We start from the raw sequence: 72,089 nt of genomic DNA, 5'->3' as shown, positions 1-72,089 counted from the left end.
AAGGGACTTGTATCCAGAATCTATAAATAACTCTTACAACCCAATAATCAAAAAACAAATAAAGTCAGTTAAAAAGCGGGCATAGTCAAGTCTACTAATTCAGAATGTTTATGGAGTGATGGACATCATATCAGGTACTGGGCAAGAAGTAGTGAATAAGATATGGCCCTGCTCTCAACAGCCTTACACTCTAGGGGTGACTGGATGGAAGTGTCATTCACCAACACAGACAATCCTAGAGCAGGATGAGAGGGGAAGGCATGTGTTTGATTTTAAATATATGAAGTGTGAGGTGCTTGTGGGATACTGAGATACAAACACAAGGTTGCCCAAAACATCAGGTCGTGATGAAGCAACCCGGGCATTCTCGGTGTATGACAGGTCTTTGAGGCTGTGACAGTAGATTGTATCAATGCAGTGAATATGTGGATGACACAAAGAAAGTCCAACTGAATATCAATAGAAGGGTGCTCCCCAAGCACTCCAAGGCATTCTACTGACAGAGAAGCAGCCTTTGAGAAGAATCCAAGGAAAGCAAGATGTAAAGTATGCAGTTTGGGGGTTTAATAGGCAGCCCTGGAGAAACAAAATTAGCTGACGACATCTTCTCTCAGCTCGCCAACATATTCTCTGCTGTAGCCGAAGTCAATTATTCCTATCCCTCCCTGCCCATCTGCCTCTCCCCAACTGTCACTTCTCCTTGAGGACAATTTCTCCTATTCTGCCTCCTTTTCTAAAGTCACTGTTTCTTTTCCCTTCCTCTGACTCCCAAATATTGACTCTGCCATAATTTTCATATGCCCATTTATCCCTATGACATTTGAAGTACACCCTGTGACCTGAGTTTTATATCTCCACTAAGAAGTAATAAAGATTGAATTAAACAGGCAGTACAGACCAAACAGGCAGTACAGACCAACGCTGTGAGCTATGACAGAGAAAACAGCTCCCCTTATTTCTAAAAGTAAGACTCCCTGGAGTCACAATCACCATGCAGGCATTTTCTTCTTCGTTCTTTATCACCAGGATGCACCAGACTGTGAACTTCTAGCATAACCCTGCTTGCCCTTCAACACACCATCCCAGTGCCACTTCCCCCATGAAATCTTCTTGGATCTTACCAGTTCAAAGTAATTATATGCCTCATTTTTCTATATTTATAAACCTTAGTGTGTGCCCCTCACATGTTGTATGCAGAGCCTTGATCTACTGTGGAAGATAATCATGAGTGTTCCAGGTATATGTTGCTGTGTAGTGATTAGGCAATAAGTTAGTGGCATAAAACAATAGTTGGTGCTCATAGATTTTGTGTTTCAAGAATTTACTTAAGGCACAGTAGGACAGTTTTTTTTTTCTGTTCCATGCCATTCAGTGCTTCGACCGGAAGCCTCAAAGACTGAGAGTGGTTCAAAGCTGGGGATTTGAATAAACTGAGTGCTTATTCATTCATGTCTGGCAGGGTTGCTGGTCTGTCAGCTGGAAAATTAGTTGTGGCTTTCTGTTGGAATACCTATCTATGGTCTCTCCATGTAGCCTGTTTCCTCAGAATAAGGTGACTGTGCTCTAAGAGTTATCTTCCTGAAACAAAAAGCAGCAGAAACTACTGCCTTTACTAACTTGGGCTCAGAAATTTTAGAACATCACTTCAGATGCATTATAGCAAAGGAGGAAATCGCAGGAGTTTCCGGGTTCAAGGGGAGAGAAAATGATCCCCACCTTTTTTTTTTTTTTTTTTTTTTGTGGTACACGGGCCTCTCACTGTTGTGGCCTCTCCCGTTGCGGAGCACAGGCTCCGGATGTGCAGGCTCAGTGGCCATGGCTCACGGGCCCAGCCACTCAGCAGCATGTGGGATCTTCCCGGCCCGGGGCACGAACCCGTGTCCCCTGCATCGGCAGGCGGACTCTAAATCACTGCGCTTTTTTTAGAACCAAAAAATTGTTGCTATTTTTGGAAAATACAATGTGCCACAATGTGTGAAATGAAATTCTCAATGGGGTGGAGACTGAGGTCAGTGTAGGTGCTTCCACCTTGGAAATTACAGAAGTCTGAGGTAGAAGCAAAGAATTCTGGACTCATTCCAAACTTGATTTTAGACTCTGTTTTTGAAACAACTTATATAATAATTATTGCTTAATTAATGTAGCCCACTTATAGAAAATTCATTGAACTTCCCTGAGGATCAAAATACCTGAAATAGCTATGGGAGGGTGAAAGGAGCCTTCTAACTGGCCACAAAGCCCTGGAATTAAGCACTCAGGCATGCTTCATCCATGCTGGGCACTTCATTCCATGTTACAAACTATAGGTACAACAGAAATGGTATGATCTAAATGGATAAACAAGGTACACACACACATACACGCATGTGCATATACTTCAGGATATAAAAATGCTACAATCCAATGTAAGAAATATTAAGTTGCATGGTACAAAATATAAGCAAAAAGCCACTAGAATAGAGAGAAGTCAATGTGGCAGCAATTATTGGAGGAAGATGTACCTAAGCTTCAAAGCACCCAAGTCAACTTGGGAGCCAAGTGTTGTGTTTCTTTTGCTTTTTTCTGCTTATAATGATGAGTAAAAGTATTTGGGCTTTTGTGAACCTATAAAACTTAAGCATAAATGTATAAGTGGGCATGAAATGTGTGGGTAATGAGGGAGAGAAAAGGTTTGCATGTGGGGTCAGGTCGTTCAGAGAGGCAGGAGTCTGATTGGAGTAGAAGAACTCAACTGAAAGTGTGTTTGTATACATAATTCCAGCCTAAAATGCAGTATGAGAGATGGACAACCCAAGGAATTTATGTTATGTGCACCTCCAGCTATTTTAATCCAACCATATTCTCTGAATCAGTGGTCATTGTAATCACTGGTATTACCTAGAAGTGGACCAGTTCTACAGTGTTCCACATCCCATTCCTCCAGCAGTGAGTTTACCCATGCTGTCAGACTCCCACCTGAACTGATTGTGGGGGTATAATTGATTATTTAGTAATCAGTCTACTCGTAGTTAATCGAATTGATTTCATTGGCCTAGCCTTAGTCACCAACTGCTAAAAATTTATAATTATCAACTCTTCAAATCATTTATCAAAATACCAGGGAGGTAGCAAAGATAATGATGCTGAACTTTCTGGGGTTGATTTGATTTTGGCCTACAACTACAGAGAAGAGAAAAATAATTATTCTCTGCAATGTTCACATGGTGACCAGGTCTAAAGAGGCACTGTACAGGGGGCTCTGATGTACTTTTAAAGAAGTTACCTTTGAATATATGGCAAAACAACATTTTCTTGATTCTTGGCTGATAAGATCTTGTCATTATAACCTTAAATCTATGAACCAAAAATTTATTTATTAAATATTTAGACTACCTTCTAGAAGTCAAGCATTGCAAGAGTCAGTAAAGATAGAGTTAAATAAGCATTATTCTTCTCCAAATCTATCTTTAAAGTTGTCTTTTTAAAAAATTACTAATTAATATGTCTACATAACCTCCTGCTGTAAACTTTGCTCTTCCTTGTTTCCTTCAGCTCCTCAGGATGTTATCTCAGTCTTTCACATTGTGTTATATATTTGCATCTCTAACTTCTCTTCCTCTCATGCCCACTGTTGCCCAAATTTAATGCTCTGAGCCGTGGGTTCTTACTTACCCTGATATGTGTAAGCATTCTGTAGATGAATAGAAATGTCTGTTAGTGTACCTAGACCCCAAAGTTAAAATCAGGGGCTTTGAAGTCACCCAGACTTGGAATCATGCTTCGCTTAAGATTGGGAAGCATGTTGACACATTCTTGAGAAAGAAGAATAAAGCTGGAGACATCACACAGACTAATTTCAAAATATATTACAAATCTACAGTAATTAAAGCAGTATGGCACTGGCACAAAGACAGACATATAGACTAATTCAACAGAATAGAGACCCCAGAAATAAATTCATCCATATACAATCAACTGATCTTCAACAAGGTTGCCAGGAATATGCAATAGGGAAAGAATAGTCTCTAACAAATGGAGTTGGGAAAACTGGATAACCACATGCAAAAGAATCAAGTTGGACCCCTATGTTACACCATACACAAAATCAGCACAAAATAATTATGACTTTAGCATAAGACCTGAAACTGGAAAAAAAATATACGGTAAAACCTTCATGACATTGGTCTTGCCAATGATCTTATGGATATGACACCAAAAGCACAGGCAACAAAAGCAGAAACAGGCATGTGGGATTATGTCAAAGTGAAAGATTTCTGCACGGCAAGGGAAAAAATCAACAGAGTGAAAAGGTAACCTATGGACTAGGAAAAATATTTGCAAACTGTATATCTGATAAGGGGTTAATTTCCAAAATATATAAGAAAGTCCTATATCTCAATACCAAAACAAAACAAACAAAAGAATTTAGTAACCTGAATAAAAAATAAACTGCAGACTCAAATAGGCATTTTTCCAAAGAAGATATACAAATGACCAATAGTTATATGAAAAGATGTTCAATGTCACTAATCATCAGGAAAATGCAAATCAGAACCACAATGACACCTCATACCTGTTAGGATGACTATTATTTTTTTTTAAAGAAGTAAAAAAGAGAGTTGTCAAGGATGTAGATAAATTGAAACCCTCGTATACTCTTGGCAGGAATGCAAAATAGTGCAGCCACTATGGAAAACAATATGACAGTTACTCAAAAAATTAAAAATAAAACTACCATATGATCCAGAAATCCCATATATACATAATGTAGCCATATACAGATAATGCAATATTATTTGATCTTAAAAAAGAAGAAAATCCTGTAATACATGACAAGGATTAGTCTTGAGGACACTGTGCTAAGTGAAATTAGTCAGTTATTGAAGGACAAATACTGCATGATTTTACTTATATGAGGTATATAAATAACCAAACTCATAGAAGAAGAGAGTAGGATAGTAGTTGCCAGAGGTTGGGGGAGGGAGGAAATATGAGCATAAAGATTCAGTTATGTAAGATGAATAAATTCTAGAGATATGCTATAAAACACTCTGCCTATAGTCAGCCATGATCTAGTGTACACTTAGCAACCAATCTGTTAAGAGGGTAGATCTCATGTTAAATGTTCTTACCACAATTTTTTTAAAAAATTGGGAAGAAGGCAAGAATGTTCTTTCTCATTGTTTCTATTCATCGTCATACTGGAAGTTCTATTCCATGGAAAAAGACCAAAAAAATGGAGATATACCGACCAGAATGCAAAAAGAAAAATTATCTTTATTCACAGATTATATACAATTGTCTATGGACAAAACAAAAAAATCTGCAAAAAGAATCATGGATTTTAAAAAGCAAATATAGCAAGATTTCATATGCAAAAGAAAATTGCTTTCCTAATACCAGCTATGAACAATTGGAATTTGAAATTAAGGAGATAATACTGTTTATGATAGCACCAAAAAATGAATATCTGGGCTTCCCTGGTGGCACAGTGGTTGGGAGTCTGCCTGCCAATGCAGGGGACACGGGTTCGTGCCCCGGTCCGGGAAGATCCCACATGCCGTGGAGCGGCTGGACCTGTGAGCCATGGCCGCTGAGCCTGTGTGTCCGGAGCCTGTGCTCTGCAATGGGAGAGGCCACAGCAGTGAGAGGCCTGTGTACCGCAAAAAAAAAAAAAAAGAAAAAAAGAAAAGCTTAGGTATAAATATAACAAAATGTGTACAAGATGTATATACAGAAAACTACAAAACACTGATGAAAGAAATCAAATAAGATCAAAAATATTGTTAGAATGTCAATTATTCCCACCTGGATTTATAAATCCAACACAATTCCAATAAAATTCCAGAAAAATATTTTATATATAGAAAGAGAAATAGATTTCAAAATGTATATGGAAAAGCAAGAGATCTATTATAGCCAATAAATTATTGGAAAAGAATGAACTTCAAAGACTTACTAGCTTATTTCAAGCTTTTTACTATAAAGCTCGAATAAGCAAGACTGTGTTATTATTGAAAGAAGAAATACATGTATTAATAGAATAGGATAGAGGACCCAGAAGTCCTTCAAAAATATAGTCAAATGATTACTGATGATGGGACAAAATCAGTTAGGCAGAAAAAGGATAGTCTTTCAACAAATGGTGATGGAACAACTGGACATCCATATTTAAAAAAAAAATACACCTAGAAATAGACCTTACATTTTACATAAAAATTAACTCAAAATGTATCATAGATCTAAATATAAAATACAAAATTTAAAACATTTTAGAAGAAAGCATAGGAGAAAATCTAGATTACCTTGGGTTTAATGATTCATTTTCAAATACATCATCTAAGAATTTTAAAAATTGATAAGCTAGACTAATTAAAGTTAATTTTTTCTGCTTTAAGAAAGACATTGTCAAGAAAATGAAAGGACAAGTCAAAGCCTTGGAAAAAAGTTTGCAAAACATATATATACCTGATAAAGGACTTATAACCAAAATATTTTTTTAAATCTTAAAACCATACAATAAGAAAAACAATCCAATTAAAATACTACAACAGATATGAAAAGATATGTCACCAAAAATGATATAGACATGGCAAATAATTATTTGAAAAGATGTTCAATATCATTTGTCAAGATTATACTACTACTCACCTATTAGAATGGCTAAAATCTAAAAAAAACCCTGACAATACAAATTGCTGGTGAGGAGGCAAAGCAATAGGAACTCTCCCTCATTGCTGGTGGGAATGTAAAAGTGTACAGCCATTTTAGAAGACAGGTTGACAATTTCTTACACTGCTAAAAGTCTTACCATATTATCCAACAATTGCCCTTCTGTTTATGCACACATCTGATTTGAAAACTTATGTTCCTACAAAAATCTTGCATGCAAATATTTATAGCAGTTTTATTATTTCTAAAAACTCAAAGCAACCAAGGTGTCCTTCAATAGGTAAATTGATAGGCAAAGTGGTCCATCTATACAATGGAATACTATTCAGTAATAAAAAGGAATAAGCTATCAAATCATGCAAAGACATGGATGAATCTTAAATGTATATTTCTAAGTGAAAGAAGTTACTCTGAGAAGGCTACATGATCCAATTATATCACATTCTGGAAAACACAAACTATGCAGACAGTAAACAGATCAGTGGTTGCTAGAGGTTCTTGGGGGGGGTGAGGGATGAATATGTAAAACACAGGGGAATTTTTAGGGTAGCGGAAGTATTCTTACAATAGTGTAATGGAAAGCATTCTGTATGACATTGTAATGGTGACAGAATACAAAGTATTCTGTATGATTGCATTTATCAAAATTCATATAAGTTTAAAGAACAGAGAATGAATCAAATGAATGCAAATTTTTTAAAAAACACATTTTGGAAGTCTAAGGATCCTAGGATGAAATGCAAACTCTAACAAAGGAATATAACTTGGGATCTCAGGATGAAATGCAGACTGTAACAAAAGAATCTAACTTTATTACATATATTTGAATCAAACTCACTCTGGGGGTTGGGATAAAATGCTGACCCAAGTGACTTCGGAAATGAATAGAATCTGTAAGACTAAAGACAAAGGAACTGAACACAGCACTATAGTCTAGTTTGTAAAGTTGCTTCTAATAAGGTCCCACATTCTGAAAGTGCTATACAAGTAAAGTTAAACTGAACAATTAAGTAAATAAACGGCTAATAGTGGGAGGCAGATTTCTCACTTTTGGAGTGGGAGGTTATAGATGTGCAAGACAGTATAGAATAATTCATGAGGTACTAGATTAGAGATGGAGACATTGGTAAAAACTCACGTTTAGCTTAGTACAGACACAGATAAATACATTTAGAAATATTTAAAGATATGTGTATATACACAGGTTAGTAGTGTATACATACATATTTCTTTGTTTTGTCAAGTGAGAGAGCCTAGAAAGAATGACATATCTAACAATATGAACAAATACACCAGGCATCCCAATCTTGGTTTCTACAATCATTCTCCAATAAAAGAAACCAAGGCTCCTTGTAGAAATGGTTGATCCTAGAACTGGGGCAGGAATATACAAGATGAGCCTGGAGAATCCTGTAGTGTCAAAAGATAAGATAGGATGTGTGTGCCTGCACACACAATGATGGAGTTATGTCAAAGGGATAAAAGGTGTCCAATGGCTAAAGCTAGAAAAATTTGAAGAATAAAATAAATTTAATAGTACAGGATTATAATCAAAAGTATAAAATATATATCCATGAACTCCTGCTTACATAAAGGTCTTAGTTAGCTCTGGCTTCCATAACAAGATAACATAGACTGGGTGGCTTAAACCACAGAAACATATTTCTTACAGCTTTGGTGCTGGAAAGTCAAAGATGAATGTGCCACATAATCAGATTTGGGTGAGAGCTCTCTTCTTGGTTTGTAGATGGTTACCTTCTTGCTGTGTCCTCATATGGCAGAGAGACAGAGCAAGCTCTCAGAGTGTCTCTTATTATAAGGGCACTAATCCCATCATGAGGGCTTCACCTTCATTACTTCATCTAAACCTAATTACTTCCCAAAGGCCTCATCTCCAAACACCATCTCATTAGAGGTTAAGCCTTCATCAGATGGATTTGCAAGTATCACAGTTCAGTCTATAGCAATAATAAAAAGTATGAGAGACAATAAATAGATGAGAGACATTTTTTTAAAATTTCCCATGCAGCAAAATTCCAAATAATTCATGTTGAAACTCTGTCCTCTAGGATGTCAGGAATAACTCCCCACTCTTTGAGTGTAGGCTTCACATAGTAACTTTCTTCCAAAAGGTATAGATAGCATGAAAAGGGGAGACATTTGTGGTGAAACTTAGTAAACACTACCTTGGTATAAAGTGATCAAGGTTAACACCAATAGTGATAAGTCACATTGATAACATGTACCCTTGATATTAAGGGATGAAATTGGCACTTTCTTCTGTGATTTTTTCCCCCAAACTTCTAACCCCAGTCTTACCACACACCCCCACACAAGGACACAGAAATCAGACAAATCCCAGTTGAGGGACATTATATAAAATACCTTCCTAATATTTCTTAAAACAATCAAGGTCATCAAAAGCAAGGAGTCTGAGAACTTTTCACAGCCATGAAGAGCTTAAGCAGACATGATAACTAAATATAATCTGGTATCCTAAAAAGGAATTTGAAATTCAAAAAAAATGACATCTGATAAAAACTAAGATCTTAATAAAGTATGAATATTAGTTAATAATTATATATTGATATTGGTTCATTAATATGACAAATGTACCACACTATAAATACAAGGTGATAATAGGAGAAATTGTATATGGCATATATGGAATCACTCTGTAATATCTTCTCAAATTTTCTATGAAATGAAATATATTCTAAAATTTTTTAAATATTTAAAATAAAAATATAATCTAGATCTGAAGTTAAGCAAAAAGACAACTAATTTTTTTTAAAAAAATGTGTATGATCACCTAATCTTCTTGTGTATGACTATCTAATAATTCTCTACTACAATTTTACTAAAGCCATCAATATTTTTGAGTGTTTAATTAGGCATCAGATATGAAAATGGAAGTTATAGTAGCAAAGGGAACCACCACTGTTCAGCATAGCATGTCACAGTTACTCTACATAGTAAACTAGTATGAGATCAATGGAAGAAATCACTGAAGAAGAAATAGGAGAAATAAATTGAAATAAGGGAGGTAAGTTTAAAGGGCTAAATGTGGTCATGTCATGAATGGCTAAGAATGATACATTGAGTGTTTGAACTTTAACTTGTAAGATATGGGGCATTGCTACGGAATATTTGCAGGGGACATTGTGTGTGAACCCTCCAAACCTATTTCACCATCTCCCATTATATAACAATAACTAAGTTTGGGAAGGCATGAGGCCAAGATGGCAGAATATGGAGACCCTGAACTTACCTCCTCCCATGGGCATACCAAAATTACAAGTACTTATGACAATACCTGAAGACTAGCAGAAAATATTGTCTGCAACTAATAATATAGAAAAGGAGTCACAATGTGATGAGTAGGAGGGGTGGAGACATGTATAGTCAGGACCCACATGCCCAGGTAGGTGACCCACAAATAGGAGGATAATGACAATTGCACATGTTCTCCCCAAGGGATCAAGCCCCATGTCAGACTCTCCAACCTGGGGATCCTGCAGCAGGCAGATGAGCACTCAGAATGTCTGACTTTCAAAGCCAGCGGGGTACATGTACAGGTAAGCCAGAAGGCTGTAGGAAACAGAGACTCCACTCTTACAGGTCACACACAAAATCAAACATACTTCATGTCCCAGTGCAGAGGCAGTAGATTGAAAGGTCCACTAGTTGACCTTGGAGTGTTTCACAGATAGACAGGAGACAACTAGACCTCCTCCTGGGAACATAGATGTGGGTAGTAACCATTTTTGGAAACTCATTCTACCTTGAGGACATTGATACTAGCAAGTGCCATTTTGGACCCTTTCCTCTAGCCTATTAGTGCTGGGGGTTTACCTGCCACCAGAAGGTCAGCACCAATCCCAGGATTCCCCAGGCAGTGCAGCCAGGATCTGGCCCCACCCAGGTGGGCTGGCAGGCACAGAATAATGCATGACCTGGCTGACAACCACCTACCAGGACCCCCATATTAGTCAAACCCGTCATAACAGAAGGGCACACTCAACATACAACCCATAGGGGGCAACCCTAGAGCATATAACTCTTGGTGGCCAGTAGAAAGTGTGTTGCTGGGATGCACAGGACATCTCCCACATAAGACCACTTCTCCAGGACTAGAAAATGTAACTGATATACCTAATATATAGAAATAAAAACAGAGAATTAGGTAAAATGAGGAGACAGAGAAATATGTTCAAAACAAAGAAATAAGACAAAAACCCAGAAGAGGAACTAAGCAAAGTGGAGCTAAATGATCTACCCAATAAAGTGTTCAAGATAATGATCATAAAGATGCTCAATGAACTCAGAAGAATAAACACAGTGAGAAGTTTAACAAAGTGTTAGAAAATAAAAAGAAAAACTAAATAGAGCTGAGGATTGCAATAACCAAAATAAAATATATATGAGAAGGAATCAAGAGTAGATTAGATGTCACAGAGGAAAAGATCAGAAGACTGGAAGACAAAGTAGTGGAAATCACCCAAGCTGAACAGAAAAAAAAATTTTTTTATGAAAAGGAGGATAATTTAAGAGAACTCTGAGAGAATATCAAGCATATTACCATTTGTATTAAGGGGTCCAAGAAGAAGAGAGAGAGAGAAATGGGCAAAAAAACGTATTTGAAGAAATAATAGCTGAAAAATTCCCTAACATGAGAAAGGAAACAGACACCCATGTCCAGGAAGCACAGAGAGTCTCAAACAACATGAACCCAAAGAGATATTCACCAAGACACATTGTAATTAAAATGGCAAAAATTAAAGATGAAGAGAGAGTATTAAAAGCAGAAAGGAAAAAACAACTAGTTACATACAAGAGAACTCACATATGACCATCAGCCAACTTTTCAGCAGAAATTTTTCAGGTCAGAAGGGAGTGGCACAATATATTCAAAGTGATGAAAGAAAAAATCTACAACCAAGAATAACCTATCCATCAAGGCTATCATTCAGATTTGAAGGAAACATAAAGAGTTTTAAAGATAAGTAAAAGCTAAAAGAGGTCAGCCCCACTAGACTGACTTTACAAGAAATATTAAAGAAATTTCTCTAACCCAAAAAGAAAAGACCACAGGTAAAAATATGAAAATTACAAAAGGACAAATCTCACTGTTAAAGGCAAATATATAGTAAAGGTAGTAGCACAACCACTTACAAAGCTACTTGGAAGTTTAAAAGACAAAAGTAGTAAAATCAATTATAACCACAATCAGTAATGAAGAGATACACAAAACAAAAAGATATCAAATATGATGTCAAAAAGAGTAAATGTGAGGAGGGGGTAAAAATGCAGGGTTGTTAAATGTGTTCAAAATTAAGAGATTAGCAACTTAAAACACTCATTTTATATATATATATATATATATATATATATATATATATATATATATATATATATATACCTCATGGTAACCACAAGCCAAAAATGTATAATAGATACAAAGACACAAACAGAGAAAGGAATCCAAACATTACACTAAAGATAGTCATCATCAATTCACAAGGGAAGAGAACAAAATAAGAAAGAATCAATAAAGAACTGCAAAAACAAAAAAGGAGAAAAATTAACAAAATGGCAATAAGTGTATATATTTCATTAATTAATTTAAATTTAAATGGACCAAATGCACCACTTGAATGATGTACAGTGATTGAATTGATATTTATAAAACAAGGTATATAAACAAGATATATGTATATATGCTGCCTAGAAAAGACTCACTTCAGATCTAAAGACACACAGAAATTGAAAGTGAGGAGATGGAAAAACGTATTCCATTCAAATGGAAGTGAAAAGAAACCTGGGTAGCAATACTTATATCACACAAAATAGACTTTAAAACTAAGACTATAACAAGAGACAAAGAAGGACATTACATAATGATAAAGAAATCAGTCCTAGAAAAAGAAAAAGATATGATTGCAAATATACATGCACCCAACATAGGAGCATCTAAATACATGAAACAAAGAGTAACAGACATAAACAGAGAAATTGACAGTTACAAGGTAATACTAGGGAATTTAATAACCCACTTACATCTATGGCAGACAGAACATCAATAAGGAAACACTGGTCTTAAATGACATATTAGACAAATGGGCTTATTAAATGTATATGCAACATGTCATCCAAAAGCAGCAAAATACACACTCTTTTCAATTGCTCATGGAGCATTGTCCAGGGTAGATCACACGCTAGGGCACAAAACAAGTCTCAATAAATTTAAGAAGATTCAAATTATATCAAGTATCTTTTTTGATGATAGCAGTACGGGACTGGAAATCACTATAAAAAACAAAAAAAACCTGCAGAAAAGCCCCAGCATGTGGAAGCTAAACAATATGCTACTAAAGAACCAATGGGTTACTGCAAAAATCAAACAGGAAATAAAAAATTACCTGGGGACAAATAAAAATAAAAACACAGTGATCCAAAATCTATGGAATATATTTTCTTTTTTATTCTTTTTTTTAACATCTTTATTGGAGTATAATTGCTTTACAATGTTGTGTTAGTTTCTGCTGTATAACAAAGTGAATCAGCTATATGTATACATATATCCCCATATCCCTTCCCTCTTGCATCTCCCTCCCAGGGAATATATTTTCTATGCATTATGCTATGTAAAAGCAGTTCTAATAGGGAATTTTATAGGTACAAGCTACCTCAGGAAGCAAGAAAATCTCAGATAAACAACCTAACCTTATACCTAAAGAAACTGGGAAAAGAAAAACAGATATAACCCAAAGTTACTAGAAGGAAAAAAATCATAACAATCAGAGCAGAAATAAATGAAATAGAGACTTTAAAAAAGTTAGAAAATGTCAATGAAACTAAGAGTTGGTTCTTTGAAAAGATAAACAAAACTGATAAACCTTTAGCCAGACTCATCAAGAACAAAACAGAGAGATCCCAAATCAAAAATTATGAGAAATAAAAAAGAAGTTACAGAGCTTAATGGTCAAGATGGCAGAGGAGTAGGAGGATGTGGAGTTCATATCTTCCCACAAATACATCAAGAATACAACTACAAATGGAGCAATTCTCACAGAGCACTTGCTGGACACTAGCAGAGGACCTCAGACACCTAAAAAGACAAGAATTTTCCCACATAACTGGGTAGGATGAAAGAAAGAAGGGAAAAGGAAAAGGAGAGGAAGTGAGAGAGCATCTGCACCCCTAATGGGGGAGCTGAAAGTGAGGAGATATTCCCACATCTGCAGAAGCACCCTCACATGTGGGGAGATCAGCTGGGACAGAAGGGGAGTTTTGGGGTCTCAGAGAAGAATGCAGCAATTGGTCTGTGGCAGGCAGAACAGAGTAAGACCTACACAGATGGTCCATGCCACAGCCCTGTGCACCACAGTCTCAGATGCACACAGGGGCTGGGTGCTGGAACATGGGGTGTGAAGAGCAGACCCAAGGAGGGGACTGCTATTGGCTGTGAGGAGACAGCCTGAAGGGATGGGAATCAGGAGTTCTAAAACCAGGATTGCTCATAGAGGAAGCCCAGACCACCATGGAAGAAAAGTGCTACTGTTGAGTGATGTGAAAAAAGGGCAGGACCACCACTGCAACCTCTATCCTCACACACCAGCCCCTGCCTCCTTGGGCACCAGGGAGGGCTCCCAATGGAGTGGCTCCAGCACCCTCAGCCATTTCCTCCTCCACCCCCTCATTGCCTGGGTGGCCAGCTTGCCCCAATCACTGCCTCAGCTTCCTCCTGCCTGACAGGCTCACATGTCCAGATAGCTACCCTGGCACCCTCCTGAATGGGCAGTCCATGTGCCCTGATCACCACCTCTGCTTCCTCCCACCTGATGGGCTCATCTGCTCTAGAAGCCTTGGCAGAAGACACCAGTGGGTGACCCACACACAGAGGTGGGGCTAAAACCACAGCTGAGCCCCAGGGGCCCTATGACTAAGGAAGAAGAGCTGAAATCTCTCCTCACAGCTGCACAAATGGCAGAGTTACACCTCCGCTGATGGCCTCCTAAATTCAGCACCTGTGAAACATCTGAACAGACAACAAGTGCTCCTGCAGCTGAGAGGGATCTGGCTTTAGCAGCTGTGGGCTTTGTGGGCATGTACATGCAGGGGCTGGGCCAGGTCAGAGTCTGAGCTGCCTCCACAGCTCCCATAATGGGTGCAGGTACATGATTACTACAGTCTTTGGACCTGATCTCAGTGGATCTGAGCTGGTGGCATTGAAAACAATGCCTGAGAGTCACCAGGGCCAATTGCTCACATACCCATGGTTAAGGTGGGACCAAGAGCAATACCAACAGCAGTGAACTTTGTGAACTCGCACAATGAGCAAAAGGGGACACAACAGAACACCCTCACAGGTAAAAGTCTCCAGAGGAGGAAAACTCAGTGTCTTCTCTCCCAGAGGGAGTGCTCCAATCCTGCCTACCTCGTACCACAGATCAGAAACACAGCTGAGAAACAGATCTGGGGGTCCCTACTCCAACAACTAGGCAGCAGACCCCAACCCCAACAGGGCAGTGACATCACAGAGCAAAGAGGAGGCCCTGCTCAATATTCAGGGCAGCCTCTGGTCACCACAACACCAGCCAAACCCCATATCAATGGGATAATGGCCAGCATATACTGAGGAAAGAGGTGGTGGTCATCCATACTAAAAAGAGCCCTTGCACCACACACACACACACACACACACACACACACACACAAATACAAGAAAAGAAAAAGAAAATTAAACCCATGCAAGCTACACAGGAATGTTCCCAGATAAAAATAGTCTTCCAAGACAGTCTGAAGGTCTGGCATCGAAAGGAAGAACCCCCAGAGCATTTAGCCTTGAAGGCCAGCAGGGCTTGAATGCAGGAGCTCCACAGGGCTGAGGGAAACAGAGTCTCCACTCGTAGAGGATGCACACAAGTTCTCACATGCACTTGGAACCAACACAAAGCAGTACTTCCATAGGAACATGGGCTAGACTGACCTAGGGGTCTTGGAGGGTCTCCTGGAAGGGGGGTTGGTTGTAGCACACAGTGTGGGTAAAGGGACTGATAGCAGAAGCCCCAGGGAATATTAATCAGCATGAGCTCTCCCAGAGGTCCCCATTTTGGCACCAAGACCGACCCCACTCAACAACCTGCAACCTTCAGTGTTGGAACACCTCAGGCCAAACAACCAGCAAGACAGGAACACAATACCACCAATCAGAAGACAGGCTGCCTAAAGTCATACTAAGCTCACAGAAATGCCAAAATACACCCCTTAACGTAGCCCTGCCCCCCAGAGGTACAAAACTCAGGTCAACCCACCAGAGAGCAGGCACCACTCCTTCCCACCATGAAGCCTGCACAAGCCCCTGGACCAACCTCACCCACCAGGGGTCAGACACCAGAAGCAAGAGGAACTATGATCCTGCACTCTGCAGAAAAGAGACCACAATACAGTAAGTTAGACAAAATGAGAGAACATAGAAATATATTGCAGAAGAAGGAGCAAGATAAAAAACTACAGGAACAAGTAAATGAAGAAGAGATAGGCAATGTGCCTGAAAAAGAATTCAGAGTAATGATAATAAAGATGATTCAAAATCTCAGAAAAAGAATGGAGGTGACATTCGAGAAAATACAATAAATGTTTAACTAATACCTAGAAGAACTAAAGAACGAACAGAGTTGAACAATACAATAACTGAAATGAAAAATACACTAGAAGGAATCAGTAGCAGAATAAGTGAGGCAGAAGAACGAATAAGTGAGCTGGAAGATAGAATGGTGGAAATCACTGCCACAGAACAGAATAAAGGAAAAAGAATGAAAAAAAATGAGGATAGTCTCAGAGACCTGTGGGAAAATATTAAACACATCAACATTAGCATTATAGGAGTCCCAGAAGAAGAGAAAGAGAAAGGACCTGAGAAAATATTTGAAGTTGAAGAGATTATAGTTGAAAACTTCCTTAACATGGGAAAGGAAATAGTCACCCAAATCCAGGAAGCACCCAAATCCAGAGTCACATACAGGATAAACCCAAGGAGGAACACACCTAGACATATATTAATAAAACTAATGAAAATTAAAGACAAAGAAAAATATTAAAAGCAACAAATAATATACAGGGGAATCCCCATAAGGTTATCAGCTGATTTTCCAGCAGAAACTCTGCAGACCAGAGGGAGTGGCATGGTATATTTAAAATGATGAAAAGGGAAAACCTACAACCAAGAATGCTTATCCAGCAAGGTTCTCATTCAGATTCGATGGAGAAGTCAAAAACTTTACTAACAAGGAAAAGCTGAGAGAATTCAGCACCAACAAACACAATTTAAAACAAATGCTAAAGGAAATTCTCTAAGCGGGGGGGGAAAAAGAGAAACAAGAAAATCACAAATGGGAAATCTCACCAGTAAAGGCAAATATACAGTAAAAGTGGGAAATTATCCATATGCAAATATGATATCAAAACCAGCAACCATGAGAAGAGAAGAGTACAAATGCTGGAAATGGGAATTGCATTTGAAATTGAGAGACCAGAAACTGAAGACAACATTGTATAAATATAGACTCTTATATCAAAACCTCATGGAAAATGCAAACCAAAATCTACAACAGATACACACACAAAAAAGCAAAAGCAACTAAAAGACAACACTAAAAATGGTGATCAAACCACAAGAGAAGATAACAAAAGAGGAAGGGAAGAAAAAACTCCTACAAAAATAAACCCAAAACAATGAAGAAAATGGCAATGGGAACATACATATTGATAATTACCTTAAATGTAAAAGGATTAAATGATCCAACCAAAAGACACAGACAGGTTGAATGGATACAGAAATGAGATCCATATATATGCTGTCTACAAGAGACCCACTTCAGATCTAGGGACACATACAAACTGAAAGTGAGGGGATGGTAAAGATATTCCATGCAAATGGAAATCAAAAGAAAGCTGGAGTAGCAATACACCTATCAGACAAAATAGACTTTAAAATAAAGACTATTGCAGGAGACAAGGAATGACACTACATAATGATCAAGGGATCAATCTAAGAAGAAGGCATAACAATTGTAAATATGCATCCAAAATAGGAGCACCTCAATATATAAAACAAATGCTAACAGCCATAAAAGGGGAAATCAACAGTAACACAATAATAGCGGGGGACTTAAACACCCCACTTACACCAATGGACAGATCATCCAGACAGAAAATTAATAAGGAAACACAAAACTTAAATGACACATTAGAACAGACCTAATTGTTATTTATAAGACATTCCATCAAAAAGCAGCAAAATACATGTTCTTCTCAAGTGCACATGGAACATTCTCCAGGATAGATCACATCTTGGGTCACAAATCAAGTCTCACTAAATTTAAGAAAACTGAAATCATATCAACCATATTTTCTGACCACAATGCTCTGTGATTAGAAATCAATTAGAGGTAAAAAACTGTAAAAAAAAACCCCACAACTATATGGATCCTAAACAATACGTTACTATACAACCAATGGATGACTAAAATAAATCAAAGGGGAAATAAAAAAAAATACCTAGAGACAAATGACAAGGAAAACGTGACAATCCAAAATTTACAGGGCACAGCAAAAGTAGTTCTAGGAGGGAAGTTTATAGCAATACAATCTTACCTCAGGAAATAAGAAAAATCTCAAACAACCTAATCTTGCAGCTAAAGCAACCAGAGAAAGAAGAACAAACAAAACCTAAAGTTAGTAGAAGGAAATAAATCATAAAGGTCAGAGCAGAAATAAATGAAATAGAGATGATGAAAACAATAGCAAAGATCAATGAAACTAAATGCTAGTTTTGTGAGAATATTAAAAAAAATTGAAAATCCTTTAGGTAGATTCATCAAGAAAAAAAGGGAGAGGACTCAAATCAATGAAATTAAAAATGAAAAAGGAGAAGTTAAAACAGACATCACAGAAATAAAAAAGATCATAAGAAACTACTACAAGCAATTATATGCCAATAAAATGGGCAACTTGGAAGAAATGGACAAATTCTTAGAATGGTACAATCTCCCAGACTGAACCAAGAAGAAATAGAAAATATGAACATACCAATCACAAGTACTGAAAATGAACTGTGAGTAAAAACCTCCCCCCCAAAAATTTCATGACCAGATGGCTTCACAGGTGAATTCTATCAAACATTTAGAAAAGAGTTAATAAATATCCTTCTGAAATTATTCCAAAAAATTGTAGAGGAAGGAATACACCCAAACTCATTCTATGAGGCCAACAGTACCCTAATACAAAAATCAGACAAAGATATCACAAAAAAAGTAAATCACAGGCCAATATTACTGATGAACATAGACACAAAAATCCTCAACAAAAAGTAGCAAGCCTAATTCAACAATATATTAAAAGGATCATATACCATGATCAAGTGGGATTTATCCCAGGGATGCAAGGATTTTTCAATATCTGGAAATAAATCTGTGTGATATACCACATTAACAAATTAAAGAATAAAAAGCATATGATCATCTCAATAGATGCAGATAAAGCTTTTGACAAAATTCAACACCCATTTATGATAAAAACTCTCTCGAAAGTTGCCATAGAGGGAACATACCTCAACTTAACATATATAGAGAACAAACCCACAGCAAAGATCGTTCTCAATGGTGAAAAACTGAAAGTATTTCTTCTAAGATCAGGAAAAAGACAAGGATGTCCATTCTTGCCACTGTTATTCAACATAGTTTTGGAAATCCTAGCCATAGCAATCAGAGATGAAAAAGAAATAAAAGGAATCCAAATTGGAAAAGAAAAAGTAAATCTGTCACTTGCTTTTTTGCTGGATATTTGCCAATGTTCACTCTCGGCTACTAGAGTTCCCTGTCATATGGCCTATCAGAAGCCCTCCCACCACATGGCAAATTACCTCTCCAAAGCCAGCAAGACTGAATGTCTAGCTCCAGTCTGCTAAGATGGGGTCTTATACAACATGACATACTCAAGGGAGGATGATCCCATCATCTTTGCCATATTCTCTTGGTTAGAAGCAAGTCACAAGTTACACCTACCATCAAAGGGAAGAGGTAACACAAGGATGTGGACACAAGTAAGGGGAAATTATTTGGGATCACCCAAGGGTCTGTCCGTAGTGTTGAAAACAAAACTCAACTGAGTAAATTTGAAAATCTAATTGGCTTTTTCAGTGATTCATGAATTGGTCAGCATCTCATCTAGTAAATAGAAAGGTGATCTGAGGAGCTGTACAAAACGGAAGGCTTTTGTAGAAATGAGGGCAGAACAAGAAGATTATTAGCAAAAGAAAATAAAGGATTATTTTCAGGCAAAGTTATCTCACTAGTACTGACCAGGAAATCCAGAAATTCCACACCTGGAAAAGGTTGAAAATCTTGGTTTTCTGTCCTGGGGACAAGTGGCTCCACCTTGAGCCTGTTTGGGCCTGTTTGTTTTTTCTCCTTTTTTTTTTTTTTAACAATAGAAAGGGTGGGTAATGAATCCTGAGCGACCAACAATGTCCAGAACCCTGGCTCTACCTTAGTCCTCACCTGACTCTTCCAAACATGGGGTCCTAGACATAGATGAGATTAATTCCATGAAACCCTGCTGCTCATTTGGTCTCAACCCCTCACTTTGTAAGCAGCTCGTTTGCCCCTTTTCTGTTTGTTCATCTCTGTTTTCCTCAGACCTTAATCATAAAAAGGAGATCACTAGGTAACATTATCCTAACTCCTGACTTCTGCTCTACTGAATGTATACAATGCCTTGCCTAACCTGTTGATTTCTTTCCTGGATTAGAAGGAATAAGAATGAAGAATTAGGGCTTCCCTGGTGGCACAGTGGTTGAGAGTCTGCCTGCCAATGCAGGGGACGCAGGTTCGTGCCCCAGTCCTGGAGGATCCCGCATGCCGTGGAGTGGCTGGGCCCGTGAGCCATGGCCACTGAGCCTGCATGTCCAGAGCCTGTGCTCTGTGACGGGAGAGGTCATGGCAGTGAGAGGCCTGTGTACTGCAAAAAAAAAAAAAAAAAGAATGAAGAATGAAGTAGTTAAAGAATGACTGACTCTCTACTCCTAGCTACCCCTTAGTAAATTTATAGGCAGATCCCATGGGCACAGGCAGACCATGCAGGCAAGAGAGCATCCAATTGCAAGAGGACCACATGAGCAAAGGTGGTCATGGTCATTGTCAGCATCCAAAGATAACTCAGAAGTCAGCAGCCTGCACAAAATGGAAAAATGATGAAGTATCTCACCTCCCACTAAGAATGTTTCCGCTTTCCCCTCTAAAAATTGTCATGGCTGAGCAGAATCTTGGGAGTTGGTCTCCGGACACAAGTCTACCTTCTCCCAAGATTGCCAGCTTTTCTGAATAAAGCGTCTTTCCTTTCTACCAACACGTGCCCCACAATTATTGGCTTTTGAGCAGGGAGTAGCTGAAACTGAGTTTGGTAACAACTTTGGAACTGAAGAAATTGAGGAATAGAGGGTCTCTAGTTTACCCAGTATCAAGGAAATCCAGAAACTCTTTCCCCTTGTTCTCATCTTGCCAATTTTCACAGTGATTTCTTATTAGAACTGAATTAGAATTTGGGGACATGGATGTTCAGCTCATTGATGTTTCCTATCGTCCACCTCATGATTAAAAAGTTAGATGGGAGGGTGACTCCTGGTTCAAAATTAGGTGTCATTTCTGATTGGAAAACTTGATTCTAGAAGGTGGAACTTCTACATCATGTCCTCTTTCTCTTCTTTCTAATGAGCTTTCTTCTTCTTCTTCTTCTTCTTTTTTTTTTGGAGTATAGTTGATTTACAATGTTATATTAATTTCTGCTGTACAGCAAAGCAAATAAGTTATACAGATACATATATCCACTCTTTTTTAGATTATTTTCCCAAACAGGTCATTACAGAGTATTGATTAGAGTTCCCTGTGTTATACAATAGGTCCTTATTAGTTATCTATTTTTTTAATAGCTCTTTATTGGAGTATAATTGCCTCACAATACTGTGTTAGTTTCTGTTGTACAACAAAGCAAATCAGCCATATGCATACACGTGTCCCCATATGCTCTCCCTCCTGAGCCTCCCTCCCATCCTCTCTATCCCACCCCTCTAGGTCATCACACAGCACTGAGCTGATCTCCCTGTGCTATGCTTCTTCTTCCCAACAGCCAACTATTTTACATTCAGCAGTGTGTATATGTCAATGCTACTCTCACTTTGCCCCAGCTTCTCCCTCCCACCCCATGTCATCAAGTCCATTCTCTATGTCTACCTCTTTATTCCTGCCCTACAACCAGGTTCATCAGTAACATTTTTTTTAAGATTCCATATATATGTGTTAGCATACAGTATTTTCTCTTTCTGACTTACTTCACTCTGTATGACAGACTCTAGGCCCATCCACCTCACTACAAATAACTCAATTTCATTTCTTTTTATGGCTGAGTAATATTACATTGTATACATGTGCCACATCTTCTTTATCCATTCATCTGTTGATGGACATTTAGGTTGCTTCCATGTCCTGGCTATTGTAAATAGTGCTGCAGTGAACATTGTGGTGCATGTCTCTTTTTGAATTATGGCTTTCGCAAGGTATATGCCCAGTAGTGGGATTGCTGGGTCATTGCTGGTAGTTTAGTTTTTTGAGAAGCCTCCATAGTCTTTTCCACCCTAGCTGCACCAATTTATACTCCCACCAACAGTGTATGAGGACTCCCTTTTCTCCATATCCTTGCCAACATTTGTTATTTTTGTTCTCTTTGATGATAGCCATTTTGACAGGTGTGAGGTGACATCTCATTGTGGCTTTGATTTGCATTTCCCTGATGCTTAGTGCTGTTGAGAATCTTTTACTCCTATATAACACTCCTATAACAGCATACAGATCAATAAATAGTACATTCTGGCACTCCAGAAGCCCTCCATGCCCCCTTCCAGACACTACCTGCCTGCAAAGCCCACCACTCTTTTGCTCCCAACGCCACATATTAGTTTTGCCTGGTTTTAAATTTTATAGAAATGAAATAATTCAATACTGGGTCTTTTGTGCTTCTTTCACTGTGTCTGACTTCTTTCACTCGATATATGTATGTGAAATTCATTCACGTTATTGCATATAAAAGTAATTTGTAGGGCTTCCCTCGTAGCACAGTGGTTGAGAGTCTGCCTGCCGATGCAGGGCACCCGGGTTCGTGCCCAGGTCCGGGAAGATCCCACATGCCGCGGAGCGGCTGGGCCCGTGAGCCATGGCTGCTGAGCCTGCACATCTGGAGCCTGTGCTCCGCAACGGGAGAGGCCACAATAGTGAGAGGCCCGTGTACCGCAAAAAAATAAATAAATAAAAGTAGTTTGTTTTTTTTCTTTCTGATAGTACTGTGTTGCGTAGCTATACAGCAATTTGGTTATTCACTGCTATGGTCTGAATGTTTGTGTTCCCCTCCAAATAAATACGTTGAAAACCTAACACCCAAGGTGATGGTATTAGGAGGTGGGGTATCTGAGAGGTGATTAGGTCATGAGGGCAGAGCCCTCATGAATGGGATTAGTGTCCTTAGAAAAGAGGTTCCAGAGAGTTTGTTAGTCTCTTCCACCATGTGTGGATACAGCAAGAAACCAGCAGGCTGCAGTGCAAATAGAGCGTTCACCAGAACCTGGCCATTCTGGCACCCTGATCTTGGACTTCCAGCCCCCAGAACAGTGAGGAATAAATTTCTGTTGTTTATAAGCCACCCATTCTGTGGTATTTTGTTACATCAGCCTGAGCTGAAGAGTAAGAAGTCCATTTTTCCTTTTCTTTTTTTTTTTTTGCTGTACACGGGCCTCTCACTATTGTGGCCTCTCCCGTTGTGGAGCACAGACTCCGGATGCACAGGCTCAGCAGCCATGGCTCACGGGCCCAGCCGCTCCATGACATGTGGGATCTTCCCAGACCGGGGCACGAACCCCGGTCCCCTGCATCAGCAGGCAGACTCTCAACCACTGTGCCACGAGGGAAGCCCCTAGAAGTCCATTTTTCTATCGAACATTTTTATGTTTCCAATTTGGGTCTTTATAAATAGTGTTACTATTAATATTTTCTACATTTTTATAAACACATATCTTTTCCACGTATACCTAGGAATACAATTGCTGGGTCTTATGTCTCTATTCATCTTTAGTAGACAGTACCAAACAGTTATCCAAAGTGACTGTGTCAATTGCTAATCCCTCTAGCAGTGTAAGAAAGTTCTCACATTTTCACATCTCTGCCAACATGTTATTGTCTGTCTTCTTCACCGTATTCAATACAATGGTGCCCATGGATCTAATTTTCTCTAAACTAACGACTGATGAAGTGATGCACCTCACTTATGTTTCTTTATTATTTAGATATGCTATGTTAGGTAGTGCCTATTTGAGTACTTTTTCTCATTTTTCAGTTAGGGTGTCTTCTTTTTCTAAATGGCTTGTAAGAACTATTTTTTGTATCCTACATATGAATCCTTTGTCAGATATTTATTTATGGTGGATGTCTTCTCCATTGTGTGGTTGCCTTTTTCCACTCAATGATAACTTTTGATGAACAGACTATTTTTAATGATAGCGCATTACAACCTGTTGGGTTGTTTCCATTATAGTTAGTGGTTTTTGTGCTTGTTGAAGAAATATTTGCTTACCCCAAGATAATGAAGTTATTCTCATATATTTTCCTTTGAAGGCTTATTTATTTTTTATATATTTGTTTATGTTACCTTGTATATTCAGACTACAATTAATCTGAAATCATCTTTGAATATAGTATAATTGTCAATATTCATCTCTTTTCCATATGTAAATTCATTTTAAGCAATAGCACTTTGAAAATTTATCCTTCCTTGATGCACTGCATTGCCACATTTTTATAAATTTACAGTTTACATGTGTGGAAATCTTTGAGTTTTAATAGGGTTAATTTAATTGGATTATTGATAAATATAAAATTTATATTTTATATGTTAAATATATATTTGCACTTAAATTTAATCTCTTTCTATTTTCTATTTTCTCATTTGTTCTTTTAATTTTGTCTAGTTTTTTGCCTATTTTGGTATTGATAAAGTATTGTATATTATCCCATTTCTCCCCTTTATTAAAAGCTTTTTAAAGCATTTTCCAAATATTTGTTGATATTTACTCTTTGACACAACCATATACATCGTTGATTCATTATAATCTGCCTTAAATTATTGCCTTGATACATCCTAAACAGTGAAAGAATCTGTAAATGATTTAACATTACTTACCTACCCCACAACTTTTCTGCTAATATTGTCATGTATTTCTACCTATTCTTTGACCCTCTAAGACATTTGAATCATTGTTTCAAACCATCAATATCCATTTGGATTTATCCACATAATTGTCTTTTCATGTTCTTTTCACTCCTCTCCCCCTTAACAGGCTTCTAGCAGGAAATATTTCTCTTCTTTGTTAAGAACTCTTTTAAAAGAAATGTTAATTTCTTTACTGAAAGTCAAAAAATTCTTTCAGTTCGTGTGAAAATATCTTTATTTTGGCTTCATTTTTTGAAGAATGGCACCAATAACATATATTTCAGATGTTTTCACCATAGTCAATATATCTCTTAAGCTCTTACTTTTTAAAAATTACAAAATCTCTCAGTGATACAATTTGGCTAATATTCCAGTTCTTTTTCCTCTATTTTCCTGTGTCTAACTTGCTAATAAAACCGTGTACGTTTCAACAGCTCCTGAGACTTATTATTGTCGGTTTTAAGAATTTTCCAGGGATTCCAAGAATCTCTTGGAGCATGTCAGAATTAACTAATGTAGACATCCTATCAGCTATAAGCAGAATTTCTGGGTAAAATATAAATTAAAAATAGTTAGTAGGTATTAAAAGAAAAAATCCTCAGGTAGTAGAACTGAATGCGGACTGCACAGCCCATATCATACACAGATGAGCTAATGCCTCTGAGGTCAAGAGGGAGATGAGAAGTGAGTATAGGGACTAAAGGTTAGGGTCAGGGTTTGACAAAACAAGTGAGAAGAGGCAGCTTTGGCACAGTGATAGGCAATGAGCTAACACTAAGAACTCTGCATAAATTTGGTAGTGATACATTACCCATAATGATTATTGATCTTTACTATGTCCCAGACATTGTCCCAGGTATTTCAAATGTATTAACTCATTTGACTCTCTTAACAGCTATGCATGTATTAGGTAGGTTGGCTCTATTTCAAAGACATCAAGACATGTATAATGGTTCTAACATAATAGGAGTTTATTTCTGTCTCCTATAACAGAACTGGATTGGACTGGACAGGTATAGAGGTCAACAAGACAGTCCTTCACCTTACAGTCACTCAAGGACTCAAGCTGATGGAAGCTCTTCTATCTTCAAACTTGTTTTCCAGGATTACTTTGAAATTAATCTCTATTCCAATCAGCAGAATGGAGAAAGGAGATGGAAAATACCCATAGAAGGCTTGTGTGGGCTAGGCTGGAAGTGGTTCACATTATGTATAGTCTACAGTTAACACCAGAGGAGACTGAGATGTGTTCTAGTTTTGTACCCTGGAAGAAGAAGAAATAAGTTTGGTGAGCAGGCAGCATTTTCTGCTATAAACCTATGAGATGGGTCATATTATCATCATTGTTTCACATAGTAGGAACCTGAGTACAGAGCAATTAGCTCACTGAGGTTACAGAGCAGTTGGGATTAAAACCTGAACAGCCTAGCTCCCAACCCTCCATTGATCTTGTCTATCTGGGGCACACCGTTATACTATATGACCTTTATTAGTGAAAGAGGAAATTAGAAACTACAACTCCAAGACCAGGAGAGTGAGAAGAAAACATATAACTGCTCTGGTAGAAAAGGCAGACTATCATGGAAAAAAAATAGACCTCCTGACTGTGCCATGTGCTTATGCTAATTTTAAATTTACACTAGTACCTGGTATAAGATTTGAAACAAAGAAATTAATGAGTAAACTTGTTCTTGACTTAAAAAGACCTTGCGATACTCAGCAGAGGCAAGAGTAAAATGACTTCAAATGTTCACTCCTACAACATAGGGCTTATGTGAATAACAAAGGGGGAAAAACACTGAGAATGTGTTCATTTGAAACTATTCAAGGAAACTGACTCCCGGTAAAGATCGGATCAAAAGTACAACTGTTAAGACTCTTTGTTAATTCTTTTCAGCTGGACCAAAGTCCAGCTTCTCAGAGTCTAAAGGGCACAGTCCAACATCAAGTTCACACATAGCCTGTCTCAAGAAGAAACAGAAAATAATTTTAATTTGTTACATAATGAATGTATTTATTGTTAAAGAAATTGTACCAACTTGGCCTGATAAGAGCTGATACAGTTCATAATGAAAAACATTCTCTGAGCCCTCAGCCATCTATTGGAAGAAAGCAGTCTAAGAATGATACTCAGCCACACACAGGAGCATTTCTTATGGAAGAGTAAGAGGAGGCAGAGCCAAGAGCCATGGAGAACCATTCCCAGGGAACAGGACTAAAGAGATGTGTACTTAATGAATTCCAGGATTGTGATTAACTGATCTCTGTCTCAGGTGATGAGAGATAGAAATGTTGTGTCTTTATTTCACATGTCTTCTATTCAGGGGGGACAATACATGAGGCGTACCTGAGGGACTGCCTCCAAAAAGCCTTGTTCACATCTGGACCTCATTTGGGTGATGAGATCCTGCTTCATGCCTGAACCTGATGTAATATTGGAACAAGACTGAGAATTTTGTAGGAGGCATGTTTTGTATGTGGGAGAAATATGAATCAGTGAATGCCAAAGAGAGAACCATGAAAACTAGTTGGCAAACATGCTCCACAATGACACTTGCCCATCCCTCACTGAGTCTCTGATGGGCTGTGACTCTGTGAGCTGCATTGACCAATAGAATGTGACAGAAATGAAGCTGTGACAATTTGGGGCCTTGGCCTTCAAAAGGGTTGGTGGTTTCTACTTTGCATTTTTGGGAGCCCTAAGCTGTCATGTAAAATGTCTGGCTATCTTCTGTGAGAGACGATATAGAGATCAAATAGAGAAGCCCTAAAACCACATGGCAGAAGAGAGAATGGCCCAGACACTGCAAGCATCCCATCTGAGCCTAAACTTCCAGCCATCTCCACTAAAGTGCCAGATGTGGGATAAATCATCTTACACATTTTGGTCCAGTGACCACCCAGCTAGTTACATCCCCAGTCAATCTCACATGGAGTGGAAAAATAACCCAGTTGACCCCCAAATAAAATGATTGTTGTTTTAAGCCATTACTTTTAGGAGTGTATTTTTATGCAGCAATAGAAATCCAAACTAGTTGCTCGTTTAATACATTCTGTACCAGAAGTTCCCAGGCTCATTGTGTACATTACCAACCCGCTAGTTGTCCAACCCATTCTCCCTCTTTTCTCCAAGTTTGCTGCATGGCAATGAGCACTACTACCTATGTGTCTTGATTGATATATCACTTCTTCCCCCAAAGAAGCAAAAACTCCAAGAAAGGAACAATAATAGCACAGAATAAAATAAGGTACTCCAATGATTAAGCAAAAGAGGCAGATTAAAGGAGAGAAGGAAGGATGGGGGGACATGTGCTCTATGAATGTTAAGCAGTGAACAAACATATGGCACCTATTAAAACTATATTTATGGATATGAATTTATGGTAAATATTATAGTCCGTATGGAGAAAGCTGTCCACCTGCCAATAGGTGTACTTATCTGGAATGGCCAGATGTCTCTACCCAAACCCAGAGAGCAATTTTGGAGCCATGAAAACCAATTGACATAGAGTGCACTTGCAAAGAAAGCTATTGCATATAGAGATTTCAAATTCCTTCTGGCTTTAACTGCCTGAGGAATACAAAATAATGAGATGACTGGGTGTCTCAGAAAACACTAAGTTACTTTGAAAGCCAGATGCCTATAAGGGCATGAGTGAACACCTTATAAAATATTTTTTTCTATATTTTTATTTTTGAAAATTTCAAAAATATACAAATGCAAAAGAATATTATAATGAACCTCTTCTTTCTAAAAAACATTTTATTTATTTATTTATTTATTTTATTTTGGCTGCATTGGGTCTTTATTGCTGCATGTGGGCTTTCTCTAGTTTCAGGGAGTGGGGGCTACTCTTCGTTGCAGTGCATGGGCTTCTCATCTGTGGTCCCTTCTCTTGTTGCAGAATGCAAGCTCTAGGGCATATGGGCTTCATTAGTTGTAGCAAGCAGGCTCAGTAGTTGTGGCTCATGGGCTCTGGAGTACAGGCTCAGTAGTTATGGCACACGGGCTTTGTTTCTCCATGGCAAGTGGGATCTTCCAGGACCAGGGATCAAACCTGTGCCTTCTGCATGGACAGGTGGATTCTTAACCACTGCGCCACCAGGAAAGTCCCATGAACCTCTTCTTACCCATCTCCTTGATTCAAAAATTACTGACTCTTGGTCAACCTTGCTTTCTTTTTTTCCACCCACTTCCTCATTTTTTGAACTTTCCAAAATAGTGGAATAGGAGTATTCTACTGTCTTCAGCCCAAAGAACACCAGTTTTGACAATTTTTAGATGAAGGTACATTTGAAGTCCAGCAGAGAAGTTACAGCACATAGTTGGAGCAAAAAATTCCAAGATTGGATGCTCTGATGAGGGTAAGAGGAATATTTTCACTTTACCTGTGTCATCCCTTACCCAAGGCAGCACAGCTCAGTGCCAAGACCTTCTCAACCTTTAATTTCTCTAATGGGAGAAAACTGAGAGCATGTGAGTGAGTGCCCAATTTCCCTAGCTATGTGGGAGGCTGCCAAAGATGCACCCACTTGTTTCTCACTCCACTCAGAATACAAAGATATACTGCATGACTGAAGAGAAGGGAGGCGCAAGATATCAGGAGCCAGGGTTCTCAGAAGAGATCAAAGAGAAATGGATCCTACTGAATGCTTTGCAGACTGCATCAGGAGGCCTGCCCATGAGCTTCTGAGGACACCTCACCTGCAGATCTCCCAACTGGCTTATGAGCAATTCCAATACACCATGTGCCATGCATGTGCATGCACACACACAACATGCCCTGCTCCCAGTGTAAGTTCCCAAGGGTGGCAAGTATGACACTTTGCAGATGGCTAGTCAGCACGTGCAGAAAGCCTGCCCAACTCTGCAGGATTGGGAGAAAGCACACAAATTTGAGAATTCAGCACCATCCTAAGGCAAAACAAACAAAAATCTGTCAGCACCCAGGCTGGCTTTGCAGGATTGAGAGAATGCATACAATACTATGAATTCCCCCCTCAAGAGGGAACAAGAATTGTGGATCAGGAATTGGAATCAACTCTGAGAAAAGGTCTGAGAAAGCCTCAGAATTCCTAGAAGGGCTGATAATAGGTATGTCTCCCTTGAAGACTGTCAGTAAAGACTGGAAGAAGTGATGGCTTCTTCAAATGTGAACACAGCAATGCAAGACTTCAAACAACATGAAAAATCAAGGAGACCTGCCATCACAATAATTTTCTCTAACTGATCCCCAAAAATAAAGACCTGAAATTTGCCTGATAAAGAATTCAAAATAGTTGTTTTAAAGAAGCTCAGTGAGCTACAAGAAAACATAGGAATACAATTAAATGAAATTAGGAAAACAATACATGAAACAAATGAGTTTAACAGATATATAGAAGTCATTAAAAAATAGAATTTCTGGAGCTGAAGAATATAATGAATTAAATGAAAATGCAATATAGAGCATTAACAGACTAGATCAACCAGAAGAAAGAATCTGTGAAGTCGAAGACAGGTCATTTGAAATTATCCAGTCAGAGGAGAAGAAAGAAAAAAGAATAAAAATTAGTGAAGAAAGCCTATATGAGTCATGGGATATCATCAAGTGAAACAATCTGGGCATTCCTGGAGTCCCTCAAGGAAAGGGGAGTGGGAAAGGAGAAGAAAGCTTATTTAAAGGAATAATAGCTGAGAACATCTCAAATATGGGGAAAGAATTGGATATCCAAATTCATGAAGCTAATAGAGATGCAGAAAGATTCAAACAAAAAGATCTCCAAAACACACTTAATAAAACTGTAAAACCAAAAACAAAGAAAAAAGTTTAAGAGAAAAAAACTTCTCACATAAAAGAGAATCCCCAAAAAATATATCAGTTGATTTCTCAAGCAAAAACTTTGAAGGTCAGGAAAGAGTGGAATGATATATTCAAAGTGCTGAAAGAAAAAATAAAAAACTGACAACCAAAAATACTTTACCCAGCAAAGCTATCAATGAAAGAAACAAATGAACAAATTAATAATGAATAAGGAGATTGAACCAGTAATCAAAAACCTCCAAGAAGGAAAGTCCAGGACTGGTGCCTTTAATGGTGAATTCTATCAAACATTTAAAGAATCAATGTTCTCTAAGTCTGTGAGCCTGTTTCTGTTTTGTAAATAAGTTCATTTGTATCATGTGTTTTAGATTCTGCATGTAAGCAATATCATATGATATTTCTCTTTCTCTGTAGATACATGTATATGTAGAACTGAATCACTTTGCTGTACACATGAAACTTAACACAACCTTGTTAACCAACTATACTCCAACCTAAAAATAAAGGTTTATGGACTTCCCTGGTGGTCCAGTGGTTAAGACTTTACCTTCCAATGCAGGGGGTGTGGGTTCAATCCCTGGGGAGCTAAGATCCCACATGCCTCGCAGCCAAAAAAACAAAACATAAACAATATTGTAACAACTTCAATAAAGACTTTAAAAATAGTCCACATCAAAAAAATCTTTAAAAAATTAAATTAAATTAAAAGTTAAATAAAATAAAATAAAATATGGGAAAAAAAGAATTAATGTCAATCCTTCTCAAGTTCTTCCAAAAGATTGAAGAAGAGGGAACACTTTCAAATGCATTTCATGAGGCCATCATTACCCTGATACCAAAGCCAGATAAGGGCACTACAAGAAAATAAAATTACAGACCAATATTATTAATGAATTGTTTTTAAAGTGTCACTACGAATGAATGGATTTTATTGCATTTGTGTTTCAATCTCATCTTTGGTTAGTGAGACCCTATTCAAGTTGGCTCCCAAGTTCTTTTATATGACCTGAGTAGTACTTGATAGCTAGCTTCTGTGCTATCTGCTATGACAAGACATTCTATGCCTATGAATATATATATATTTTGCCCCACACCTCGAATCAGTCATTTCTCTCAGGGTTTCTTGTTTCTTTTAGTGTGATATAATATTGCAGGACCACAATCTGAGCTCTAAGATTCCCCCTTACTTCTGGTTTATCATTATTTTTCTGGGACATTTTGGTTTGAAAAACTAGGAAATATGGGTGTTACTAAACTTATACTGATATTTCTAAATCAAATCCACGATTACAAGATTTTTACTTAACCCATTTGATCGTGCATCTGTGTCTTTTATTTCTCATGCAGTGAATTCCTGTTCTTAATGATACTGAAAGTGGTAGAATTAGAGGATCACATAATTAGTGTCAGACTTTGTTTTTATAGCCACAACATACCCACAACAATCTAGAACATTACTTCAACTACACAATTACTGAAAATAATTTACATTTTTCTTTTTGTTTTGCAAATAGACTTTATCCAAGGATATAAATCATAGAGATGAACAAACTACTGTGCTTTCAAGTGACTCAGAATATCTATGTGGTTATGCAACCAACTAGATACACATTTAAATGTTCATTTAGATTATATTTGAGTTTTAAGGATAATTTTAATTTAAATTTACTTTATAATTATGTAAAATATTTCATGGTGTTAAGATAAAATCTATAAAACAAGGTCCCTTTAAAGTCTACCCTCTATTCCTGTCCTCTTCACTTTATCCCTTCTGTAGGGAAGCATTTCAAAAAATCATGGTTTATCCTTCCATTGTTTGTTATTTGTAAAATATAGTTTGATACATATATGGAATCATATGTCCCCTTCTTATATAAATGGCAGCATACTATACCCACTTTTCTCTACCTTGCTTTACTCTTATATGATACATACTGGATATACTGTGTAGAGATCAGCAGAGATATACTTCATTGCTGTCATGGTACTCCATTGTGTAGACAGACCATAGTAAAATCAACCTTATTCATACATATTTGGGTAATTTCTAGTCTTTTACTATTGTGGAGCACAGCGGTGAATAGTCTTTTGTATATGTATTTTAGAAATTTTCCCAGTGTATCTGTGGGATGGATTCTCACAGACTGCTGGGTCAAAAGATAAAGAAATGTGCAATTTTTTTTTATATGTTGCCAAATTCCACTCCTGACATGTAGTCTGAGAAATGGATCAAATTTTATCACTTCCCCACTGATTTGAGTGCAACCTCGATTACACACCAAACTGTTGCTGCTAACAATATAGAGAAGCACCTGTCTCCCCACAGCCTGGCCAACAGAGTGTCTTGTCAAAATTAGGATTTTTTCAACATGGTAAATTAAAAATGGAATCTTAATGTAGTTCTAGTTTGGATTTATTTTATTATAAGCAAATTTGTGCATCTATGAAAAGAACAATTTGCATTTATTTTTCTGTGACTGACATATTATTCCATTTTTCTTAGGAATTCTTCATGATTTTCCTCTAGTTTTAGGAGTTTTTGATATTAATAATATAAACACTTTTCTGTAATATAAGTTGCAAATATTTTTTCTAGTTTATTATTTGTCATTACTTTGCTTATATAAAGTTTTTTTTTAATTTTTATTAGTCAAACTTATCAATCTTTGTCCATAGTTTTTTTCAGATGTTGAGTCAATACTACATTATATAGGCATTTCATCCATATTTTCTTCTAATATTTGTATGACTCCATTTCTTATACTGAAATACTGGATCCTTTTGGAATTGACCCATCTGTATTGTGTGAAAATCCAACCCAATTTCATCTTTTTCCATACAACTATCCAGTTATCCCAATGCCACTTTCTTAAAAGTTTCTCTTTCCTCCATTGACTTGAAACCCCACCTCTATGTTACACTAAATATTTGTATGTAAATTAATCTTTTTATGGATTTTCTGCTCTAATGTTATGTCTGCTATTGCATCAATATCCCACTGCTTTACTTATGGTCTTTATTGCATGTTTGAATGTCTGGTAGAACTAACTCTACACTTCCTGCTCTTCCAAATAATCTATATAGTCAAATTGTCTTGATTCAAAAAAAAACTTGGTGGCTTTGGTTTCTTTAGGAATGTTTATAGTTTTCTTCGTATGAATTCTGTCCATTTTCTTCATATGAGTTCTGTCCATTTCTTGCTAACTTTACACCTTTGTGACTTTATTATGTCTATTTTTACAAATGGGCCCTTCTCTTCCATTATATCTTCACATGCACGTATTAGAATATACAGAGTATATCAATATATACGAAGAAAATATACATTGGAATATATATTTTATGAATAAATATGACTAAAGAAATATTCATATACAAACTATGTATAAATATAAAATTATGTATGTATTTATGTCTGTGTGTATATGCTAATTTTATAATCTGACACTTTACTACGTTTTCATGTTATTTGCAGTTTTTCATGGTATCTTGTGGTTTTCAGATATGATCATGTTACTTTCAAAGAGAAACCATGTTACTTCTTCATTTTCCATTATTGTGCCTCTAATTGTCTTCTCCTATATTCTTGCTTTAATTAATATCTATAAACACAGCGTTCAATAGTAGTGGATATAGTGAGCATGCCAGGTTATTAAGAATGCCTTTAACCTTCCTCATTAAGTGAAATTCAACTTATGGGCTGCTGCAAGTGCATATGTTTATGTGTCATTGTTAAGGAAATATTTATACTTTATTGAGTTTTTTAAAGAATTTTTCCAAATATTTTTTGGTATCTAAGGAAATGAACATATGTTTTAACTTCTTAGCCTTATAAATAAGAGGGATTATATTAATCGATTACCTAATGTTGAAATACTCTTACATTACTGAAAAAATTGTAATTGATAATGATGTATTAATTTTTAATGTGCTGTTAAATTGTGTTTGCTAGTATCTGCTTTAATAATTTTGAAATAATACTCATAGACAGTGATATTATATACCTATTTTCTTATAATTATTTGTCAGGCTTTAGTTTCAATGTAATACTTGCTTCATAAAGCTAATTTGGAAGATTTCTGCTTTTGAATGCTCTGAAATTATACAAGTAGGATTGGATTTATCTGATTGGTAGAATTCCCCTGTCAATCCATGTGAGTTTGATGCCTTTATTGTGAGGGAACTCTTCAACTTTTTTCTCTATTTCTTCTAGTTGATCTGTTAGGTTTTGACAATAATAACTTTTGGTAAATGGTACTTTTCTTAAAATTTTACTATTTGAGCTAGGATTTATGTGCATCTGCATTAGAGATGACCTCATTTGACATTTTTCCACCTTTTTTTTTTTTTATTGAACTATAGTTGACATACAAAATGTTGTATCACTTAATATGCTTTGCCTATTTTGCCCAGGTCCTCATTTCCTTCCTTCTGGTGACCACCAGTTTGTTCTCTGACTCTAGTACTCCATTTAGGTTTTATTTTGTTTGTTCATTTCTTTCTTTTTTTTTTTTTAGATACTACAGATAAGTGAAATCATATGGTATTTTCCTTCCCTTATTTTACTTAGTATAATACATCCTAGGACTATCCATATTGTTGCAAAGGAAGGATTTTGTTCTTTTTTATGGTCGAGTAGTACCCCACTGTGTGTGTGTGTGTGTGTGTATATCATGACTTTCTTTATCCATTCATCTGTCTATGGACATGTAGGTTGCTTCTGTATATTGGCGATTGTAAATACTGCTGCTCCGAACATTGGGGTACAAGTATCTTATTGAATTACTGTTTTTGTGGGGTTTTTTTTTCTTATTTTCAGTTATATACCCAGGAGTGGAATTGCTGGGTCATACGGTAATTCTATTTTTAGTGTTTTGAGAAACCTCCATACTGTTTTCCATACTGGCTACACCAATTTATGTTCCCACCAACAGTGTATGAAACTTCCCTTTCCTCCACATCCTCAGCAACATTTTGTTATTTGTGTTCTTGTTTATGATGGCTATTCTGATGGGTGTGAGATGCTACCTCATTGTAGCTTTAATTTGCATTTCTCTGATGATTAATGAAGTTGAGCATCTTTTCATGTGACTGTTGGTCATCTATATGTCTTCTTTGGAAATATATCTATTCGGTTACTCTGCCTATTTTTTAATTGGGTTGTTTAGTTTTGTTTGTTTGTTTTTTGATGTTGAGTTGTATGACTTTGTATATTTTGGATAATAACCCCGTATCAGATACATTATTTGCAAATATCTTCTCCCACTTTTTAGGCTACCTTTTGTTTTTTTGATAGTTTCCTTCGCTGTGAAAAATATTTTTAGTTAGATATACTCCTATTTGTTTATTTCTGCCTTCTTTCTCTTGCCTGAAGAGACATAGCCAAAAAATAAAATTGCTAATACTAATATCAAAGATTATACTGCTTATGTTTTCTTCTAGAAGTTTTATGATTTCAGGTCTTACATTAAAGTATTTAATCTGTCTTTAGTTTATATTTGTATATGGTGTGAAAATGTTTGATTCTTTTGCATGTAGCTGTACAGTTTTTCCAATGCCAATTATTGAAGAGGCTGTTTTTTCCCCATTGTACAGTCTTCCACCTTTGTCATAGATTAATTGACCATATAAACATAGTTTTATTACTCTTCTCTCTATTCTGCTTCATTGATTTATGTGGGTTTTTGGGGTTTTTTTTGCTCCCAGTACCATACTGCTTTAATTACTGTAGCTTTGTAGTGTAGTTTGAAATCAGGGAGCATGAAAGCTCCAGCTTTGTTCTTCTTTCTCAAGATTGTTTTGGCTAACTGGGGCCTTTTGTGTTTCCATTTAAATTTTCAAGTTATTTGTTCTAGTCCTGAGAAAAATGCCATTGCCATTTTGATAGGGATTCACTGAATCTGTAGATTTCCTTCAGTAGTATGGTCATTTAAAAATATTTGTTGAACTCCATGAGCATGGTATATCTTTTCATTTGTTTGTGTCATTTTTCAATTTCTTTCATCAATGCATTATAGCTTTCCAAGTACAGGTTCTTTACCTTCTTGGTTAGATTTATCCCTAAGTATTTTATTCTTTGTTACAGACATATGTAATATTTTTAAAGTATTTCTCTTTGTGATAGTTTGTTATTAGTCTATAGAAATGCAACAGATTTCTGTATATTAATGTTGTATCCTGCAACTTTACTTAATTCAGTTATTAGTTCTAATAGTTTTTTGATGGCATTTTTATGGTTTTCTATATAGTGTCATGTCATCTGCAAACAGTGACAATCTTACTTCTTCATTTCCAGTTGGATTCCTTTTATTTCTTTTTCTTGTCTGATTGTCGTGGCTAGTATATCAATACCATATTGAAGAGAAAGTACAAGAGTGAGCATCTATGTCTTGTTTCTGATCTTAGAGAAAACTCTTTCAGCTTTTCACCACTGAGTATGAACTTGGCTGTGGATTTGTCATATATGGCCTTTATTATGTTTAACTATGTTTCCTTTATACTCACTTTGTTGAGTTTTTTTTCATAAACAGATATAGAATTTTGTCAAATGCTTTATTTGTATCTATTGAGATGATGATATAATTTTTGTTCTTCAATTTGTTAATGTGGTTTATCTCATCGATTTGTTTGCAGATATTGAATTATCCTTGCATTCTTGAGATAAATCCCACTTAATGATGCATATGATGCTTTTAATGTATTGTTGAAATCATTTTGCTAATATTTGTTGAGAATGTTTGCATCTAAGTTCATCAGTGATATTGACCTGTAATTACCTTTTTTGTGGTGTTTTTGTCTGGCTTTGGTATAAGGGTAATGCTGGCCTTGTAGAATGAACTTGGAAGAGCTCCTTTCTCTTCAATTTATTGAAATTGTTTGAGAAGTATAGGTATTAACTCTTCTTCACATGTTGGTTAGAATTCTCCTCTCAAAAGTCCTGGACTTTTGTTTGTTGAGAGTTTTTTTTTTATTACTGATTTAGTTTCATTATTACTGATTGGTTTGTACAAATTTTCTATTTTGTCCTGATTCAGTCTTGGAAGATTTTATATTTCTAGGAATTTATCCATTTCTTCTAAATTGTTCCATTGGTTGGTATATAATTGTTTGTAGTAGTCTCTAATGATCCTTTGTATTTTGTGATGTTAGTTGTAAGTTTTCCTCTTTCGTTTCTGATATATATATACATATATATGTATGTGTGTGTATATATATATATATATATATATATATATATATATATTCAGATTATTTTCCATTATAGGTTTTTATAAGACATTGAATATAGTTCCCTGTGTTATACAGTAAATACTTGTTGCTTATCTATTTTATGTATATAGTTTGTTTCTGTTAATCTCATACTTCTAATTTATCCCATGCCTCCTTCCCTTTCCTCTTTGGTAACCATAAGTTTATTTTCTATGTCTTTTAATTTGCTTTGTATATAGATTCACTCATATTATTTTTTAGATTCCATGTATAAGTGAAATTGTGTAGTATTTGTCTTTCTCTGTGTGACTTATTTCACTTAGTATGATATTCTCTAGGTCTATCCACTGTTGCCAGAAATGGCAATATTTCATTATTTCTTATGGCTGAGTAATAGTCCATTGTGTGTGTGTGTGTGTGTGTGTGTGTGTGTGTGTGTGTGTGTGTATATATATATATATATATATACACATACCACATCTTTTTAAGTCAATCATCTTTTGATTGGCACTTGGGCTGTTTCCATGTCTTTGCTATTCCATGTTCATAGTGCTATGAACATTGGTGTGCATGTATCATTTTGAATTAGAGTTTTCATTTTTTCCAAATATATATCCAGGAGTGGAATTGCTGGGTCATATAATATTTCTATTTTTAGTGTTTTTAGGGAAACTTCATACTGTTTTCCATAGTGGCTGCACCAGTTTACATTCCCATCATTAGTGTACAAGGGTTCCTTTTTCTCTAAATCCTCTCCAGCATTTATTATTTGTCAACTTTTTGATGAAAGCCATTGTGGCTGGTGTGAGGTGATACGTCATTGTGGTTTTGATTTGCATTTCTCTAATAATTAGTGATGTTGAATATCTTTTTCATGTGTCTGTTGACCATGTATGTGTCTTCTTTAGAGAAGTGTCTATTTAGGTCTTCTGCTCATTTTTTTTATTGGTTTTTTTTGGGTTTCTTTATGTTGCGCTATATGAGCTGTTTGTATATTTTGGGTATTAGCACCTTGCCCGTTGCATCATTTGCAAATATTCTCAGCCATTCTGTAGGTGGTCTTTTCATTTTGTTGATGGTTTTCTTTGTTGTTCAAAAGCTTTTAAGTTTGGTTATGTCCCATTTGTTTACTTTTGCTCTTATTTCTTCTGCCTTGGGAGGTCAATCTAAGAAAATATTGCTATGATTTATTTCCAAGAATGTTTTGCTATTTTCTCTTCTAGGAGTTTTATGGTGTCATGTCTTACATTTAGGTCTTCAAACCATTTTGAGTTCATTTTTGTACAGGTTGTGTGGGAATGTTCTAAATTCATGGAGAGAGAGAAAAGGGACAGAAAACCTATATGAAGAAATGGTGGCTGAAATTTCACTAACCTGGTGAAGCAACCAGATATTCAATTCCAGGAAGCACACAGAGTGCCAAACAAGATGAAACAAGGAGAACCACACCAAGACACTAATAAATAAAATGTCAAAAGTTTAAGAGAGAATCTTAAAAGCAGAAAAAGAAAAACAACTAGTTATGTACAAGAGAACTCCCATGAGACTGTCAGCTGATTTTTCAGGAGAAACTTTACAGGTCAGAAGGAATTGGCACAATACATTCAAAGTGCTGAAAGAAAATAACTTACAACCAAGAATACGCTACCAGGCAAAGTCATCAGAACTGAAGGAGAGGTAAAACAAGCAAACAAAGCTAAAAGAGTTCATGACCACTAAAATGGTCTTATGAGAAATGTTAAAGGAACTTCTACAAATATTAGAGAGAAAAAGCCATAACTAAAAAAAAAAAAAATTATCTCACAAGTAAAGGGAAACATATATTAAAAGTACTGGATGAACCATATATAAATAAAAACATGTAAAATGAGACATCGGAAACATAAAACATGGGGTAGGGCCATAATGTAGTGTTTTTAGAATGTACTCAAAATTAGTTAACTTCATCAGCTTGAAGTTGGATCTATCCCTTTATTATTATGTAATGCCCTCTTTGTCTTTTATTACCGTGTATGTTTTAAAGTCTGTTTTGTCTAAGTAGTGATACCACAGCTTTCTTTTCATTTCCACTTGCATGGAATATCTTTTTCCATCTCCTCACTTTCTGCCTGTGTGTCTTTAGATCTGAAGTAAGTGTCTTCAGCATTTATGTGGGTTTCTTTTTTTATTATTCTTTAGCCACCCTATGTATTTTACATGAAGCATTTAGTTCAGTTACATTTAAACAAATTATTGTTAGTTATGTAATTAATGCCATTTTGTTCATTGTTTTCTGATTGTTTTTGTAGTGTTCCATGTTCCTTTCTTCTTCTCTTGTTTTTCTCTTGTGATTTGATGACTTTCCTTAGTGTTATGTTTGAATTCCTTACTTTCAGTGTTTTGTATATTTGTTATAGGTTTTTTGTATGGGGTTACCATGAAGTTTATATATAACAAGGTCCGTATATAACAGTCTACTTTGGACCAAGCAGTGAGCTGATCTTCCATTCTCAACACTACGGAAGAAATGAGACTTAATGAAGTGGTTCAGGGGTGGCGTGCAGTCACCACTAAGCTTCAACCCCTAGCCTGGTGCCAGCAGGGTTCAGCAAGGAGCTGAGCCTCCACTCCCACCTTATATCAGGAGACTAAACAAGGCATTGATTTGGGCTAGTCAGCATTCCACATACCCTTCAGTCCTTGTGTCACGGGTCCCTGCCTGGAGCTGAGCTCCACCCCCACTGGATAACAATGAGACTGAAGGAGACATTTCAAAGAAGGGCTAGTTGGAGCTCTGATCCTCCCATCTCCCATGTCATCAGAACCCATTGGAGCTTGCACTCCAATGGCACTGATGAGACTGAGAAACTACTCCCACTTCACTCCTCCCATCCCTTGTTGTTGAGGTCCTGTGAGGAACTGAGCCTCCAGTCCTACCCAGTATCAATCAAGCTGAAGAGTGGTGGGAGGGGTGGCTTACTGATGCTCTACTCCACTCCCTATCAGAAAGAACTAGCAGGGAGCTGAGCTTACACCCACACTCAGAGACTAAGAGGCTGTGCAAGTGGTGCCCCAGTTTAACTAGGAAGGAGACACCAGGGCACAGGGATGACCTGAACTTCCATGCACACTGGAAGACAATGAGGTAACACAAATCCAAATGCACACAAGTTTAAATAAGATCCAGAGTATCATAATATAACATCAAAGCACCCAGGATACAATTTCAAAAATCACGCATCATACCAAGAACAAGTAAAATCACAATGTGAATGAGAAAAAGCAACAGGTTTTTAACACTGAGATATTAACACTGAGATGGATCAGATACTGGAATTATCTGAGAAGGATTTTAAAGTAGCCATTACCAAAAGACTTTACAAATTCCCTCCAAATAAATGAAAACATTAAAAAAACATAAAATCAAAGAAATAGAAGTTATTTTTTAAGTGCCAAATGAAAATTATGGAACAGAAAATTATAATAGTTGAAATAAAAGACTCGCCAAATGAGTTTAACACTAGAGTGGAGATGACAGAGGATAGAATCAGTAAACTGCACAAAATACCAATAGAATGTACCCAATCTAAGCAGGGAGAAAGTAGTTTGAAAGAAAAATTATTAGAGTCTCAGGAATCTGTGGATCAATAACAGAAGTGTTAACATTCAACTCACTGGAGTCTCAGAAGAAGAGAAGAAAAAGGGTGGATTAATAAAGTATAAAAATAAATAATGGCTGAAAATGTTTCCAAATATGGCAAAATACACACATCTACAGATTCAGGAAGCTAAGCAAACTTCAAATAGGTTAAACTCAAATAAGTCCATGCCAAACACATTTTAATTAAACTTCAGAAAACTAAAGAAAAAGAAAAAAATCTTGAAAACATCCAGAAGAAAATTACATTTTACGCACAAGAGAATATCAATTTGAATGTCACCTGAGTTTTCATCTGAAACCATAGAAGGCAGAATGTTGTGACACTATTTTTCAAGTATTAAGAAAAAAGATATTTCAACTGTGAATTCATTATCTGGCAAAAATCCGTTAAGGAATGAAAGAAAATAAAAACATGTCAAAGAAAGGAAAACTAAGAAAATTTGTTTCCAGTAACCTATACTAAATAGTAGCTAAAAGAAATTCTATAAACAGAAAGAAAATTATAACAACAATAAGAAAAACAAAAACCTTGAAAGTTCAAAAAGGGAAGGAAAACAATGGAATTTATAAACATTGATGTAAATATAATAAAATATCCTTCAAGTCGTGAGCTTCTTAAATCATATTTGAAGATTAGAGAAACAAAACACCATTTGATATGATTCTCGATATATATACTGAAACTCTTAAGATAATTATACATAAAAGTGAGGAGCATAAAGAAATATGAATAAAGTAAGGTAACTGAACTTCACACCAAGTTGTAAAAGACAAAAACCAGTACATGTGCTGAGTTATGCACATATATATGTAATGCCTAGAGCAGCAACTAAGAAAACTGAAGAAAGCAATATATTCAATTGCTATAAATAAATCGAGATAGGATCCTATAAAAGGATGTTCAAGTAACACACAGCAAGGCAAAAAGAGAGAGAGAGAGAGAAACAGGAACGAAAAATCCAGATGAAACAAATAGAAAACCAATAGTAAAATGTCAGATGTGAACTCTAACATAATGTTTAAGTATAAACAGTCTGAAAACAACAGTTAAAAGATAGAGATTTGAAAAGTAGATAAAAACACATGATTCAACAATATACTACCTATAAGAAATTCACTTCAAATTCTGTAACAGGTTGGAAGTAAAAGGAAGGAAAAGTACTTACTATGGGAACATTAATCAAATAAAGTAGGTGTTGTTGTATAATATCAGATAAAGTAGACTCTGGAGCATAGAAAATTGCTAGAGACAAAGAGGGACATTGAATAATGTTAAAAGGATCAATATGGGGCTTCCCTGGTGGCGCAGTGGTTGAGAGTCCGCCTGCCGATGCATGGGACATGGGTTCATGCCCCGGTCCGGGAAGATCCCACATGCCACGGAGCTGCTGGGTCTGTGAGCCATGGCCGCTGAGCCTGCATGTCCGGAGCCTGTGCTCCACAACAGAAGAGACCACAACAGTGAGAGGCCTGCATACAGCAAAAAAAAAAAAAAAGGATCAATCTCTGAGGAAGACATCATTGTCCCAAATGTTTATGCTCCAAACCACAGCCTCAAAATATGTGAAGCAAAAACAGAGAATTGAAAGGAGAAATAGACATTTCCACAATTATAGGTGGGAACATTAACATCCCCTTCTCAGCAACTGAAAAAACTACTAGACAGAAAATCAGCATAGACACAGAAGATCCAAACAACACAGTCAAACAGCAGGATCTAATTTACTTATAGAGAACACTCCAATCAAAAACTTCAAACAGTTTAAAATAATTGAAACCATACGAAATGTGTTCTCTGAACATAATAGAATCAAACTAGAAAACAATAATGTAAAAACAAGAGGAAGTCTCCAGACAATTGAAAATTAAGTAAAATATTTTTAATAATTTATATGTCAAAGAGGAAGTCTCAAAGGAAATAAATACATAGAATTAAAAGAAAATTGAAATAAAACATATAAAAATATGTGGAATGGGGCTTCCCTGGTGGCACAGTTGTTGAGAGCCCACCTGCTGATGCAGGGGACACGGGTTCATGCCCTGGTCCAGGAAGATCTCACATGCCGTGGAGCGGCTGGGCCCGTGAGCTATGGCCGCTGAACCTGCGTGTCCAGAGCCTGTGCTCTGCAATGGGAGAGGCAACAACAGTGAGAGGCCCACGTAACCACACCCCCCCCAAAAAAAATATGTGGAATGAAACAAACCAGAACTGTGAGAGAAATTGATAGCATTAAATGTTTACATGGTAAATAAGAAAATATCTTATATCAATATCTAAGTAAACTACTTCAAGAAACTAGAAAAAGAAGAGTAAAACAAACCCAAAACAAGCATAAAGAAGAAAAAATAAAGATAAAAGCAGAAATCACTGAAATTATTTTTTTAATGGAGGAAATAAAACAAAAAACTAGGTATTTGAAAAAATCAATAAAATGTATAAAACCTTTACAAAAAAAGACATATTAAAATGAGGAATGAAACAGAGGAAATCACTACAGATCCCATGGCCATTAAAAGGATAATAACAGGATACAATGAACAGCATTACCCTCATAAAGTCAACAATTTAGAGGGGTAAAAAAAAAGAATCAATTCTTTGAAAACCAAAAACTATCAAAACTCAAGACAAAACAGATAATATGAATAATTCTGTAACCAAGAAAGAAATTAAATTCTTAATGAAAAGTTTCCCCCAAAGGAGCTCTCAAGTTCCATATGGTTTCATTAGAGAATCATACCTTACATTTAAAGAAGAATTAACAACAATTTTAGACATTATCTTAATTGAAGTATAAGAGGCAGCAACATTTTACAATTCCTTTTATGAGTCTAGTGTTACTTTTGTATCAAAAGTAGAAAAGGACTATACAGTAAAGAAAACTATCTGTATCCTTCATGAATTTAGAAGCAAATATCCTCAACAAAATATTAGGAAATTGAATCCAGCAACTTATAAGAATTATACACCATGATCAAATTTGATTTATTTTCAGTATGAAAGGCTGGATCAACATTCAAAATCAATCAGTATAAGGTATCATAGGCTAAATAAGATGTAACACAATGATATGATCTTATTAATTGACACAGAAAAAGTATTTGCAAATATACAACTCTCATTCATGATAAAAATTGTCAAAAAGGAGGAATAGAGGAGAACTTCCTCAATTTAATAAGGAACAACTACAAAAAAAATCTCTCAGCTAACATCATACTTAAGCAAGGATGTCTACTCTCACCAGTCTAATTCATCTTCTAAAAGCTCTAGCCATTGCAATAAGGCAAGAAAAATAAATACTAGATATACAGAGCAGAAAGGAGAAAATAAAACTATTTTGCATTTATTTACTTGGTAAATAGACCTGTTTGCAGATGACATGATTGTCTACATAAATGTAGGAAACTACAAAAAAAAAACGCTCCTCTAACTAATAACTTAGTTTAGCATGAGGAAGTTTTCTAACAAGACCAACACATAAAAATCAACTTAATGTCTACATACTAACAATGAACACATGGAAACCAAAACATTTAAACAAACATATAATTGCTCCAAAGAAAATGAAATACTACGTGATAAATCTAACAAACCACATACAGGATTTGTATACTGAAATTTTTTAAATGCTGATGAAAGAAATAAAAAAATACCTAAAGAAATAGATTAATATACTATGTTCATGTATTGGGTGGTTCAACATAGGAAAGTTGTCAGTTTTCCAAATATTGATCTATTTGTGTAATCTAATTCATATCAAAATCCTACCATGTTTGTTGTAGACATGGAAGCTTATCCTAAAATGTATATGGACATTCTCTGACCCTAGAGTAGTTAAAACAATCTTTACTAAGAATAACAAAGCAGGAAGAATTATTCTATATGATATTAGGTTTACTACAACAATAAAAACATTGTGTTATTGGCAAGAATATAGACAACTTGATCAATGGAAAAAAATAAAGAATGAGGAAATAGACCCACTGAAATATACCTAACTGAAATTTTTTATAAATCTATTTATTTTTGGCTGTGTTGGGTCTTCGTTGCTGCATGTGGGCTTTCTCTAGTTGCAGTGAGTGGGGGCTACTCTTTGTTGCAATTCACAGGCTTCTCATTGTGGTGGCTTCTCTTGTTGTGGGGCACGGGCTCTAGGTGCACAAGCTTCAGTGGTTGTGGTGAGTGGGCTCAGTAGTTGTGGCTTATGCACTCTAAAGCACAAGATCAGTAGTTGTGGCACACAGTTTTACTTGCTCTGTGGCATGTGGGATCTTCCCAGACCAGTCTTCCAACCCATGTCCCCTGCATTGGTAGGCAGATTCTTAACCATTGTGCTATGGAAGTCCCCAATTGACTTTTTGGCAAAGATACAAGAAGCAATCCAATGGAAGGAGAGCCTTTTCCAAAAAATCTGCAATGTTTTGTAGTTTTCAGGGTACAAGTCTTTAACCTCCTTGGTGAAATTTATTCCTATATTATTATTCTAGGGATTCATCCATTTCTTTGGGTTATCCAACTTGTTAGCATATAATAGTCCTTTATGATCTTTTCAATTTCTGAGGCATCAAATGTAATAGTTTTTTATTATCTATTGAATTTATTTCTGTTCTAATCTTTACTATATCCTTCTCTCTGCTAACTTTAGGCTTAGTTTGTTATTTTTCTAGTTCCCTGAGGTGTAAATTTCGTTTTTTTTATTTGAGATCTTTCTTCTTTTTTAATATAGGCACTTCATACTATAAACTTCTCTCAGTACTGCTTTGGCTGCATCCTGTAAGTTTTGTTATGTTGTGGTATCATTTTCTTTTGTCTTGAAATATTTTTTAAACTTCCTCTTAATTTCCTCTTTTACTCAGTGGTTGCTCAAAAATGTGTTGTTTAGTTTCAACATATTTGTGAAGTTTACTCTGTTATTATAGTTATTGATTTCTAGTTTCATGTCATTGTGGTCAGAAAAGACACTTGAAATTATTTCAATTTTCTTAAATGTATTAAGACTTGTTTACTGACCTATGTGATCTATCCTGAAGAATGTTCCATGTATACTTGAGAAGAATGAATATTCTGCTGGTGTGTGGAAACTTTTGTATATGTCTTTTAGGTCCATTTGAACTATGGGGATATTCAAGTCTGCTGTTTCTTTACTAATTTTCTGTTTGGATGCTCTATCCATTATTGAAAGTGGGGTACTGGGATATTATTATTGTGTTACTGTTAATTTCTCCCTTCAAATCTGTCAGTATTTGCCTTATATCTTTAGGTGTTCTGATATTGACCATGTATATACTTATAATTGTTATCTCTTACTTTTGAATTGACTTTTTAATCATTATATATCCTTATATAACTCTAAAGACTGTTTCGACTTGTCTATTTTGTCTGATATAAGTATAACCATCCCTGCTTTTTTTTGGTTATCATTTGCATGGGGTATCATTTTCCATTCCTTCACTTTCAGCCTATGTACGTCCTTAAATCTAAAGTGAGTTTCTTGAGTGAGAAGTGGGCAAAATAGGGAAAGGAGGTCAAAAGGTACAAACTTCCAGTTATAAAATAAATAATTCATAGGGTTGTAATATACAACATGGTGACTATAGTTAATAACACTGTATTGCCTATTTAAAGGTTGCTAAGAGAGCAGATCTTAAAAGTCTTTATCACAGAAAAAAAAAGATTGTAAGTATGTGTGATGGCAGCTGTTAACTAGACTTATTATTTTGGTCACTTCATAATATATACAAATATTGAATCATGTTATACACCTGAAAATAATATAATTTAATATGTCAATTATACCTCAATAAAAATAAATAAATTAAGGTAAGTAAGTAAGTGAGGTCCTCGTAGACATCATATGGCTGGATCTTGTTTATTTTATTTGTTTTTGTTTATAGTCCATTCACCCACTCTATGACTTTTGATTGTGAATTTAATCTATTTATATTTAAAGTAATTATTGATAGATTAAGACTTACTATTGCCATCTTGTTCATTGTTTTCGATCAGTTATGTAGTTGTTTTGTCCTCTCTTGCTATCTTCCTTTTTATTTGGTGATTTTTTTGCAGTGATTTGCTTTGGGGTCTTTTTCCTTATCTTTTGTGTATCTACTATAAGTTTTTTCTTTGTGGTTACCTCGAGGTTTGCATAAAATATCTTGTAGTTATAACCATCTATTTTAAGTTAATAACCATTGAACTTCAATCACATACAGGAACTCTATGCTTTTACTCTCCCACATACACACACTTTGTGTTCTTGTAGTCAGAGTTTACTTTGTTTTATATTGTGTATACATTAACAAATTTTTGTTTCTTAACTTTTATATTAGGGTAAAACTAATTTATGCACCGCCATTACATTGTTACATTATGCTGTACTTGTCTACATATTTACCTTTACCAGTGAGATTTGTGCTTTCATGTAGCTGTACATGTTTTTGTTTCATTTGAAGAACTCCCTTAAACATATCATAAGACAGGACTCAGGGTGACAAACTTCCTCAGTTTTTGTTTGTCTCGGCCATTAGCTCTCCTTCATTTTTAAATGATAGCTTTGTTTAGAATAGTATTATTGATTGGCAGGGTTTTTTTAAATTTCAGTACTTTGAATATATCATCTTACTCTACTGGCCTGCGAAACTTCTGCTGAGATATTGCTTTTTGTCTTATGGTGATTCCATTATATGTGAGTGGTTGCATTTCTCTTGACATTTTCAAAATTTTCTATTAATCATTTACTTTTGACAATTTTATTATAATGTGTCTAATTGTAGTCTTATTTGGGTTGAGCCTATTTGGGATTTTTTAGCTCCATGAATCTGGATTTCCATTTCCTCCCAAGATTTGGGAAGTTTCCAACCATTATTTCTTTAAATAAGCTTTCTGCCACTTCTCTCTCTTTTCTCTTTTTGAGCTTCCCATAGTGCATATATTGATTCTTTTGATGATTTTCCATAAACCTCATAGAGTTTCTTCACTTTTTTATATTCTTATTTCTTTTTTTCTCCACTGACTGGGTAATTTCAAATGACTTGTCTTTGAGTTCACTGATTCTTTCTTCTGCTTGGTCAAGTCTTATGTTGAACCTCTCTATTACACTTTTCATTTTATTCATTGTATTCTTCACTTCCAGAATTTCTATTTTGTTCATTTTTATAATCTTTATTTCTTTGTATAACTTCTTGTTTTGTCTATGTATTGTTTTTCTGATTTTGTGGCATTGTCTATCTGTGATCTTCTGTAGCTTACTGAGTTTCTTTAAAACAATTATTTTAACTTTTTTTCATGTAGTTTGTGGCTATCTGTTTCTTTGGAATTGGTTACTGAAATTTTATTGTGCCTTTCTTGTGGTGTCATGTCACCTTGATTTTTCATGTTTCTTATAAATTTGCATTGGTGTCTGCACATTTGAAGGCGGTGTAACCTCTTTCAGACTTTATGGACTGGCTTCAGTGGGGATAGGCTTTCACTCCTATGGATGAGTACAAGGGCACTGTCTGAGTTGTGTGCATGATAATGCCAGGTCTGGGGACATGCATGGATGACAATTTCAGGGTTGTGTGAGGTACAATTTCCAGGGACATGGTGGGACACCCAAGGTCTGGACATAGGTGTGTAAGGCTGTGACACCAGCTCTGGGCAGTTAGTGGTGGTGGCAGCTTTGGCTCCAGGGAGCCACAATGGTGGCTAAGGCTCCAGTGGAACACAGCAGCATAGACTCCAGGCAACTTCAACAACTGAAGTTAGTGTCAGCCTCAGTCAAGACTACAAGTATCCTTAGAAGCAAAGGCTGCAGATGTCCTTGTGGTGGCAAGGGCTGCTGTGTTCTCAGTGGCAATGTCTGCTTGGGCCTTCCTGCTCCATTTTTCTTTCATGGAGTAAAGTCACAGCCAAGGGATCCTTCTTGGTGCCAAGCTGTGCCAGCCTATGGGATGGCTTGATATAGGTAAAATTCTTCCTATGCTTTTGTATGTGTCCATACTCAGTTTTTTATCTTCCACTGGGTTGCTTCAGCTTGTTAATTGTACTCCAGAGCTCTCCCAGGTTATTTTTGTCCATGGGTAATTGTTAAATCATTGTTTTGGTGGGGACACAGGGTTGAGAACTTTTGTTCTACCATCTTGTTGATGTCACCTTCAATATACCCCATGGTAGAATGGAAACAAGAGGCTCTGAGAACCACTAGGAGGGTAACTAGTCTGGCCTAGGCTAGCTAAGGTTTTAAAATAGTGAAAAGGATTTGATTAAGTCAATTTGATTTTGGTCTTGTTCAGAGCAACTCCCCCAAACCAGAGAGAAATCAGCATTGAATCACAGATTGGCTATGTTATAAATCACAGCATTTCACCTACAGAAAGCCCAGTGAAGGCCACTACATAAGAGCTGTAGCCAGAACCTGAGAAATTGGGCAGCTTTCCCCCTTAGTGAGGTCTCCACTGCTGTGGGTCCCCAAACCAGCTACTTTCCCCTTCCACCCCTGTGGCTTCCAGGCACAAATATTGGTCTTAATAACATGATACCTTAATCTTCTGAACTCACAGTGTTCTGTAAGATAAAAATGATATAATTGTGAAAATACTTTGAAAAAATCAGTTTTACAAATATAAAGGATCATGTATGCGATCAGTTTACTAAAATTTAATTAAATTATCATTTGATTGATCAGTCTCCTCTCTACTGATACTTTCCCATTAGCTTGTACTGAGACTGGAATGAAGAAATGAAGTAAAATGTGCAAAAATTCTGGAACCAGAAGCACATACATAACAAACACACCTAACTAGAGGATCTTTGAAAAAGGACTACTGTGCATTACCAATCAGTCCAAATTCCCTGAAAGTAACTTATGGAAAGATAAGTTCTAGAATGGAGCATGCAGTAAAGTCCCCTAAAATGAGATAATTCATGTAAAGTACTTAGAACACTGTTTGGCACGTAGTAAGTGCCCAATAAATGTTAGCTCGTTTTGCTTTACATCCTCTATTCTTGAGGTTGTGGGAGATTTTAGGTAAGAAGATATAAACTTCAACAATGGTTGGGCTAAAGAACTTCAAAGAGTGTGGTCCCAAATATTTGTTAAGGGGAATGGGTTGATATGGTGATAAACTGGACACTTGGATACTGTAAAAAGTGCTGCAATCTGAAAATGTATGGATGTCATGTAGAGTAATAAAATACCACTTTTCTAAGCTGTCATATTACTTATGCCCATTAAGCATTATGAACTCATTAAGGCCTAGAAAGAATCTATAAGCCAGGCTGGGCTCTGGTCTTCATGACCATGACTTCAAAGAAGGATCCTGATGTCAGTAATAGTAAATAGTACAAGAAGGTGACTCTAGGGTGGAGGATACACAAAGGGCTGAGAGAATACAAAGTAGGGACCACCCATCTAAGCAGAAGACATTGGAGAATCACACCTCTGGATACAACATCTGAGCTGAGTCAAAAAGAATAAGTGATTAGAAATAATACATATAAATCAAAGGTGGGCAGTACATTCTAGGAAGGTAGCAGGGCTTATGTGAAGGCATTTCACCAGGATAGTACATAGAAAATTCAGGAATCTGCAAGTAGCCTCTGTATAGCTATTGTTTGTGTAGGCAAGGGGTGATAAGTAGTGAAGGTAAGAAAAATAATCTAGTGATGGTAAAGTGGGCTAGATCTCAGAGGACTTCTCAGGCCATACCTAGGAATTCAGATTTCTCCTGAGATACCGGGGAGTCAATAAGGGTGCTAAACACAATAATTAAATAAAAATAATCAGTTTGCTTTTGATAGAGATGATTATTTTTTATGCTTCATCTGCAAGCAATTGAAAATCCTGATTCATTCAGTTTAAATGTAAAGAAAATATGTATCTTACATATAACAAGTTCAGAGCTAGTGGTTGGTTAATTCAGCTCACACATATCCTCAAAATCCAGATTCATTTCATCTTTTCAGTCTACATGCTGGGTTGTTCTCCTGTGAGGATTCTTCATGGTTGCAAAGTGGCTACAACAGTTCCAGCCTTTGCATACTTTCATTCAACATGCAGTGCAGTTTATTTCTCAATTCTCTCTGTAGGAGGGAAAAAATCTTTATTAGTCACACACCTCACAATAGATTTCTCTTTGTGTCTCCTGGCCAGATTTGCTTCCCACTCTCATGCCTAAATGACTGGTCAGTACAGTTGACTTATACTAAATCAGACACACTCCTTGAGGTTGGATAGCCTGTGTATTCCCATAAGAAGAGGAATACCTTAAAAAGTGGAATTCTGTTCAAAAGGAGGAAGGAGTGAGGTGGCTGTTGAGAAGATCACAAGCTGAATAGCCACAATCACTTGAGGTATGGGTAAACACCTGAAAGAGGAACACCTTGTTCTGTTAAAGTATCCAAAAAATATGTGATAATGCATCATGTGTAATAACAGGGTTGAAGATAAGAAGGAAAATTAGGAATATTTTAGGGTTGGAATCAAAGCAACTTTGTGGAAGTAGTTGTGCAAATACATCCCACCAAGTAGTAGTTGCTACTTAGACCTATTTTGATATCTACTGGTCCTATGTATTTCTAGTAAGCTCAGAAACAGAGGTCTGGCCAGAAGTTGCTTCAACATGAAACCTCTAGCAGCTCAGGACTGGAAGCTGCTCAGAAGGCTAAAAGGATCTCAACCTGGAGGGTACTAAACTGCTGTTTGTTTTACTTAGAAATTTGGTAATGAGAATCTTGGGAGAATCACTACTAAATGACTTGCAGAATAGAGCATTCAGCTTCAAAGTCTGAATGTATCTGTAATTACTGTGAGTCATGTGAATGCAGGAGAACACAATAAAGATAGGGTTTTCACTGCATGCAATTTACATCAATAAGCATAATTTTACTAATACAGTCAAACTCTAACATTTACAGGTGCAAATACCGTAACCAAGATCAGGTGCATCTGCATCCCAGTGTCTTGATTAAAGCAATATTTGAACTATGCAAATGTTACTCAAACCTAAATCAAATCTTCCTCTTTAAAAATACCTTTATTATTATTTTTTTTTTACAATTTCACTCAGTTTTCCTTTATTTCTCATTTTCATGGAGTTACTTCCCTTTTTTTCCTGATTGTACTTACATGTACTTCCCTTTTTTTCCTGATTACCAGTGGCAGGAAACATTGATCTTCTCTATTGGAGATATAGGAATTATGGCTATAGAATTCATTATCAAAGCTCAGGATGATGTGTAAACTCTGCAGTTCTTAAGGGACACCTTCAGTTTAGGGAATAAATGAGCCCAATTGTCTTCAAATATTTGGTATAATATGATGACCATCAAAATTAGAGTCACAAGTTAAAATAACAGAAACTAAGATATTTCTAGTGCAAGCCATTTCACTTTCATCTTCTCTGTAGTAAAGACACAAACCCATTCTTACTTATAGCAGGAGCATTTTACTTCAAAACATTACCAAACCAAACTTAGACCCACTCACCTGACATGCAGCAAAACCAATCTACTGACACTGGGTTTTTGTAAAGGAAAGTACAGCAATTATGTCAAGCTGCCAAGAAAAGAGAATAGGCAGCTCATGCTCAAAAGACCCAAGCTCCCCAATGGCTTTCAGGGAAGGGGTTTTAAAAGGCAAAGTTAGCGGTGTGGGCTGCAGGGTGCCTGACCAGCTCATGCACAGTTCTCTGACTGGTTGATGGTGAGATAACCAGGTGAGGCCACAGGGGTCAGTATTATCAATCCTCAGGCTCCAGCCCATCTGAGATCAATGTGCTCATGGTCATCATGCAGTTAACATCTTCTACCTAGTGGGGCTTTTAGTGTCTGCAAACAGCTCAAGGATATGGTTCAGAATATTATCTATAGCCCTTGAGGAGGAACAAATTTTGTTTTATGGTTAAACTATTATTATTTTGTTTTGTTTGACTACTTTCCTTTCTTTATGCATTTCCTCACTTCTTTGATTAAATTTGCTTTTGGAAATCAGAGAAGGCTGAATGCTGGCAGAAGACCTCAGACTTCCCAAAAGCCATGTGGCTGACAGAGTCTTGCTGCTCCCGCTGGGTGTCAGGCCTGAGCCTCTGAGGTGGAAGACCCAAGTTAAGGACATTGGACCACCAGAGACCTCCTGGCCCCACATAATATCAAATGGCAAAAGCTCTCCCAGAGATCTCCATCTAAACACTAAGACCAAGCTCCACTCAATAACCAGCAAGCTACAGTTCTGGACACCCTAGGCAAAACAAATAGCAAGGCAGGAACACAACCACACCCATTAGCAGAGAGGCTGCCTAAAATCATAATAAGTTCACAGACACCCCAAAACACACAAGTGGACATGGTCCTGCCCAACAGAAAGATAAGGTTCAGCCTTACCCACCAGAACATGGGCACTGGTCTCCTGCACCAGGAAGCCTACACACACACCGAATCAAACTTACCCACTGTGATCAAACACCAAAAACAACGGGAGCTGCAAAACTGCAGCCTGTGAAAGGAGACCCCTAAAACAGTAAGTTAAGCAAAATGAGAAGACAGAGAAATAACGAGCAAATGAAGGAGCAAGGTAAAAAACCACCAGACCAAACAAATAAAGAGGAAGTAGACAGTCTACCTGAAAAACAATGCAGAGTAATGATAGTAAAGATGATCCAAAATCTTGGAAATAGAATGGAAAATATATAAGAAACATTTAACAAGGAACTAGAAGAATTAAAGAGCAAACAAACAATGATGAACAACACAAAAAGTGAAATTAAAAATTCTCTAGAAGTGATCAATAGCAGAATAACTGAGGCAGAAAATGGTAAATGACCTGGAAGAAAAAATAGTGGAAATAACTACCACAGAGCAGAATAAAGAAAAAAGAATGAAAAGAATTGAAGACAATATCAGAGGCCTCTGGGACAACATTAAACACATCAGCATTCAAATTATAGGGGTCCCAGAAAAGGAAGAGAAAAAAAAAAGAGACTGAGAAAATATTTCAAGAAATTATAGCTGAAAACTTCCCTAATATACATAAATAAATAGTCAATCACATCCTGGAAGTGCAGAGAGTCCCATACAGGATAAATCCAAGGAGAAAGTCAAGACACATATTAATCAAACTCTCAAAAATTAAATACAAAGAAAAAATATTGAAAGCAGCAAGGGAAAAACAACAATTAACATACAAGGGAATGTCCATAAGGTGAACAGAGCTTTCAGCAGAAACTGTGCAAGCCAGAAGGGAGTGGCAGGACATATTTCAAGTGATGAAAGGGAAAAACCTACAATGAAGATTACTCTACCCACCAAGGATCACACTCAGATTCAATGGAGCAATTATAACCTTACAGACAAACAAAAGCTAAGAGAATTCAGCACCACCAAGCCAGCTTTAAAACAAATGCTAAAGGAACTTCTCAAGGCAGGAAACACAAGAGAAGGAAAAGCCTTACAAAAACAAACCCAAAACAATTGAGAAAATTGTAATAGGAACATACATATCAATAACTACCTTAAATATAAATGGATTAAATGCTCCAACCAAAAGACATACACTAGCTGAATGGATACAAAAACAAGACCTGTACATATTCTGTCTAAAAGAGACCCACTTCAGACCTCGGGACACATACAGACTGAAAGTGAAGGGACAGAAAAATATATTCCATGCAAGTGGAAATCAAAAGAAAGCTGAAGTAGCAATTCCCATATCAGAAAAAAATACCCTGTAAAATAAAGACTGTTACAAGAGACAAAGAAGGATACTACATCATGATCAAGGGATCAATCCAAGAAAAAGATATAAAATTGTAAATATTTATGCACCCAACATAGGAGCACCTCAGTACATAAGGAAAATGCTAACAGCCATAACAGGGGAAATTGAGAATAACATAATCATACCAGAGGACTTTAACATGCCACTTTCACCAATGGACAGATCATCCAAAATGAAAATAAATAAGGAAACACAAGCTTTAAATGATACATTAAGCAAGATTAACTTAATTGATATTTATAGGACATTCCACCCCAAAACAAGAGAATACACATTCTCCTCAACTGCTCATGGAACATTCTCCAGGTTAGACCATATCTTGGTCATGAATCAAGCCTTGGTATATTTAAGAAAAATGAAATCATATCAAGTATCTTATCTGACCACAATGCTATGAGACTAGATATCAATTACAGGAATGAATCTGTAAAAAATACAAAAACATGGAGGCTAAACAAGACACTACTAAATAACCAAGAGATCACTGAAGAACTCAAAGAGGAAATCAAAAAATACCTAGAGACAAATGACAATGAAGAAATGACAATCCATAAACTATGGGATGCAGTAAAAGCAGTTGTAAGAGGCAAGTTTATAGCAATACAAGTCTATGTCAAGAAACAGGAAAATCTCAAATAAACAATCTAACCTTACACCTATAGGAACTAGAGAAAGAACAAACAAAACCCAAAGTTATCAGAAGGAATGAAATCATAAAGATCAGAGCAGAAATACATGAAATAGAAACAAAGAAAACAATAGCAAAGACCAATAAAACTAAAAGGTGGTTATTTGAGAAGATAAACAAAATTGATAAACCATTAGCCAGACTCATCAAGTAAGAGAGGGAGAAGACTCAAATCACTAGAATTAGAAATGAAAAAGAATTAACAACAGACACTGCCAATTTACAAAAGATCATGAGAGATTACTACAAGCAACTTGATGCCAATAAAATGGACAACCTGGAAGAAATAGACAAATTCTTAGAGGAGCACAACATTCTGAGACTGAACCAGGAAGAAATATAAAATATGAACAGACCAATCACAAGCACTGAAATTGAAATTGTGATAAAAATTCTTCCAAGAAACAAAAACCCAGGACCAAATGGCTTCACAGGCAAATTCAATGAAACATTTAAAGAAGAGCTAACACCTATCCTTCTCAAACTCTTCCAAAATATAGCAGAGAGGGAGGAACACTCCCAAACTTATTCTATGAGGCCACCATCACCCTGATACCAAAACCAGACAAAGATGCCACAAAGAAAGAAAACTACAGACCAATATCACTGATGAACATAGATGCAAAAATCCTCAACAAAATACTAGCAAACAGAATCCAACAGCACATGAAAAGGATCATACATTATAATCAAATGGGGTTTATCCCAGGAATGCAAGGATTCTTCAATATACACAAATCAATCAATGTAATAAACCATATTAAAAATTGAAGGAGAAAAACCACATGATCATCTCAATAGATGCAGAAAAAGTTCTGACAAAATTCAACACCAATTTATGATAAAGACCCTCCAGAAATTAGGCATAGAGGGAAATTACCTCAACATAATAAAGGCCATATATGACAAACCCACAGCCATCATCATTCTCAATGGTGAAAAACTGAAACCATTTCCACTAAAATCTGGAACAAGACAAGGTTGCCCACTCTCACCACTATTATTCAACATAATTTTGGAAGTTTTAGCCACAGCAATCAGAGAAGAAAAAGAAATAAAGGGAATCCAAATCGGAAAAGCAGAAGTAAAGCTGTCACTGTTTGCAGATGACATGATACTATACGGAAAATCCTAAAGACTCTACCAGAAAACTTCTGGAGCTAATCAATGAATCTGGTAAAGTAGCAGGATAGAAAATTAATGCACAGAAATCTCTTGCATTCCTGTACACTAAGAATGAAAAATCTGAAAGAGAAATTAAGGAAACATTCATGTTTACCACTGCAATAAAAAGAATAAAATACCTAGGAATAAGTGTACATAAGGAGACAAAAGACCTGTATTCAGAAAACTGTAAGACACTGATGAAAGAAACTCAAAATGATACAAACAGTTGGAGAGATATACCATGTTCTTGGATTGGAAGAATCAGCATTGTGAAAATGACTCTGCTACCCAAAGCAATCTACAGATTCAAGGCAATCCCTAGCAAACTACCACTGGCATTTTTCAAAAAACTAGAACAAAAAATTTCACCATTTTTATGGAAACACAAAAGACCACGAATAACCAAAGCAATCTTGAGAAAGAAAAGCAGAGTTGGAGGAATCAAGCTCCCTGACTTCAGACGATACTATGAAGATACATAATCAAGACAGTTGGTACTGGTTCTAAAACAGAAATATAGATCAATGGAACAGGGTAGAAAGCCCAGAGATAAACCCATATGTATATGGTCACATTATTTTTGATAAAGGAGGGAAGAATATGCAATGGAGAAAAGACACCCTCTTCAATAAGTGGTGCTACATGTAAAAGAATGAAATTAGAACATTCCCTAACACCATACACAAAAATGAACTCAAAATCAATTGAAGACCTAAATGTAAGGCCAGACACTATAAAACTCTTAGAGGAAAACTTAAGCAGAACACTCTATGACATAAATCACACAGCAAGATCCTTTTGACCCACCTCCTAGAGAGATGGAAATAAAAACAAAAATATATGTCTGGGACCTGATGACAATTAAAATCTTTTGCACATCACAGGAAGCAATAAACGGGACAAAAAGACAACCCTCAGAATGGAGAAAATATTTGCAAGCAAAACAACTGACAAAGGATTAATCCTCAAACTATACAAACAGCTCATGCAGCTCAATATCAAACAAAGAAATAGTCTAATACAAAAATGGTCAGAAGACCTACATAGACGTTTCTCCAAAGAAGATATAAGATTGCCAACAAACACATCAAAGGATGCTCAACATCACTACTCATTAGAGAAATGCAAATCAAACCTACAATGAGATATCATCTCACACCAGCCAGAATGGCCACCATCAAAAAATCTACAAACAATGAATGCTGAAGAGGGTGTGGAGAAAAGGGAACCCTCTTGCCCTGTTGGTGGGAATGTAAATTGATACAGTCACTATGGGGTACAGTATTGAGTGTCCTCAAAAAACTAAAAATACAACTACCATAGGACCCATCAATCCCCCTACTGGGCATATACCTTGAGAAAACCAAAATTCAGAAAGATACATGTACCACAATATTCACTGCAGCTCTATGTACAGTAGCCAGGACATGGAAACAACCTAAGTGTCCATTGACAGATGAACAGATAAAGAAGATATGACACATATATACAATGGAATATTACACAGCCATAAAGAGAAACGAAATTGAGTTATTTGTAGTGAGGTGGATGGACTTAGAGTGTGTCATACACAGTGAAGTAAGTCAGAAAGAGAAAAACAAATACCGTACGCTAACACATATATATGGAATATTTTTTTAAAAAAAGGTCATGAAGAGCTTAGGGGCAAGACGGGAATAAAGATGCAGACCTACTAGAGAATGGACTTGATGACACGGGGAGAGGGAAGAGTAAGCTGGGATGAAGTGTGAGAGTGGCATGGATATATATACACTACCAAATGTAAAATAGATGGTTAGTGGGAAGCAGCCACATAGCATAGGGAGATCAGCTCAGTGCTTTGTGACCACTTAGAGGGGTGGGATAAGGAGGGTGGGAGGGAGACATAACAGGGAGGGTATATGGGGATATATGTATTCATATAGATGATTCACTTTTTTATACAGCAGAAACTAACACAACATTCTAAAGCAATTATACTCCAATAAATGTGTTAAAAATAAAATAATAAAATAAATAAATTTTTTTAAAAAAGAAGATTTTGCACTTATATACAATGGAATATTACTCAGCCATAGAAAGAAACGAAATTGAGTTTTTTGTAGTCAGGTTGATGGACCTATAGACTGTCATACAGAGTGAAGTAAGTCAGAAAAAGAAAAAACAAATACTGTATGCTAACACATATATATGGAATCTAAAAAAAAAGAAAAAATGGTTATGAAGAATATAGGGACAGGACAGGAATAAAGACGCAAACATAGAGAATGGACATGAGGACAGAGGGATGGGGAAGGGCAATCTGGTATGAAGTGAAAGAGTGGCATGGACATATATACACTACCAAATGTAAAATAGATAGGTAGTGGGAAGCAGCCGCATACAATAGGGAGATCAGCTTTGTGTTTTGTATCCATCTAGAGGGGTGGGATAGGAAGGTTGGGAGGGAGATGCAAGAGAGAGGGTATATGGCGATGTAGGTATATGTATAGCTGATTAACTTTGTTATACAACAGACACTAACACACCGTTGTAAAGCAATTATACTACAATAAAGATGTTTTTTTAAAAAATCACAAACAACAAAAGAACAAAATAGATAAATTTGACTTCAAAGTTTAAAACTTCCATTTTTTTGGAGAATGTAATCAAGAAAGGAAAATTCAGCACAAAGAATAGGAAAATATATTTGCAAACCATTTGATAAGAGACTTTCATTAAAAATATATAAAGAACTCTTATAACTTAAATAAAAAGGCAAATAACCTAATTTTTCAATAGGCAAAGGATCTGAATAAATGTTTCTCCTAAGAAGATAAAGTGGTAATAAACACATCAAAAGATGCATGACATCATTAGTCATCAGGGAAAAGTAAAATAAAATCACAGTGGGATATCACTGCTTAGCCACAAGAATGATAAAAATGATAAAAATCACAAAGACAGACAAGTATTGTCAAGGATGTGGAAAATTTGAACTCACACATTGCTGGTGAAAATGTAAAATGGTGCAGCCACATTGAAAAAAAATGTTTGCCAGTTCTTTAAATTGTTAAACACAAAGTTACCACATGACCCACAAATCCTATGTTTAGTTATATGCTGTCATTTCATTTCTATATATGCTATATATAGAAATGAAAATGTATGGCTACACAAATTTTCATTGCAGTATTATTCATTATAGCCTAAAATATAAACAACCCAAAAGTCCATCAACATATGAACAGATAAACAAAGTGTGGTAGATCCATATAATGGAATATTATTCTGCCATGTAAAAGAGTGAGGTACTGACACATGGTACAACATGGATGAAGCTTGAATACATAATGCTAAGTGAAAGAAGCCAGTCATGAAAGACCACACATTGTATGATTTAATTTATATGAAATATCCATAATCAGCAAATCTATAAAGACAGAACATAGATTAGTGGTTTCCAAGGGCTGGAGATGGGGTGAGGGAGGTAAGTGACTACCTATAGGTACAGGGTTTCTTTTTATGTAGATTACAATGTTCTAAACTGAGACTGTGCTGATAATTGTGGAACTCTGTGAATACACTGAAAACCATTGAATTGTACATTTCAAGTGAGTGCATTTTTTGGTATATGAGTTACATCTTAATAAAATTATTATTTAAGAAAACAAAATCTATAGTCCCTACTAGATTGCCAAACAAAATACAGAACATGCAGTGAAATTTGAATTTACATTTAAAAAAAATGATCTTTTGGAATGACTATGTCCCAAATATTTTATATAAAATTATTTAAAATAATTCTATAAAATTATGCTTTAATTTAAATTTATTAAAATTATATTTATATAATAGATTACTCATTTTTATCCAAAATTCAAATTTCACTGGTAATTCTGTATTTTACTTAGCAATCCAAAATGGGATCTTAGAGAAAGGATAGTGACTGCTATGGGGCTGATGGGTGGGATTAGTGGTAGGAGTGTGGAAGGTGAGCTGGAGACATTCAGTATGAGATTAGTCTGGAAAACCAAATAGAACTCAAATAGTCAAAACTTTTGATCATGAGGCTGAGCAACTTGACTTTCATGCTGTATCTAATGGCTTCCAATAAAAATTTTGTGTGGAGGAGCGAAGTGAACATTAGTGATGGAAGAAATTTAGAGTCATAGGGTTCAGCTCATGCCATTTATAGAGGACCTGGTGCCCAGGGCAATCTATGGCCTCCTTAAGTTCTTTCTGACAGTTGTATTTGCTGAGATTACAAGTGAAATGAACAGTGCTGGGGACAAACTGCTCTTGCCAACATGAAGGTAAATCTCACAAGAGCTCACATTAGAGCAATGATAATTGAAAAAGGAAGGAAGCAATGACATGGGATTTTTCAGATGTAGAGATGAAAGTGTTCTGTTTGATAATTGTATGTAAAAAGCTAGAAGTGAGAAACCTTGAGGTTTCCAAGCCCTAACGGCCAAGAAGGTAAGGCAACACCTAATGGAATAGAAAAATGGCAATGACAAATATAAGGAGGAAGAAGAGAAAGGTTGGTTTTGGACTCGTGGGTTTTGAAGTTTTGGAGCAGAGATTGGTAGCTTTTAGCACAGACTGTAGATATTAATGCAGTGACAGGGAATGATAGAAAATTTGGTCAACGGCTAGACTTGGATGTGCTTCCACTCATTGGATAGCTAGAGAAAGTTACCTGTGAATGTGGCCAGGATAGTCAGAGAATTTAATTCAGAGTGTAGGGTAAGGGAAGGTGAAGAAAAGGAACTATATATATATATATACATATATATAGACACACACATACGTATATGTGTGTGTGTATCTATATATGGTATCAACAATGATGTATGCCCAAAAGAAGTCTAGCAAATGAGTTGAAATATGTCCTTTGGTGTTAGACATTGAGGGGTAATTTTACGTGAGTTGTGGGCAGGGATTAAGGAGTTTGCACAGATGAGGAGAAGCCAGAAAGGCAGAACTGCCCAAGAGAAGCAGAGACAGAATTTCAGGAAGTGATGATTGCTTTAAAATAGTCAGATGAGGCAGTCAGGTTGTTGGAGAACTTATTGCCCTTCTTACCTTCTCTCATTGAATCGCCAAACAAGACTGGTGGTCTAACAGTCTTCACTCTATGTCCTGTTGCCTTTTCTGGCCCTTTAGACCCAAGTCACAGCACTATCTTCTGATGTCAATGTTCTGTCTGTGGCTGGAATTCATCACTGGACAAGAGGGGATTTAGGAAGCAGATCACACCTTTGTGTTTGAATGGTCATCCTCAGCTGTAATGCTGGTACTGCAGGGATCACATGATTCACTCAAGCCTGTGTAATCGAGTCAGTTACTACCACTGCAGAGTTTTAAAAAATCTCACATGATTAAAGAAAAAATTAAAATGAATGAGCGTTTTAATACTGGTAATATCATCAGGCAAGAATGGCAGCTTCTGAAGGTCAGGATAGCAGGAGTCGTCCATCTTTGCTAGAGGTTTTCATGGAACACAGGTAAGACAAAAAGGAGGACACATTCTAACAATGTAACTCACAGAACAACAGTCTAATATTCTATCCAATTTCTATGAGGTTTACTGAGATTGGGTTTATTTTCAAATAAGATGAGCTTTCAAATAAGATGAGCTTCATTTAGTCCTGAGGTTGGTCAGATCATTCCAACCAAGAACATGGATACATCTGCAACATGTCCACATGCGGCACTTCTTAAACATGGGGGCATTACAGACTCCAATTTAATAGCTTTATATGATAAGTTTGAATTAATAGTAAGACTTTTTACCTTAGTTGATTTTTAGACTAATATAATTATTTAAGGCCATACATTATACTTTTCTGCATTTCCCTGGCAAGTCGCAGAGTCCCTAGGAAATCTGTGTGTGCTCCAGCCATAACACATGTGGTGGGAAAGAGGAGAGAGGAGAAGTGTCCAGGTATCTTCAGTCATACAGAAGGGTTCTTGGTTTGGACTCTCAATGACTGACTCTGAACAGGGAGCTAAGGTAAGACAGCAGAGTGAGTGTTGCAAGGCACCAGGTGTGTGCAAGGGGAACACCTGGGGAAGAGAGCAGGGGAGAGAAAACCAGGAAGGCTGGGGTTGGCAGCCAGCCAGAGGTACACAAGTGGTGGAGGACCTGTTCCCACATCCATGCCCAGCAAGGAAGATGTCCTCAGCTTAGACCTATCTGGAAGGTCTGACAGCCCAGGAAAGTAGCCTTTAACTGTCCTCCTATTGCTGGGTAGGTAGCTGGACAGGAATCCAAAGCATCAGGTTCAGAGCACACTGAAAGCTGCAGATAATAGGGGAAAGAAGAGCTTGACCTCAGGAGTGAATGAAGGGTGTTCAGCAGAAAGCAAGGGAGGAGATCAAGATTGCCCTAAACACTCTGAGAAAGATGCACTGAGAGGTTCAGTCCTGAGCAGAGTGCTGACAAATCACAAACAGCCTGGGAATTTTCTCCAAGTGTGATAAAGCCTTGGTAAGCAACACTCAGCTCCTCTGATAAAGGACAAGAATTTACAAGAATCTGTGGGGGCTGAAGGTATATTTTACCACAGTAAAAATAAATAAATAAATAAAAGTACAAAGAAAAAAGTGGTGCAATGAAAGCTAGATCAAAAGTACCTGTGGCAAGAAAAACGGAAGAAACAATATTTCCTTGTGTAAGTGAGAAACTGTCCGCTACCTGTTTTCTATGATTTCTCACATACAGCCTAAATGACTGATCTAGGTTACTTGTCTTGTTCCTGTAAGAACTTGCATTAATAGATAGGAAAATTCAAAGGATTTGTGAGCAAGAGGCAGTGTGGTCAGCAAGCCTGAGTACCGGTTGGGGGGTGGGCTTTGGTGGAGGGGGGCTATTGCAAACCCTTTTGGAAAAGGAGGTTATACTGATTTGGCTCAAGAGCATTGAGTCCAGGATGCCACAAACTCCTGGGTGTAGACACCTGTGTGGCCAATGGGATTTTGGGCTCCAGACATAAATACCTTCCACATAATTTTCAGTTTCATTGTCTCAAAGGTGCTTCACTTCTTTACTCCAGCGGCTTTGTGCAGCCTTGCCCAGGAAAAAGATTAGCTCAGACTGAACAGTTGATTCCATCAGAGGGAAAGAACTTTCCATTAAAAATAATGCTATACAATCTTCAGAAAGAAAAATAGAACTGGAGGAATCAGGCTCCCAGACTTCAGGCTATACTACAAAGCTACAGTAATCAAGAAGGTATGGTACTGGCACAAAAACAGAAATATAGATTAATGGAACAGGATAGAAAGCCCAGAGGTAAACCCACACACATATGGTCAGCTTATCTTTGATAAATGAGGCAGGAATGTACAGTGGAGAAAGGACAGCCTCTTCAATAAGTGGAGCCGGGAAAATTGGACAGGTACATGTAAAAGTATAAGATTAGAAAACTCCTTAACACCATACACAAAAATAAACTCAAAATGGATTGAAGACCTAAATGTAAGGCCAGAAACTCTCAAACTCTTAGAGGAAAACATAGGCAGAACATGCCATGACATAAATCAAAGCAAGATCCTTTTTGACCCACCTCCTAGAGAAATGGAAATAAAAACAAAAATATACAAATGGGACCTAATGAAACGTAAGAGCTTTTGCATAGCAAAGGAAGCCATAAACAAGACAAAATGACAACCCTCAGAATGGGAGAAAATATTTGCAAATGAAGCAACTGACAAAGGATTAATCTCCAAAATATACAAGCAGCTCATGCAGCTCAATATCAAACAAACAACCCAATCCAAAAATGGGCAGCAGACCTAAATAGACATTTCTCCAAAGAAGATATACAGATTGAGAGCAAACACATGAAAGTATGCTCAACATCACTACTCATTAGAGAAATGCAAATCAAAACTACAATGAGGTATCACCTCACACCAGTCAGAATGGCCATCATCAAAAAACCTACAAATAATGAATGCTGGAGAGGCTGTGGAGCAAAGGGAACCCTCTTGCACTGTTGGTGGGAATGTAAATTGATACAGCCACTGTGGAGAACAATATGAAGGTTCCTTAAGAAAATAAAAATAGAACTACCATACAACCCAGCAATCCTACTACTGGGCATATACCCTGAGAAAACCATAATTCAAAAAAATACATGTACCACAATTTTCATTGCAGCACTATTTACAAAAACCAGAACATGGAAGCACCCTAAGTGTCCATCAACAGATGGATGGATAAAGAAGATGTGACAAATATATACAATGGAATATTACTCAGCCATAAAATGAAATGAAATTGAGTTATTTGTAGTGAGGTAGATGGACCTAGAGTCTGTCATACAGAGTGAAGTAAGTCAGAAAGAGAAAAACAAATACTGTATGCTAACACATATATATAGAATCTAAAAAAAAAAAAAAAAAGTTCTGAAGTACCTAGAGGCAGGACAGGAATAATGACACAGACATAGAGAATGGACTTGACGACACGGAGAAGGGGAAGGGTAAGCTGGAATGAAGTGAGAGAGTGGCATGGACAAATATACACTACCAAATGTAAAATAGATAGCTAGTGGGAAGCAGCTGCATAGTACAGGGAGTTGAGCTCCATGCTATGTGAGCACCTAGAGAGGTGGGATAGGGAGGGTGGGAGGGAGATGCAAGAGGGAAGTGATATGGGGATATATGTATACATATAGCTGATTCACTTTGTTATACAGCTGGAACTAACACATCATTGTAAAGCAATTATACTCCAATAAAGATGTTTAAAAAAAAAAAAGATCCTGAATATGAGCAATGCCATATAATTATTTTGTGTTCCTTCAAAGCACCCAAGGTAAGGATAGACACATAGTTGCTATTAAATAAAATTTTTGGCTAATTGATTTAAAAAATAATAATAATGCTATAAATTCCCACCCAGTTCTTGTCAATACTGGCTCACTTGGTCCCTTTTAATAGAAGATAGAGGCTTTTAGTTATTTGCTTTGCCAAAAGTATGCTGTCATTTCCCATTCTTAAGCCTTTTCATTGTCGCAACTGCTCCTCAGTTTGAGAGTAGCATGTCTGCAAATGATCCCAAAGAGAACCTTTTTTACCTTCTCTCTCACTAACTACTACCTTGCCTTACAGCATCACAGAGCTGTATTCCATCTTGTTCTGTGGACTGAAAACATGGCTATCAACCACATGGGGATCCATAGAATCTAAAGTCTGGGGGTGTATTCTGTGCTTTCACCTCAGGGGTGAGAATCTAGAGTCATAGACCCTCCAGGACTAAGAAACACTCTGAACAAAGACGGTGCATCTCTTTACATATTAACAGAGCCATGCAAAGGGCAGCCTCTATGTCTCAGGATAGTGTGCCCCCTCCTTCCTCTTGGTGGATACACAGGGGCAGTAGAGTTTCAGCATCTACCTGACAGATATCATCACAGGCAGATGGTTCCAAGACACAAGGATCCCCAAAGGGGAGGCTAAAAGGGAAACTACCAGGGGAATCCTCCAGTGCCAAAGCACCAAGCTGACCTGGGTCTTCTGATCATGTGCCTGAACGTCACCTAGGGTGAGAGGTTTTGGTGCTGAGAAGGGCCTGACCACTGTGAAGGAATGGGAAATGTGAGTGTGGGAGCAGTATTTTTCTCTCTTATTTATGATCTATTCAGCACGTCTCCTCTGTCTCTTGGCTAGAGTTATCTAAGACTCGTTCCCATTCTTCTTCCCATCTAAGTAAGCAACGGGATGTTGATTGAAAACAAAACCAACAAAAAATACCTCCCAATATTCCATGTGTCAGAGTGGTTTTACTTTGTCTCAACTTTCCTCAGCACTAAAAGCCCACTGTTACTGGTACGGGATCCTGGACTTGGTAACGGGAGGCAGATGTCCAAATTGCTTTGTGTCTGATTCAGGACCAGGCATTTACCAGGCATTTAATGAACACTGCTGGTTGTTGGCTGAATGCTATTTGAGACACCTGGCAATATTCTCGAGAAAAGAAGCAAGCAAAGAAACCCAGGACACCACGGATGTCTTGAACACCCAGACTTAGCTCACACCCAAGCAGTGTTAGTGGGGTAAGGGACTCAGTAAATGAGGAGGTCCAAGAACTTAAAGGATATAGGCAGTCTCACTCCTGAGTGTTTTATCTCAGTGTCCCTTATATAAATTTGCACTTTTATGCAACGTGGCCTTATTTGGATAAGGTTTATTAATATAGTCACTATACCAGAGAGCACAAAGTAAGTATGTGTGAAGTATGAGGATTTTGAGGGTGGGATGGTGGTGATCATTCTGCAAAACTCTGGAGTTCTAGTAAGAAATAAATGAAGAACTTATGAAATATGATCTTCCATGATAATGGTCAGGTTCAAGAGGAGAGCCTGTGGTCCCAGGTATGGTGGGATGAAAGATCTGCTCCTTCCTTCACTGCTGTGTGGGCAGTAAAAACAGAGGGAGGCCTGGCATGTCAGCACCTGTGTGAAGGGAAATACAGGAAAGGGGAAGGGGGTGAAGAGGTGTGTCCTCCAGGCACCGGGTATCACTCTCCACCACTCTTACCCCGTGTCCTGGAGCCTAAGGACTGCCCTGAAGGATGGGTGCTCTTATAGGGTGAAGGTCAGGAGCCTGAGAACGGGGCAACGGAAGCTGAGCCAGCCAGAGTAGGAGATACAGCCTTTATAAAAGAGTTTTCTCTCCTTTATAAGGTAAATAAGCACCTGCCTCATACGATTGTTCTGAACATTAAATGAGATCATATATATAAAGTGGTTAGGATGGTGACTAAAGACACTTAAGCCCTATTTTACAGATGAGTATTCTGAGGCTCAAAGTAAGTACTGAATGACATCTGGAAAAGTGCTGATTCCACCAGACCTGCCTTATTCCAAGTTTGTCTTTCCACAATACCCAACTTCTAATAACAGCACAACACATCCATAACTAAGATGTTTGAAACCAGAAGTCATTTCCACTGGTTCAATAAATATTTCAAGCTTGTTTAGAATCACTCCTCTTACTCTTTGTTTTGTGTAGATATGCTAGAATTAGCAACATTGAAGCAATTTTCCATGAAATCATCCCTCAATTATAATAGCATGCCTGTGGAATAGTATTTTACATATAAATTAATAGTAGGTGAGTTCAATAGGACTGTCCTTAAAATGAGTCCCAAGGAATTCATGAGAGACTATTTATTTTAGCAATTCCAGAAACTATGCAATATGTGTAATTACTAAACACATCAAGAGGAAAAAAATCTACCTATCAGCAAGGTTCAAATATATAAATAATCCCTCAAAATTTATATGGTTTCATTTTTAGAAACAGATGTTCCTTTTTATCATCTTTGCTGTATTTTCACATGCTATTATTACTTGGTATCTAACCACAGTGAACAGTAGTAGAAACAACTCTCCTTATTTTAAATCTAAACTATCATTAGAAAATCCATCATTCTGTCTGACTATAAGGGTGGTGCACTGGTCAGTAGGCATCTGAAACAGTGGATAATGTAGGGAAAACATGTGACTGTAACAAATTGACCAGGCCAGGCTGGGTGCTTTGGGGAGAGGAATGATAGAATCATTATTTACATTCTCCATAAAATTTTATTGCCCTTAGCAATTTACATTAATTCCCACTCTGATCCTTGCTATGAGGTGAGCAAGGAGTTTAGTCTCACTTTACAGAATAATTAATCTGAGGTCCAGAGGTTTTACAACAAATTACAAATCTGTCCCATATGAGGGACAGAGCTGGCATTTGATCACAGATCTACTGACTCCATGTGCATCTGTTTCCAATACAGAAAGGCCTTGGAACTTATTTACTTTAACTCAGCATCTGATACAGAAATCCCCTGCATTGTAAAGAGAGTGTAGTAAGTATTCAATACATACTGGTTGGAAAAAGAGTAAGACAAACTGCCTGACCTTGAAGAACTTCAGTTCTGGCAGAGAAAACAATGAGAGAACAGAGACCAGAAGGGTGACTTGGAATGGGCTGCAAGGGGAGTACCTTCAAAATGGGGGAAGAAGAGGATGGAGCCATGAGTGTCTGAGGAGAAAAAGGCATCCAAGATGTGTCTCAGGGAAAGAAAAGGCAAAAAACAGCCTGAGAAAGGGAAAGTGCATCTAGCAGAGGGAAGAGCAAATGAAAATCATGATGGCTAAGAAGTCCAGACATGTTCAGGAGCGGTGAGTAAACTATTGAGTCTCACACACTGGGTGCATGGCATTGAGCCTGAGAGGTGGGAGGGAGCAACCACACTGGGGCATGTGGACTCTGTTCTGCAGCCCGCCGAGTGTCCAGGTCAGTGGTGCTGTGTGGCAAGTAAGTTGCTACCAATAATGAGAGGACATATGTTTGCAGAATTCTTTTATAAAGTAGAAATATTAAGGAATCCCATAACATTTTATTCTTACTTGCATTCTGATACTTTTCTTCAGTGGGAGAAAAACCAGGGAATTGTTTATATGCCATAATCTTTATTTTTGGTGGTGTTAAGACTATGTGAGATCAAGAGACCCAGAATGCCCCAGTTCAGCCTCAAATCACAGGTCTTCCTTCCATAATGCTCCCCATTAGGGTCCCAACCATCTCCATTAGCCTGGAACCAAAGACTTTCCCAGAATGTGAAATTTTCATTGCTGAAACCAGGAAACGTTCCATATAATCTGAGATGACCTGGTCACTCCCTCCCCATATATGCACAAAAGTCACTGGCAAACAGGGACGAATGATTCCTTTATTACTTGGGGATCATTTGCTAAAATCTTCATGCAATTTCTTGAGCAAACAGGTTGGAGGTGGGGGTGGGGTGAAGACAAGGTGTGCACTTTAGAATCAAGGCCTAAAACGGGCATCCAGGTGGTTTCTTCCTGCCTAAATCCTAGTGCCTAAGAAGGGGTTAACCTTACACAAGACTTCCCAAGTGCAAAGTGAAGAGAACAGCTTACTCCTGTGGCAGAAACAGGGCAACAGAGGAAAAAGGGAGGCCACACCAATGCACATGAACTTTCAACCTATGATGAACCTGCTCCTTAGTTGTACGTCTTGGAAACTGAGCCAATCATCATTATTCCCTCCTTTTGGGGAGAAAGGATGAAGAGTAGGATGGAACTTTTTCTCCCTACAAAATCCATTAAAGGGTTTTAAGCAAGGGACTAATGTGATGATAGAGAACAGCTCTTCAAAAATTCATGCATTCATTCATTCCTGCACTGAATAAGGATTATACAACTAGTAAGTGCCAGAAACAATTCTGTATATTAGGTATATAGCCCAGAACATAATCGAGCAAGTCCTGATCTCATGAATTTTGTACTCTAGTGGGACAAGATAGACAATGAGATATATATATATATATATATATATATATATATATATATATATATATATATATACATACACACACACACACTCAGGTGGGAATAAATGCTAAGAGGGAAAATTGAGGGTAAATTATTTTAAATAGAGTATTTAGTGTTATTTTAAATAGTGTTATTTTAAATAGAGTAAAGACTCAGACTATTAAGTTGATACCTGAAGAAAGAACTGAACTTAAGTGTGAGGTTGTCACCTATCTCTCCAGGGGAAAGGTCTTAGACCAACAGTGACAAATGCAGAGACATGGAAGTGGATGACGCTGATCTGTCCCACAGCAGTGGGGAGGCTGCTGTGATGGGCATTGAGAATTGAATGTGTGCTGGAAGCTGTGATGAGATTGGCTTTGATGGCCACTTATAAAGACTTGGCTTTTCTTAATGTGCAAGGGAAGGGAGTGACAGAGCTTGTCTTTTGTTTAAAGGTCTCACCCTGACTGGTTTGAAGAGAATTGACTATAAGTGGAAAAGGTAGGAGAAGGGAGATCAACCCAATCTAGATGAAAAATGACAGCGGCTTGTAACAAGGTGGCAGCCATGGAGAGAGTGAGAAGTGGCTGAAGTTTGGATATTTTTGAAGTTAAAGCCAATGGGATTTGCTGATGAAATTGATGTGGAGCATGAGGGAAAGAGGGGCTTCCCAGATGACTGTAAGGTTTTAAGCAGAAGAAAGGAATTACCATTAACTGAAATGGTGAAGACTGTGGAAGGAGCAGACTGTGGACTGGAGGAATCAGGAGTTGAGTTTTAGCTACTTTAAGTTTGAGGTATCTAAAAGGCATTCAAATGGAGATGTAGAATAGGGAACTGGATATGCAAGTCTGAGGTAAAGGGAAAGGGCGAAATAGAGATAAATGGAGAGTTTTATAGCACACAGATACTATGCAAAATCACAGCAACTGATTAGACTATCAAGAGACTAGGTCCATGACTGAGCTTTAGCAACCCAAAGTTCAGAAAGATGAGGAAGGTGCAGGGAAGGAACCCCAAATGATGTTACTTATGAAGTAGGAGTCTAGAAGGCTAAGGGAAAGGGGTGTTCTCATGAAAAGTAACTGTGCCAAATGCTGCTGAGAGGAGAGGAAGATGAGGACTGACGACTGATTGTTCGATAGGCCCCATGAAGGGTTCAAGATGGAGGACATGGAAGTGGACAAAACTCTTTGATCATCAGGTAGAAATGATATAGAAAATATGGTTGGATCACAACTGACCTTTGGGGGTATCTTTTGGAATCACCTTGCACTAGTTTCTGGTGGCTGATGGACCAGTGTAGTGATTACTGCTTCTCTTTAATTGTGTTCCACTCACTTGACCACTGGAGTTTTTCTGGAGAGCATTTTCCAGTGTAATTCCTGTGTGCAAACCTCCATCTCAGAACCCGTTTCCCATACAACCCAACCTAGGACAGCAGATGGGTAAGATAGAGGGAGGGATTAACAAGAGACCTAAGGGTATATGCAATTGAGTGATTATAGTGTTGAATCACAAAATATAAGGGAAGAA

The sequence above is a fragment of the Phocoena phocoena genome, chromosome 7 (genome assembly GCF_963924675.1).
Source record: "Phocoena phocoena chromosome 7, mPhoPho1.1, whole genome shotgun sequence".
NCBI classification, from domain to species: domain Eukaryota; kingdom Metazoa; phylum Chordata; class Mammalia; order Artiodactyla; family Phocoenidae; genus Phocoena; species Phocoena phocoena.
The sequence above is the reverse complement of the archived record's forward strand: the minus strand, read 5'-3'. Positions refer to the sequence as shown.